The sequence below is a fragment of the Dendrobates tinctorius genome, unplaced genomic scaffold (assembly GCF_039654945.1).
Source record: "Dendrobates tinctorius isolate UK_male_01 unplaced genomic scaffold, ASM3965494v1 ptg000103l, whole genome shotgun sequence".
Lineage (NCBI taxonomy): Eukaryota > Metazoa > Chordata > Amphibia > Anura > Dendrobatidae > Dendrobates > Dendrobates tinctorius.
This window is the reverse complement of record NW_027361771.1, coordinates 40,288,416-40,360,504: the sequence shown is the minus strand read 5'-3', so window position 1 is coordinate 40,360,504 and position 72,089 is coordinate 40,288,416. Positions and strand designations below refer to the sequence as shown.

Sequence of the window (72,089 nt, the reverse complement as noted above, 5' to 3'; positions counted from 1 at the left end):
ATCCACCAGAGTGTCAAAGGTCATGGCGTCAGATGTGGACTTTTGTCTGTTAAAGAGCCAAACAGAAAATTTACAAGGAATCTAAGGCAATTTGGAGACTGAACAGAATCTCCTCTCTATATGGTGCCTTCACCAAAAGATTGTTCACATAGGGGATATTTGGCACCCATCTGGCACAGGGGAGCGCCATCAGGATAGAAAGCATTTGGTGAAAACTCTGGGGGCTGTAAGCAATCCGAATGAGTGTGTGACAAACTGGAAGTGTAGAGAACCAACAGCAAAGTGAAGAAAGTGCTTAGCAATGAGTAGGTGAAGATACATAATAAGCAGGTCTATTGAAGTGAGGAATGATCCAGAGATGTGATCACAGATTACATGGATTCCATGCAAAGCCTTTTTACCCATACAAATCTGTGCAGTCTTTTCAACCCAGGATGGGCCTGACCAAGCCATCCTTTTGTGAACAGGTTGAAGTAGTATTCCTGGAAATGTCACATGTATGGAACAGGAACAATAACTCACTGTAGCTAAAGATCATAGATGGCTCAGAAGAATGCAAGTATGCAATGGTGAACCATCAGAGGGTATGAAGAAAGTGACCTGTTTTAGGGGCAGAGAGGCAAATTCGTCCTTGTAGCCCAAAGACACCAGTTCTCTGACCCAGGCACTGTGCATGTGAGCCTCCAGATCTGGAATTTCTGGAAGTGGAGAGCTTTGCAAATTTTGAACAGGCATGCAAGAAAGGTTTAGGTTTGAAAGAGGGCTGCCTGGAGTTGAGAATATCAAAAGGACTTTTTGTTACCTTTGCGGGACGAGTTGTCAAAATAGTAAAACCTCTCGGAGCACCTAGATGGCAGAGTGAGTCTACAGTTCTAGGGAAGCAGAATACTCTTGCTATGTCACGAAAAAACAGAAAGGGAGCCTCAAGAGACGGAGTGCCGGCGTGGGAGGAGTATAGGCTTTATTTTATGGAGGCCGAGCGAGGGGTATGAGGAGTTGTCCAAGTAGTGGACAACTTCTTTAGCTTGAGGGTGTCACTCATACCTGAATAAGGTCCTGAATGGTCAAAGACCATTTAGGCTATGTGCACACGTTGCGGATTGTAAGCGTTTTTGCAGCATTTTTTAGCTGCAAAAACGCTTACACAATGCAACCCATTGAATTCAATGGCATTCCGCAATGCTGTGCTAATGCTGCATATTTTTCCGTGGCAGAATCACATCGCGGAAAAATACGCAGCATGCTCATTCTTTGTGCGGAATCGCGGCGATTCCACACACATAGGAATGCATTGATCCCCTTACTTTCCGCACGTGGTTATGCCAACCATGCGCAAAGTAAGCGGATCATGTGCGGATGGTACCCAGGGTCTGGAGGAGAGGAGACTCTCCTCCAGGCTCTGGGTACCATATCCCTGTTAAAATAGGGACTTTTGTGTACTCACCGTAAAATCCTTTTCTCCGAGCCAATCATTGGGGAACACAGGACCATAGGTGTTATGCTGCTGCCACTAGGAGGACACTAAGTGAAAACACAGAAAAGTTAACTCCTCCTCTGCAGTATACACCCGCCCACCATCTGAGGTTGAACCAGTTCGGTAACAAAGCAGTAGGAGTTTCAAACAAATAACAGTAACAATAACAATAAATTATGTCAAAACTAAGAACAAAACAATAAGCCAATAGGCTATCAGGGTGGGTGCTGTTTCTCCCAATGATTGGCTTGGAGAAAAGGATTTTACGGTGAGTACAAAAAAAAAAAAAATCCCTATTTCTCCTACGCCTCATTGGGGGACACAGGACCATGGGACGTCCTAAAGCAGCAACACAACTGCTAAAAACGCCATGTACCACTGGCTTACAGATGTGGTACTGCCGGTTGCAGAATGCGCTTGCCAAGAGCTGCATCTGCTGAGGCCTGAAAATGTATGTGATAGAGTTTTGTAAAAGTATGCAAGCAGGACCCAGTCGCAGCTTTGCAGGCCTATTCTGCTGATGCCATTGTCGAATGGCCCAAGGCCGTCCACTGATCAAGTAGAATACGCTTTAATCCCTACTGGGACAGGTGTGCCCTTGACACAGTAGGGGTCCTGAATAGCAGAGCGAATCCACTAGGCTAGTGTGGCGTTTGAAGCAGCTAGGGCCATCCTATGCCCCTCTGGAAGCCCGAACAGGACATCTGACTTAAGCAAGGAAGATGTCCACGTGATGTACCGTCTAAGAGCTCTAACCACATCCAGAGTGTGTAGAGCTCTCTCGATACGATGGACTGGTGCTGGACAGAATGAAGGCAAAACGATGTCCTCATGAAGATGAAAAGAAACAACTTTTGGCAGAAAAGATGGCGACGTCCTCAAAATTGCCTGGTCTTGACTAAAGAAAACAGGAACGGAGGTCGGCAGGATAGAGCCGCCAACTCAGACTCGTCTGATTGACGTAATTGCCACTAGCAGAAAACCACCTTCCAAGGAAGAAAGGTTAGTGGCACGTCCTGCAGTGGTTCAAAAGGGGGCTCCTGTAGAAGTCCGAGGACCAAGTTAAGATCCCATGATTCCAACAGTATGTTATGGGGAGGTGCCACGCGGGAAACTACGTGAATGAACGTCTTCACCTATAACCTGGTGGAAATCTTGCGTTGGAATAGAACTGACAAGGTTGAAAATTGTCCTTTGAGCGAACTAAGTGTGAGACCCGACTAATTCAGATTGCGGGAATTCCAAGATTGACGGAATGGAGAACACCAGAGGAGATCATCTATGGACCATGCTCCATGGGGGAAGGTTCTCCAGGTGCGATGAGAAATGCGCACGGACGCGGGTTGCCTAGCACTAATCATGGTGGAGATTACTGAATGAGAGAATCCAGCTTGGGTTAAAACCCAGGATTCAACGGCGCCGCCATCAAAGACAGGGCCCCGGAGTTCTGGTGGTAACCATGCAAAAGTAGATCCATGCAATCTAGTAGACGCCAGGGGACATCGGTGACAAGCTGAACTAGTTCCGCGTACGATGCCCGGCGCCGTAATTCCAACGCGACTAGGAACACTGGTACCCCCCTTTGTTCCAATGTTCTTCATGGCCTTTAGGAGTTAAGGAAGAGGGGGAAATATGTACGGGAGCCGAAACCTATGCCACGGCAGAACCAGAGCATCTGTTCCAATGGCGCATGGATCTTGTGATCGGGCAATGCACTGAGGAACCTTGTTTAGCCTTGAAGCTATGATATTCCCAACCGAAGTCCCCCCACAATGACAAATCTGCTGAAGAACTTAAAGATGAAGAGAGCCTACACCCGAGGTGAGGCTCTGGCGACTGAGAAAAAATCTGCCGCCCAATTAACTACGCCCATGATGTGAATCGCCAAGATGGCCGAATGGTTGCTCTCGGCCCAGTGGAGGATGTGACTCACTTCGTGCCTGGCCGACTAGCTGCAGGTACCCCCCTGACGGTTGATATACGCCACTGCAATGGCGTTATCGGATTAGATCCTGATGGGGGGACCTGCGAGGAGATGATGAAAACTCAGTAAGGCCAGCCTGGTCGCCCGTATCTGCAAACTGTTGATGGAGAGACGCGACACTCGAATGGACTAACACCCCTGTGCCGTGTGGTGGGGAAAAAACTGCGCCCCAGCCAAGAAGGCTGGCGTCGGTGGTCCACTAATCAACGCTCTGGGAGAAAGGACTTTCCTTGGTGCAAAGAAGACTCCAGCGTCCACCACCTGAGGGTCTACCTGACCCGCAAAGACAGACGGAACCGACTGTCGAGAACGGGTTCCTGTCCTAAGCCAACAGCAGCGCATGATGCAAAGGGCGGAGATGACACTGTACGAACGGAACCGCTTCCATCGCTGCTACCATTTTCCCACGAATCCCCATGAAGGACTCTATGGAGTGAGGAATTGGACGAGAAGGAATCCGTGCTCCCTGTTGTAAGGTCAAGGCCTTTTCTGGAGGGAGAATGACCAATTCGCGGGAAGTGTCCCAGACCATTTCCAAGAAGGAAATCTGCTGAGGCGGTACTGGAGAAGACTGCTCAAGTTTATTTTTCCCAGCCCAGGCGAGGTGTATCCCACCGTGATACTTACGGACTCCTCGCAGGCTAGGACGGGCCTTTGGTCAATGGGTCGTCCAGATGCGAAAGTACCCCGAGCGTGAAGAATGGCTATGACAGCAGCCATGACCCTGGTGAAGACTATGGTGGCGGTGGTGAGGCCGAAGGACAAAGCAACCTGGAAATGATTCCCTGTGAACTGCGATATGTAGGAAACTATTGATGGGGAGGAAAGATTGGGATGTGAAGATAAGCATCCTTGATGCTGATGGATGCCAGAAATCTCTTTTTCCATGGAGGCGGCGGAGATTCGATTCTGAAGCGCCGTACCTAGACAAAACGTGTTTAACAGCATTAGGTCCAGTATGGACCGCTGTCAGGGAAGAGGAAGAAGGCTCTAGTTTGTATCTGGAGCACCCCAGGTGTCTGACCCACTCGTCGTGGACGACCGAGAGTCAGGCATGACGGACGAAAGTAAACGTCAGCCTAATTTGTTGGTGCCCACCGGATGCCGCAACGAGTTATTGTGTAGAGGATTTAAGAGATCTGGCTCCCTTAGTTCCAGATGCCCTTGGCCTGGACTTCCAGGTGCGGTTAGGGCTGTATGAGACCTGGGAACCTCTGTTTCCACGCGGGGACCGTCCTGATCCAGAAGAGAAGGTTGTAGAGGACTGGCTGGAATTGTTGATTCCGAAACAGCTATGCGGCCCTTGTTGAGGAAGGGACTTACTGTTCCCTCTGGTAGTGTGAGATATGAGCTGGTCCAGTTTCTCTACAAATAAGCGACCAGTCTAGTAAGGCAGAGAGGTTAATGATAGGGCCCTTCTGACGGAGACTACATCTGCAGCTGCCTGTGCAGCTCAATTGGCCACCTCTGAAGAAGCGTTACTACAAAGTCTCCAGTATGAGCCATCTGACTGGCGAGGTTGACTGCCTCCGGGGGAATATTGCTATCCTGAATGGTTGTGATTAACACTTCTGCCCAAACGGCCATAGCCTTAGCCACCCAAGTCGCGGCGAAAGATGGAAAGAGCGCCGCTCCAGAGGCCTCAAGGCTGAGCGAGCAAGGTAGTCAATTTGACGGTCAGTGGGGTTTCTGACTGAGGCACTGTCAGATAAGAATAGCAGTGTTTTGGATGCAAGGCGCGATACAGGGGATCACCGAAGGGGACTGTAACCAATCCTACATTAGATCTGAGCGAAAGGCTATTTAGACTAAATAGGCTGTTGTGCGAATCCGGCCAGTCCCTATGTCTCCAGACAATGTCCTTAAACTCAGGATGATTGGCAAATACTTTGTAAAAAACGTTTAGTCTTCTAAAGGACAATACTTGTTCCGGAGCGAAAATATTTTCCTCGTACACCCTCAGTGTCTTGTTGACCGACCCCAAAAGAGAATCAAGCGTCTCTTGACAATTCAGGGGGATCATGTGCTATTGATGTGTCAGACTCATATTCAGAGTCATACTCGCTGCTAACGTCAGGAGGGAGCTTGCAGATGCCGAAGCGCGAGCCTGATCGGGGGACGCGCCACGATTCCTTTTTCTAGCAAACCTGCCGACGGACGGTTTCCAACTGTCGCCAGAGCCCTCCGCAGTCGGCAAAAAAGATGTCCTGACTTAAAGAGAAGCCCCGGAGAGAGTGTATTGCTTTGGCCATGGAATCCATAGACCGTGACAGGGACGCAGCCCACTCAAGAGGACTGGACTCAGCGGAATCGATGGCGTCGGCGGGTGGCCTTTGGGCAGATTCTGTATCACAATCCATGTATAATCAAGTATTGTGAACCCAGGCCAAGGCTGTAGTAAAACCAGTGTCTTTTTAGTCTTGAGACATAGTGTACCCTTAGAGGCTATAGGCAGGATATGTGCCGCAGATTGCAGACAGCACGTATAGCACTTGCAGAGAAGGGGTTAATGTCACCTGCAGAGGCACAGTACAACTTACCCAGGGCCTGTTCTTGTGTCCCCCAGGGAAGATAGAACGCTCTTCGCGATCCTTGCCCAAACTTGCATGCTCCTTCCAGCGCTATCGTCAGCGCTGCCAATTAATGCCCCCCTCAGCCGTCAGGAAACAGCCTGAGTGAAAAAAAATGCCCTCGAGACAAGACAAGCGCTTCTCGTTCAGGACGAGAAGCGCCAGGAACGTGGGCGGGCACACTCACGGTGGGCGGAGCTACATAACTACGGCCTATCCCGGCTAGAAACTGGGAGCTAAATTTCTGATGGCCGCCGGCAATGCGCGTCAACTGAGGGGAGCTGCGGCCGGACACCGGAATAAGCGCCGCTGGGCACCGCATCATCGCTCCCTCTCCTCCCCAGGGACCAGGACCCACTGCCTCTTGTGCGCGGACATGTCTTAATGCCTCCCTCGTCATACTCATGGAGGTGATGTAGCAGAGACGAAGCTGCGCTGCCATTAAAGATACAGTCCTCAATCAATCCTCCCTTTAGATAGGGGGATGGAGAGGTTGCCGCCTGTATCCTCTGATCCGTGAGGTAGTGGGGCTGCAGGACGCCATTACATGGGAGCCTTGTTCAGCTATATACCTGGCTCAGGGGGAGGCAACACAAAGGTGAGCCACCGTTTGCCTCTTGCTAATGTGGGGAAATCGGGAACGTGCAGGAACCGTTGCCCCTAAGTGAGCCTAGGCATGACCCCTTCGTCGCAGGAGAGGGTACGGGGAGGTAAACACCGCATTCTCGCCTGTTGATGGTTCGGGGGAGATCGGACCCAAGAAAGGATCTGTCGCCCCCTTCACTCCGTTAATTAAAAAATAAAAATTTACAGAAAAAAATTAAAAAGGAAAATAAAAAAACATTGGGGTCTGAAGCCAGACCCAAGTGCCTCCTACAGACACTAAGCAAGAACTGGTTCAACCTCAGCCGGTGGGCGAGTGTATGTAGAGGATGAGTTAACTTTTCTGTGTTTTCACTTAGTGTCCTCCTAGTGGAAGCATCATAACATCCATGGTCCTGCAGCCCCTGCAGCCTTCCCGCCGCTCAGCCACGCTGCCAGCATCTTCCGGTCCCAGGAATGCATTGTGCGAATCACCCCAGATGACGTAGCGGTCTCGCGTGATGCTACGTCATCTGGGGTTATTGTCGCAAGGCATCGCTGGGAACGGGAGTTGCCGGGAGCATTGCGAGGATCGGGAAGGCTGCGGGAGCCGCCGGAAGGTGAGAATATCATGATTATTTTTTTAATTATTTTTAACATATATCTTTTACTGCTGATGCTGCATAGGCAGCATCAATAGTAAAAAGTTGGTCACACTTGTCAAACACTATGTTTGACAAGTGTGACCAACCTGAAAATCAGATTTCCAAGCGATGCCACAGATCACTTGCAAAACGTTAGCATTCTGCAAGCTAATTACGCTTGCAAAACACGCTAGTGTTTAGCGGGAATACGCATGCCAATTCTGCATGCATATATCCTGTGGCAGGGAGTTGCGGAATTGCCGCGGAAATTTCCGTGGCAATTCCGAACGTGTACAAATAGCCTTCAAATTCTGCTCTGACTGAGTGGGGTTTCCTGGGGATTCGTATTGGGCAGGGGGAGAAGCGGTGTCATCTGCTGTGGCTGTGCCAGGAATGATCAGGAGGAGCCAAAAGATCTGTGAGAAGACGTTTGGTGTTTCTTGGGACAGTATCTGTAGAAAGCATTGGGAGTGACCGCAAGCTGTATCAGCAGCAAGGATGCATTTGGGCAAGCAAACTGACAGGCAAGCTGGGCAAACAATGAATCGACCATAGCTTAGGAGAGAATGGCCAGGTATCTATGGCATGGGTAATGGATTGGGCCCATTCAGGGGAGTGCTGTTCCTAAAAAGGATTCAAAAGGTCTTAAGCAGGCAGGGAGGAGGGGTGTTAAGGTATTGGGGGCAGAGAGAGGCCAGCCAACTGCATAGCAAACATTTGTCGCAGTATAAAAGTTCACATAAAAATAGGTCCAGAAGGGGTCTACTGATACCAAGAGGTGCAGGCGCTGTAACGCCACATATCTGTGTCTGCCAAATGGTGCTGTCGACGATTGCAGTTGGGCCTGAATTCTTCCAGAGGCTTGTGCAAAGGCAAGAAAAGAGAGGCAGAAATGAGGTGTCAGCAGAAGTGTGTGCACCGTCTGGAGAACAGAAAAAAAAAAAAAAGTCTTGAAAATCACTCAACCATCCGTCATTTTCCAATGCTCATACGGTCATCCTTTTGGTGGTCTCGCACAGATCATAGGGACATCACTCCACTACGTCTGCAGTGATGGAGGATGGGTGACCACTGTTGAGTGCACAGTGTGTCCTCCCAGGGATAGGGAACATAAGGTGGAGGACATGCGCAACACCTGTGAAAATCAGAAAAGTAAAAAAAAAATTAAAGAAAACCATGCTGAAGACCTGATACAGGTCATATCTGGGCACCTAAAGACACTAGGCTAAAACGGAGTTGCCTGATGTCCAAGGAGAGGGTATAGCCCGGAGCAAACACTTTTCTTCTTCACAGTTAAAGTCTTTGAATGGCAGGGTGATCCTGTGTGATAGCCTCTCGGTATTGGGAAAACGTGTAGGAAATGAATAATTTTACCTGATAATTTTCAGATTAAAAGATTAGTCCAGTAGGGAGAAAAAAAACAAATTCACCTTAACCCTTTGATGCCGCAGCCAATTTCACTTTATGCGTTTGTGTTATTCCTCCCATTCTTCCCAGAGCCATAACGCTTATTGTTCTGTCCACATAGAAATATGAGGGCTTGTTTTTGCAGGACGAGTTGTACTTTCAAATGATGTCATTCATTTTACCGCATCATATCCTCGAAACAGGAAATAAATTCCAAGTGCGGTGAAATTGTAAAAAAAAAAAAAAAAAAAAAAAAAAAAAAAAAGCGTCTACTACAAAGTCAGCTACGTGAACTATCTGCCTGGCGACAGTGGTTGCCTCCGGAGGAAGATTGGTGCCTTGGAAGCAATCAGAACTTCTGCCCAAGCGGCCATAGCCTTAGTGACCCAAATTGCCGCGAAAGATGGAAAAAACGATGCTCCTGAAGCTTCAAAAACTGAACGGGCAGGGTAGTCAATTTGACAATCGGAGGGGTTTCTGACTGAGGAGCCCTCAGAAACGGATAGGAGCGTTTTAGAAGCAAGACGCGATACAGGAGGGTCCACCGGAGGGGACTGTAACCAATTGTACATTAGGTCTGGATGAAAAGGGTATTTAGCCTGAGTAGACTTTTGCCCTGTGAACCGCTCATGTGGCCAATCCCTATGTTTCTGGACAGCAGGTAAATAACGTGCGCACCCGCTAGGTTTTCTTAAATGAGCTAGGGTGTGCTGGAGCGGGAATATTTTCCTCATCCAACCTCAGAATCCTGATGACTGATTCTATAAGAGAATCAAGCGACTCTTGATGAGTTGGGGAATTCTGAGGGGCTGACGTGTCAGATTCGAATTCAGATCCGTGCTCTCTGTGAACCTCAGGAGAGGGCGAGCGAGAGATAGGAGTCGCCGATGCTGAGGCGCTGACTGTCCCTTGGACGAGTATGGCCCCTGCTGGAGGCCGGCCGACGTCAGAGCCCTCCTTGGGAGGTAAGGACGCTTTCTGCCTGGGTCAGAGACTCCACCGACCGTGACAGGTACGCAGCCCACTAAGGGGTACTAAACGCAGGAGGCCAGTCAGAAGCAGCGGCGAGGGACATTGGAGCGCAGGGCGGGTCGCAGTCCGTGTATAACGGATTACTCTGTGCACTGGGTAAGGCAGACTTGCAAGTGGTACACATGGTAAAAAACGCAGTGTGCTTCTTAGCAGCCCGTTTAGCCTCCTTAGATTGAGACATAGCGCTCCTGAAAGGGTTAATGGCAGAGTCTGTCTGAAGCTGCAGGGAATGTGCCGGGAAGGGGTTAAGCTTTAATCTGAGGGCAGATGTAGCTTATCCACGGTCCTGTGCTGCGTCCCCTGGGAGGAATAACAGTGGCCCTGTGGTGTCACCCGGTATCATGGCCCCCGAGATTAGGATTGCACGTCTCGTAAGGAATGAGAGGCGCCAAGAGGAGGGGGCGGCGATGTTAGCGGTTAGCGTAGGCGGCGCTATTCAAATTGCAGGCCGGAAAAGCCGTGGACTAAATTTTTGGCCTTCCGTCTTTTCTGGGGCCAAGGGCACACCAAACTTACCCATTACCCACTCCAACGTTCTCAAAATGCTCAAACAGCGGGAAGACTCACCTGGGCCTACGCATAAAAAATCACCCACGGTAAGCGTCGAGAGCGGGGGGGTGTGGCCGCGATGGGGCGCCGGTGCACCACCGCTGACGCTAAGTCAGCGCTTCTCCCAGGACCCGACCCCATACCTCCACTCCAGTGCTCAGGCAGGCCGCGCTGTCCGGGGCCATCCATGCAGGTCCTCTCATCCTCCTGGGCTTATGTAGCAGAGCTGGAGGAGTTCTTAAAGGGTTATGCTCAATCGATCCTCCCTATGGCAGGGGGATGGAGAGCTATAGGGCTGATTCAGGGCATTCAGAAGCGCTGTTCCAGTCTTCTCCATTGCACTCCATGTGCTTGCCCTCATATCCGTGGATTACCGGAACCGTAAAGATCATCGCCAGAGGAATCAGCCCCAATCGTCGCAGGAAAGTGTACGGGGAGGTATACTCCGCGTGTTTGCCTGTGGTTGGTTCGGGGGAGAGCGGGCCGTAGAAAGAAACCGTCGCCCCCTTCGCTACGTTAATTAAAAAATAAAAATGTACAGAAAATTCAAAAATAAAATAAAACCGGTGGTGTCTGAAGCCAGACCCAAGTGCCTCCTATAGACACTAAGCAAGAACTGGAGAAATCTCATTCAGCGAGAGGGTGTATACTGCAGGGGAGGAGCTAACTTTTTTTCTGGTTTACTTAATGTTCTCCTAGTGGCAAGCAGCATAACACCCACTGTCTCTGTGTCCGCCAATGAGGGGTAGGAGAAAGGAGGATGAATTGAACTTTTAGGGTGTTTTTTTTTTTCATGTAAAACTTTTTTTTTTCTATTTTTCACTGATCTTGTTAGCCCCCTTAGAGGACTTGAAGCGATCGTCCGATCACTTGTGCTATATGCAGCAATGCCACATATTCATATATATCAAAAACCACGGTCTCCTTTACAACCCAGCCACAGACAGGGTTTCAAAGGAGCCAAGTATTGACAAGCATAGGGGGTCATCAGCTGACCACCGGCTGTCATGACAACAGATCAGTGACTCACGATCACATCACGTGCTCGCCGATAGGGGAGTTAATGATGTGCGCGCAGCACAGCTCCACCTGTGATTGATAGCGGCAGGTCATGGATGTAATACATGGCCAATAACTTGAATGCTCCATACACCCGCCTCCGATGTGCGAATATATATATATACACACACATATACACACACACACACACACACACACACTCACACACACACACTAACATGGCAGTTATCCTTTAAGGCAAACACACAACTAAACCATGCATTCTAACATATAACAAAACAGGCCGACAGATTTTCCCCAACAATGATCTTTTATTACGAGTCGGTGATCATACAGTTGGCTGTGCTGCTCTGGGCGCCGGTGGGTTCCCGGAGCTGTCACCAGCATGGGTAGCGCACATACTTGGCTGAATGATTGATCTGCACTGCTAACGTAAACAGAAGAGGAATTAACAAGCAGTGATATGGTGTATGTAGATGAAAAAAAGGTGAAGACCGCGCCTCCATGACAGGCCAGGCCCGGGAAACGTGAACTATGTCCTATTCATACGGAGGCGTTAAATGGGAGGCATCTATGGTGCATTCATTCTCACAGCTCAACCCAGTCCTCATCTGTACTGCACAATACAGATCCAGGGTTACACACTAACCCCTCCCTGAATAAAAAAATAAATAACTTGCATTTCCACATGCAACATGTCTGCCACCAGCTAACTAATTGTTCCGTTTCCTGAGAGGAATAGAAAAAGATTTTACATTAGCCCATTTTCAACCAAAATGCTGCCACCAAAGAGTGCAGTACGCTGATGAACCGCTGAGCGCCACAGGGGGCATATATATCCAATGTCATGGTCAAGTAGGCCACAGACACCTCGTCTTGTTCATGCCGTGTCTACACCAAATACACAGGGGGGAAAAAATTAAGGAGTTAAAAAAAATAAAATAAAATAAAATAGGGAGATCCTGCCCCTTTACAGAGGAAAGCATTGGTAATGCTGACGTGCACATTAGCTGTTACCAGTCAGGACCTTACTAACTGCCATGACAAAGAGCAGTTTCAATGTGGATGGCCTCAGTGTATGCACCTCACCTAATGCTCCCCCATCCCCCCCAAGAAAAAAAAAAAAAAAAAAAGAGGGGCTCTACAATCACTCCTAGACAAAAATGTCACAGTTTTCCTGACTTTGCAAGAGTGGATGCACCAACACCTCAACAGCACAGACAAGAACACAATTAAAAAGTGGGTAGAAGCAATGCCTCCCTTTGGTTTACTGGCAAATAGAGGCAGAAACATTTTTAAGTGTGAATAAAAGTCAAAGTTTTTTTAAAAAAAAATCTACTTTAAATTATTACAATACGGAAAAGATCTGTAAAATTCTAGAAGACAAAAAAAAAAAAAAACACGGACATGAGCAGCACCAGCAAAGAAACAGAGAAAAAAAAACAAATACAAAGTAAAAATTTCAAGACATTCAGGACCAAAATGACCTTTTCTGAAAAAGTCGGAGCGCTAAGCCCCCCCTACCCCCTTCCTCACGCTATGGAAATAAAAATACAATACATTTTATGGCAGCTTTTCAAACCCTCCAGCACTTAAGTGTTCAAATTACAGCACAAAAAAAAAAAATAAAAAAATAAAAATGAAACTACGCTTTTTTTTGTTAACCATTGTAGGCCTGGCAGGGAGTGCATTGTATTTTGTGGCTCCTCTCCAGGTCAACTTCGTAGACCTTGCCCACCCCCTCCTCCCAAGACCGCAGTGCAACCGAGGGTTGTCTGGTAGCTAAAAGGGGTTAATAATATTTACTCTACAATAATAGACGTTGCATCCTGTTGCCATCATTGTGTGCTACCCTAGAGGTCCCTCTACACCTCCTCCTTTCCCTGCCATCGTTCCCGTAGGTTTCCCCGCTGAATCATCGACAGCAGCCCAGGGCCCCTGCTGAGGTTTCAAGGCTGCTGTCCGTGTCCGAGGGCAGCGTTGGGTCTGTGGACATGGAGGAAGCATCAGCCGATGAGGAGGAGGTTTGAGGCTGGGAGCCTTCAGTCACTGCTGCACCTGTGCTATGAGAAAACAGACAAGGGAGTTAGCTGCAGTAAATGTCCTCTAACTACACGATATTCCGAAAACATCTACACTGTCAACCACAAGGTACAAAGGAAGCACTACACAAACGAGCGAAAGCAAGCAAGATGTTCCCTGCCATACAAAGGAGGACTTGGAATTTCCCTAAAGCACCGTTACCCAATTTGAATTGAATTTTACTTTGAATTTGAAAGAAGGACTTTGAATTGAGGACTAAAGCAGCGCTACCCAATTTATTCAATTTCTGGTATAGCAGCTCATCCCTATTCAAGCTGATCGGTCATAGCTGCAATACCAGACAAAGACTATGGGCACGCATGGCACCGTTTCTGCAGCAAAAGAATAGGCAGGCCCTTTAAAGCCAAATAGCCTGAACTTGAAGCGACATAGATAATCATGTAGTCTTCATCACCATAGCCAAGGCATGGTAGAACTTGAGCACAATTAAAGGTCATCAGCCAATGGAACTAATGGACTGGAGTAGCCAGAAGACTAGTCAACATTGATATGCATAGTTATTAAGTCGCTTTCTGCCAAAGGCCAAAACAGAGCTCTTCTAAAGAGTGGGCAAATTCTGGTCGAGAGGAAAGGTTTCAGCACCACAGATGAGGGATCTACTGTAAGAGCAGGAACCCACTGAAGATGGAAAGATGCCTTTATGCCTTTCTTACATGCAATATTATAATTTTGAGCACTAATAGGTTGTTAATCCAGAGATTCAGTCTGTTTGCTATCTTTGCAGCCAGGAAGAAATTATTCTTCTAAAATAAAAAAAAATGGCCAGTTTTTACCCTACAGTAAAACATTATATCAGATTACATCTTTTTTCAACCCAACCACATTACAAGACCAACCTTATTTACGGCAAGACATACAAAGCAACCTAACTTTTCGTAATTCAATACGTATATGATGAAAGCATGTTATTCACCATATAAATGCTGTAAATTCCCATCTCTAAATTTCAATAAATTGCCAATTTTGTGCAAATGAAACCAACCTAAAGGGGCTGGTTGCCCCCGGATGACACCATTCCTTGCTCGGTCCTCCCAATCCAGAACTTCCTTGTATATTAACTCTGTAGAGCAAGTTATACGATACGGTGATTAGATGAGTGAAGAAGCATCAATGTATCAGGAGTGTCCAGCTAGGAAGGCTTCTCAATGAAAATTATCTCAGAGCAAAGAACTAGCCTGAGGTCATCAATATCATCTATACGGTGCTGAAAAGGCTGAGGGATTGTAGACTAGTGTTAAAATTCCTAAGGCTATGTGCACATGTAGTTTTAGGTGCTGTGGATTTGGAAAAATCCGCAGGTAAATCCACAGGTCAAAAGACCAGCGGTTTACCTGCCGATTAGCCTGCGGTTTCACACCTCTGCAATGGAGCAGGTGTGAAACCGCTGCGGATTCCGCACAAAGAATTGACATGCTGCGGATTGTAAACCGCGCTGAAAAATCCGCAGCATGTGCACAGCGTTTCAGTTTACCACTGAAAACAATGGTACTGTACAATGCAGCTAAATCTGCTGCGGACCCACAGAGCCTGAAACGCTGCGGATCCGCAGCAGAATCAGCACCGTGTGCACATAGCCTAAGGGTTGAATAGAAGCATACATGTGGCAAGTCACAAGAAAACAGGAAATATGTCATAAATTTGGTATCCGAATACATCACGTCTTACAGGTCTATGCGATTAAATTACAGAAGCAAAGATAGATCCTACAAAAATTGAAATTTGAAGCAACTTTTTGTGAAAAGCAAAGTTACATTTAATGGAGTACATTTAGTTTTTAAAGGGAATCGGTAACAAGATTTTTGCCATCTAACATGAGCATAGCATAAGGTAGAGACAGAGACCCTGATTCCAGCGATGTGCCACTTTAATGGGCTTCTTGATGCAGTTGAAAAGTCACTGTTTTATTGGTCGGAGATAATTAAAGGAGTAGTAAGCCTACTGCCCATTAGTCCTCTTCCATATTCATGAGCTCTGTATAATCCAACTCCCTCCACTAATTGACAGCTTTGCATACACTTTACATGGGCAGAAAGCTGGCAATCATGGATGTGGGTGTGATTACACAGAGCTCAGCATTCAGAGAACTGATAAATCTGCAGCAGATAAAAAAGGGGATTTTTGGTACTCACCATAACATTTTTCTCTCATAGTCCTCATTGGGGGGACACAGGAAACTCATGGGTGCTGGTGACCCCCAATGAAGCATCCAAGAAAACAATTTCTTCAAAACTCCAGGAAGTTTCTTGAACCGACTCAGCCCTGCTCATGTAGCGCTATTCTATAGGTGATGCACGTTATAGAATATCATGTTTTTCCTGAATTTTTCATAGAACTATAATAAAGATTTTGTTTTTTAAATTAAATACATGCTGGATTTGAAACCTGACCATTAGAACCATGTGCAGAAAGCAGCCCAGTAAGTGATTCGTAGATGGAATAAGGGTTTCTGTTCCTACATTATGCCAATTTCAGATGGCATAAAAAAATCCTAGTGACGGACTCCCTTTATTTTTGCAATATTCAGTCAAGTCAGCTTTTGGAAAAATACTGATGACAATTGATTTTGGTTTTTAAAGCCTTCATAGTATAGATGACACATTACAGCTTAGTAGAAATCTAGATGCTGATTGCCCCCACTAAATCACAGCAAGGGTTGACCATTTCAATCAACACCATAAAACTGGAAAAAGGGGGCATGGTGTATGCTTGACCACTGCTGGAATGGGGAAATGAGGTCTACAGTTGTAGAGATTAATGGAGGGGGGGTGTCTTTGAATGTTCTGCGTTCATAAAAGAAAGGGAGACCTAGAATTTGTTTGCCACAACTGAGCCGTTACCTTTCCATTCCTCTATTGTGTGTTCTCGCTCATCCAGCTGCTTATCTGGTATCTTTGGTGGAGGCTATTTAAGAAAATAAAAAATATCCATCAAAAACAGAGACAGGCACTCATCTCACACATAAGGGCACTAAATCCACACCAGTGGGAACTCAGCAATAAAAAACATATTAAAGACATTTGAGTGTTATATACAGGTGACACTACCATGGAGATGCATAAAAGATATGGGGAAAAAAAAAAATTTATTCTACAAGAAAATGGGTTGCAATGCTGGATGTAGCGATTGCTCCTGTATAGACATTAGTTGTATATTGGTAAAATATGCCACCAATATCCAAAAAGGCAGAGGAGTCAAACCTTAGTGACTCCACCAAAGGCTAGACTGAAATGGCAGTGGTCCTGGCAGCCATAATGTGATTGTTTTTCAGGGCCTGCGTGGCTGACAAATACTTCGACAAAGCAATCCCAACAAAACACATCAATCATTACACACCATCTTCTGGCCCTCAACATATCAGCACTATATATGCTTGCCTTAGCGTCTGTTAGAGGCTGGATGTGACCAGGCGAAAGCGTGCAGGAGAGGTTCTCTGACCAAACGCTACATCCTCGCTGTATACAGCAGGCCTCAAAGTAGTCTGATTCCTAATCAATCAGCAATAGCTACATTTTGAGATCACACAAAATAATGAAAACACTTACAGCTTCTGCCTCTAGAGAGTCGTACCAAACATTGATGTAAGGGTGGAGCAGCGCCTCATCCACAGAGATTCTCTTGGAAGCATCAATTACTAGCATTTTGGACAGCAGGTCTCTGGCTTGGCTGGCTGTAAGGGGACACAAAGGGTACACTATAAAGGTTTGTCAAGGTGAATATAGCCGGCTCACCACGGACAGAAACTCGAGGGTTCAGGACCTTGCCACTGTTGCTTGTAAATCTAAAGACAGAAAGAATGTATATTAAAATTTCTTTCAAAATGTTTAAAACCAGGTAACAACAATCCATGCTACAAACGCCTTTCTGGTATCCGATGCCCTTACCACGAGTTATAGCAACTGATGCCAGAAACGCATTGATGGTATGGACTTTTCATGGATTTGCTGTACCCGTTTTAAGCATTTTTTCGAATACAGCATTGTAGAAATTTTAATTTATATACGTTGCCTGGGAACATGCCTTCTTTGCAATTACTCAACCCCTAGCTTGGAGCTAGGGTTCGTGTGCGTCATTTTTAACATCAGAGTCTTGGTACAGTTTTCTACTAGGAGTACGTCTTTAGGTTTGGTTTTTTTGAGCTATTACTATCCTGATCATGGTACTGTATTAAGGAGGGCATCATATGGGATTGTGGGGACAATCAGCCTCCACGGCTGCGGAGCACCATGTGGTCATGGCAGTGACTTCTTTTCATGCACAAATGTCCCGGCTACCAATCCGGCCATAAATACTATACAATATGAGCGGCTGTTGCTGGCAAAATTTACCTGCTGCCTCCAAATATTTATTTTTTACTTCCAGAAAGAAATAGGCCAGCCAGTGTGAAAGGGAACTTGTCACCAAATCCTCACTACACGACTTGCGGTCCAGCGAAAAATATATCCGGCTGTGATCGTACAGCATGACAGTATCCGGTTTCCTTTAAAAAGCTATAAATGACCCCCGCAGTTCTAGGCCACTTTATTATGGGGTAGTGAAGCTAAAGGAATAGTTTCAGATTACCAAAAATGCACTTCTGTTAGTGTCAGAAACCACCACTCTGGTCTATGGCTGGGTCTCGTATTGAAGTAAATGGGGCTGAGCTGCAATATTAGACACGGCTTTATAAAAAGCATGTCACTATTTAACCCATATCATGCTTATACCTTTTGGCTAATTGGTGCCAAGCTGGAACAACCCTGGACATGAAATGAAGAAGACACTAAAATTTTTTGGTTTTCAATGTTCCCATTCGATTGATATGCAGGTTTTATAGAAAACGGACACTCACCTTTTAACTTGTTGTGCTCAGAGTCTGCTGGAAACAGGACATCAGGGAAAAGCTTCTCGAAGCTGTAACCTGCGTACTTGGGTCGGTTTTCCACATAGGTCCTAACTGTAGGCTGCAGCTTTTTCATGAATTCTGGGCAGGGGGTTCCAAGCTGCTCGATTACTTTGTTCCACTGATCAATATCTGGGATTGGAGCTCAAGAAAACTTGGAAATAATTGGAAAAGGCCTGAGCAGAACATTTCCATGCAGGGCAGCTAAAACACAACAGCAGCACAGAATCTGTGCAAGCAACAATTGGGCTTTACAACCAGGCCTACATCCTGTGTATAAACTACAATGCAAACATAGGAGGACAACAAGGCAGAGACCACTAAATGTCCACACTGAGGTTGTGTGGCATTCCATAGCACAGGCCTTGAGCAGTGGAAATACAATGAGCAATGACGAGAGGGCCGGCATTTCCCCACTGCAGCATAACCATAGAGTAGTGGTAATGAGCTACAGAACTCTAGAACTAAACCTATGCGAGTAGCAAAGGAAGGAGGTTACAGGCATATTGATGGACACTGTAGTTTCCAGTCTTCACTTGCAGTCACGATTACACAATGACATTTTCACATCTCAAGAACTGAAGAGATTATGGTTGTTGTGCAGCGTCTCTCTTATCTGCCTGATGGAGAGACGCTGCAGTGCCCCAGATGGGACAGTTGACAATATAACCATCTAAAGCCAAGCAGGCATCATGCACATGCCTATTTACAACAGGAGACATGCAAAATTCCTGCTGGGTGACAGTCACTTTGGCAACTGCCCACATGTGCTACAGCATCTCTACATGTCCAATGTGCTATACAGCGATGTGCTGCCAACCCTCATAGGGCTAGGTGTTAAAGGACAGAAGTGTTAGTGAGATTAGAAAGAATGATATAAAGTGCATAATAATCTTTTCACCTTAAAGTGAATCAGCTTTCATAGAATGGTAGAGTTGGAAGGGACCTCCAATGTAATAGTGTCCAACCCCCTGCTCAAAGCAGGATTCACTAAACCATCTCAGGCAGACAGATGTCTGTCCAGCCTGTTTGAAGACTTCCACTGAAAGAGAACTCACCACCTCTCGTGGCAGCCTGTCCCACTCATTGATCACATTAACTGTCAAAACATTTTTTTTTCTAATATATAATTTATCTTCTCCCTTTCAGTTTCATTCCATTACTTCTCCTGTTTCCATGTGGAAATGAGAATAATGATGATCCCACTATACTGTGAGATCCCTTCAGATATTTGTAGACAGCCAGTCTTCTCTTAGCCTTCTTTTTTGCAAGCTAAACATTCCAAGTTCCTTTAATCGTTCCTCATAGGGCATAGTTTGCAGACAACTCACCAACCTCTTCTCTGAACTTGCTCCAGTTTTTCAATGTCTTTTTAAAATGTGGTGCCCAGAACTGTATACAGTTTTCCAAATGAGTCCTGACCAAGGAGGAGTAGATAGAGGGGGATGATTACTTCACGTGACCTAGACTCTATGCCTCTCAATTCATCCTAGAACTGTTTGCCTTTTTTGCTGCTGCATCATGTGCAGTCTGTGATCTATTAGTATACCCAAATCTTTTTCACACGTGCTGTTGCTTAAGCTGGAGTCACACATAGCGACTTACCAGCGATCCCGACAACGATATCAACGTGTCAGGATCGCTGGTAAGTCGCTATGTGATCGCTGGTGAGCTGTCACACAGACAGCTTCACCAGCGATTAGCACAGCGATGCCGAGCGGCATCGCTGTGTTCGTTAGCGCTGATACCATATTCATGTCAAAAATATAATTAAAATAAAAAATATTGTTATTCTCACCTTCCGACGTCCCACGCAGCATTCCCGCCTCTCTCCACGCTCCGGTCCCAGTAATCCTTTGCGAGAATAACCGCGATGACGTCCGTTCTCGCAGGATCGTGAAGTCTCGCGGTCATTCTTGCAAAGGATTACTGGGACCGGGAGCGTGGAGAGAAGCGGGAAGACTGCGCGGGACGTCGGAAGGTGAGAATAAAACATTTTTTTTTTATTTTTTTTTTTATTATTTTACAGCTGATCGCTGGTCTCCCGCCTGTCACACGCAGTGATGCGTGCTGGCCAGCGGGAGATCAGCGACGAAAAAATGTCCAGAGGTTTCTTGCAGCAATCAGCGATACCGGCAGGGGGGCCGGTCGCTGACCGCTGTCACACACAGCGATCTCGCTGGTGAGATCGCTGATGTGTCACAAAACTTGTGACTCAGCAGCGATCTCGCTAGCGAGATTGCCATGTGAGACGGGGCCTTTAGTTCTATTCCTCCCATTCTGTAGATGTTTTTTGTTTTTCTTGACCAGATGTACAATCTTGCATTTCACCCTCGTAAATACCATTCTATTAGTCGCTGCCCATTGTTCAAGCTTATCTAGATCCTTCTTAAAAGGAAAAAAACAGCAACCATCAAAAAAAATTTTAAACAATATTGGCAATTTTTTTTTTTACATATTAATCTGTATTAAAGGGGTATTCTAAAGTTGGGAGTTAAGCAGGTCACAGCTATAGAGTCTCCTCACTTCCTGGTTTCTGGCAGGGTTGGGCTCTCATTACGTGACAACTCTCGTGAGCAACAGTGCTGTAGCATTTGTAGAACTATAAAGCTCAGAGCCAGTTCTGCTGTAACACACACACCATCAGTGGTTAGGTCCCGAGTCTACACTATCACTAGATTTTCACAGAGATAACAAGGCATTTGGAAAAGCACACAACTTGTGAGTGTGAGAAGCAGCAGGGATAAAGAGCTGACCACTCTCCTAGAATGAGCACTCTCGGCCATTGTCTGGGCAGGTACTGGTTGCCAAGCTTCATGGAAACCAGTTGTGCACCATGAGAGATAAAAGCACTGATCATAAGAGAATTAAAGCAGATCGAAAAAGCAAGTAAATTGTAAACTTGCTTGTCTTGTTGTATAACCATTTAAAGCCATTTAACTTAAGAATACCCCTTTAAAAATAAATGAAAACTAGATCTCTTGCAATTTTCACTTTGGCTACAGAAACTTTTTGTAGACTACCTTACTGTTTCAAGAAACATCACATGTACATTTGGTCAGAGTCTGACCTTAGTGGCTATCTTTGCATTCAGGCATCTAAAGAAAGGTCTCTGTGAAGGGAGCGGGGGGCAAGTTCAGCTGTGACATCACCTATTGTGATTGGGGGATTATGTGTTATTTCTTTACAGAGGCGTTACCTGTCATTAGAATTAGAGTTGAGCGAATTTTTAAAAATTCAGTCCCGATATTGTTTTTCCAATATTTGCTGAATATCAATGGGAGTACAAATGAACGAATATGTTTGTAACTGATCAAACAAATTTGGCGTGAGGGGGCGTGGCCTGGCGCGGATGTGAGAGGACGTGAGGCTGAGGAGCTCCACTGTCATTCTGAAGAATAATCCTTAATAGGCCGACATAACAGAGACCCGTGCACACTTACTGCTGTGGTGGGTGCCCGAGGGCCGAGTGGAGACACCGGGAGTGAAGAAGAGTGCGGAGATGGGGAGGAGGAGGCAGAAAGACGTCGGGGAGGACGGCAGTGTGGCTGCACAAGATGGCGCCGGGAGAGTGGAGGAGGCACAGAGACTGACTGAGAACTATGGCAGAAGGTCACAAATTATCCAGAAGCTGCAGCGCTTTGCAAGGGAAGATGAGGGGGGCACCGGAGAAGGTACTGTGCTGGAGGGAGAGAGAATGAGCAACGAAGCTGCAGGAGAGGCTGAAAGCAGGGAGGAGGGGGGAGGGGGAGTCACTGTCTCTGAGTGTGCATCTGAAGAGGAGGATACTGAAGCTGACGAGGAGGGCCCTGAAGGGGAACCAACTTTAAAAGATGTCTTTCTGGTGGTATTGTTCTGTAAAAAAACACTGACTAAGTTGAGCAGCCGGGTTGATAATATTAAGGAAGAAATTATTGGAATTAAAGAGGCACTAAACAAGGCGGATGCTAGGATGGGTGCTGTGGAAGAGAGAGTGAGCACCACTGAGGACACTGTAAATAAAATGCAATAAACTCAGAACCAGCACACGCAAAAGATTTCAGAAGTGCACTTAAAACAAGATGATCTAGAAAATAGATCTAGGAGAAACAATCTTAGATTTGTGGGATTCCCGGAAAAAGTAGAGGGTAACGACCCCACTGACTTTACTGAGCAATGGATCCTATCTAAAATTGGCAGAGACACACTCCCCAGGGTGTTTGCGGTAGAGAGCACACCGCGTTCCCCTGCGACCCCTCCCTCCGGGTAGTGTCCCCCGTACAATGTTGGCCAGGATACTTAACTGCAGAGATAGAGAGACTATCCTCCGGGAGGCTAGGAAGAAGGAGGACCTCATTTAATGGACGCCGTATTGAAATATATCCGGACTATTCAGCAGAGGTTCAGAAAATGCGGATGAAATTTGGCGAGGTCAAGAAAGGACTGAGTGCTGGGAGTGAAGTACTCTATGTTATATCCCGCCAAACTGAGAGTAGCAGCTTTGGGGTCTGTTCAGTTTTTTCCAACCCCAGAGGAGGCCGTCAAGTGGATGGAAATCAACCACTCCAAACTAAGGGCTGAGAAAGAAGGAAAAGGCTGAAGAAGAAGAATTTTTCGGACATTTTTTCTCTATTTTTGAATCTGTGCCCCGCGACGCCTGGGTACTCAGATCTATTTTTGGGTCGTAGATCCTGGTTTTTTTTTTTTTGTTTATTGAATTATCCATGTTAGAAAAAGTTATGTGGCCTATTGGGCATGTTTGTATGTGACGGTGGGAGCGATGTACGCCCAAGTGAAGGAGGTTCAGTGGCTATTCGAGGGCTCACAGTAGCTAGGTGCCAGTTGCACCCTCTCTCGTTGGAGAGAGAGAATCTGTTATACGGGGAAGGAGGGGAGAGGGGGGGCTATGTTGTGGGAGAGTTTTCATACTGCAATGTGATAAAGGGACTACAAGAGACCGACTACAACTGATGTTCATAGGACATAATGAGTGGTGATACAAGAATTCTAAGTTGGAATGTGAGGGGGGTTTCAGATCCAAGTAAAAGAGCGGCAGTCATGGCAGAAATTAGAAAGCACAATCCAGCTATTACGTGTTTACTAGAAACTCACTTGATTAAAGGAAAAGAAAAATGGCTAGAGAAAAAATGGATTACCCGGGCCTATCACTCTATGTATTCGGCCTACGCGAGGGGAGTCTCTGTACTGATATATTCTCATGCTCACTACGAGGAAATTGAATCTTACGTAGATAGGGATGGGCAGTTTGTTTCCCTGAGATGCCGAATTTCTGGTGTATGTGTGATCATAGTGGCACTTTATATTCCACCCCCATATTCGAAAAAGAAACTACAAGAGATTTTTGAGTGGACGGGGAGGGGAGGGGAATGTCCGGTGTTAATATTAGGGGACGTTAACAATGTCATGAACGAGTATTGGGATCGTGTGGGAATCGGGGGAATTAACCCCAGGAAGGATAGGATGACTCCATTCGGGACATATGTTAGTGAGATGGGTATGATAGACTTATGGAGAGTGCGGAATGAGGGGAACAAATGCTTTTCGTGTTATTCGTCCTCGTATCATGCCTTATCGCGCATAGACTTAGCATTAGGTAACAGGGGCATGGACGGAATAGTTGGGACGGTGGAATATTTACAGAGAGTTATCTCCGACCATAAGGCAATTGAAGTTAGTTTGAGACTGGGAAAAAGGAGGAGAGTAGGGGCGACAATACATCCGGAATGGCTCAAATGTCTTAATATGGAAATTATTAACAAAGATCTTATTGAATTCTTCCAATTAAATGAAGGTTCTGCTGACTCACTTATAGTGTGGGATACCATGAAAGCATATTTAAGGGGACTATTCATACGAGATATTTCGAGACGTAAGACACAAACGAGACAGGTAAACCAAGAGACTACAGACAGATTGAGCAGGGCAGAGGAGGAAATGATACGTAGGCCCAGTATCGCCACTAAAAAGGCATTAAAAGAAGCACAAGAAGAAGTAAATAAGTTATATTTACAAGGGATAGACAAGAAAAGGGCATTCCAGAGAGCACTGTTCTATGACGAAGGGGAAAAGGTGGGACACTTACTGTCAGTGATATCTGCGGCGCAGAAAGGGTCCACACAGATATATAAAATTGTCAAGGAGGATGGGGTAACTCATAAAGCCACCTCTGGGATATTGGAATGTTTCCGGGAATACTATGTAAAATTATATACCTCAGAATTGGGGGTTAGAGAACAAGAAATGGATAGATACTTACAAGAGATAGAGATACCTAAGTTAGATGATACTGATAAACAGAATCTGGAAGAATTATTTACTGTAGAGGAAGTGGAGAAGGCTATTCTGTCATTGGCAAATAATAGGTCACCTGGCTCTGACGGTATCCCGGGAGAAGCATATAAGGAACTAATAGAGGTCGTAGCACCTAAACTTAAGGAGGTATTTGAAGATGCAGCGGAGAGAGGGGCTTTGCCGAGGTCTATGAGGGAGGCCGTAATTGTGGTTATTCCTAAGGAGGGGAAAGATGCCTCATCCGTTGAATCCTATAGACCCATCTCGTTATTGACGTCAGACGTTAAAATATTAGCTAAAATGTTGGCGATAAGAATGTCTGGGGTTGTTCAAAAATTGATACATCCAGACCAATCGGGTTTTTTACAAAATAGATCTACCGCCATTAACCTACGTAGACTCTTTCTTAATATACAACTCCCGGCAGATAATGAAGGGGAAAGGGTGGTGGCCTCGCTGGATGCACGAAAGGCATTTGACCTCGGAGTCGTTTGGGTTGTTCAGAGGAACTCGTCAGGGATGCCCCTTATCGCCGTTGCTATTTGCGGTGGCGATGGAGCCATTAGCGATTAAAATTCGTAACTCCACAGAAATACAGGGCTTCAGATATGGGAATCTGGAGGAAAAGATTGCCCTATATGCAGATGACATACTCCTTTTTCTGCAAGATGGGGGAGATTCGTTGACTAAGGTTATGGCCCTTATAGAAAGATTTGGATCCTTTTCCGGATTGAGAATTAATTGGGACAAATCATGTATCATGGGGATTGACCGGGAATTGGGATGTCCACATATAGGTGGGGTGGATGGACAGCTGAAAGTAGTTAATGAATTTAAATACCTCGGAATATGGGTATCAATGCCTATATCTAGATTTCTCGAATTAAACCTGGATCCTTTATTAGTTAAACTTAAAGCCAAGATGACAGCATGGTGTAAACTAGTATTGTCAATAGTAGGGAGGACGAACCTACTTAAAATGATAATGATGCCTCAGTTGGTGTATATTCTCCATAATACCCCGGTGTGGATCCCAAAGAGAAGATTTTATAAAATTAATACTATTTTTAGGGAACTAATTTGGGGGAAAAAACAAGCAAAACTTAAACTGGAAGTGCTCCAAAGGGGGAAGGAGGAAGGAGGGCTGGCGGCACCAAACCCATGGATATACTTTATAGCAACGCAAGGGCAGCACTTCAGAGGTTGGCAAGAGGAGGGAAATTTAAATGTTATGGGAAAAATTTTGGCCCAACTGACCAATAAAAAAATATTAATACAGAGTCTGGAGGCGGGATGCTTTGTGAGTCATGGAAAAGGACTACCTACTTTTAGGTTAATGCATAAAATATGGCAAAATATTAAGTCTCAGAGGAATTGGGGAATTGACGACATACACGCCTATTTGGGATAATGCAAGCCTATCAGAACTGTGTAAATTGAAGGATTTTGGTGATTGGGAGAGGAAAGGATTGCAATATATGTGGCAGTTACTGGAGGGGACGGAAATCAAGCCATTTTCTGTGTTAAAAGAGGAGTTTGGGCTCTCGAGCAGCGGGGAGTTTCGATACCTCGGTCTCAGGCATGCATTCCAGGCACAGAAACATATGACACATATGACGGTACAAAAAGATGTTGTGTTGGATTATGTGTGCGCGTCTGGGGGTACGAGGGGAGTTATTTCCACCATTTACCGGGACCTATTGTACTCCCACATGATTAGGTTTCCCCTAAAGGCAAAAGCTAAATGGGAGAGGGAAGTGGGACAGATAGAAGATGAAATATGGGACACTATATTAGAATATATACCCAAACTTTCATTGAGTGAACCGGGTAGGATATCGCAGCTGTACATCATACATAGAACGTATAAAACCCCGGAACTTATGGAAAAAATGGGCCTGAGGGACAATGCGGAATGTCCAAGATGTAGAGTTGAGCCCGCAGGAATGTTACACATGCTCTGGTCCTGCCCAAGACTCTCTTCATATTGGGGGGAGGTTATTGAACAAATTGAGAAGATATACCAATGTGGAGTGGGAAGGGACCCCATAACGTGTGTGTTGGGGTATGTGGAGGAAGTGTCTGTGGGAAATGCATATAAGCCAATTATAGCAAAACTTTTATATGTTGCCCGTAAACTGATCGCACAAAAATGGATCGATGCCGAGCCCCCGACGGTTGGGGAATTTATTGTACGAGTGAACAATGTAGTTCGGTTAGAAGAAAGAGTTTATAGACGACGACACAAAGAGGTGCATTTTGAAAAACTTTGGTCTAAGTGGTTGCAGTAGAGTCAACCTTATTGAGAATGTCTTATGGCAATTAGGCTGGGGGGGCGAGGGAGGAGGGAGGAGGGGGGGCTTTCTTATGAGGGGGGTAACTCGAATGTCGTATATTTTTTTTTTTTTGTATATGTTCTGGATTTTGCATAGGCTTTTGCCTGCATGTAATGTAAACGGCATTTGAATATAATAAAAAAATCTTTGGTTCAAAAAAAAACAAACAAATTTGGTGCAAATAGTGTACCAATATGGCACGAATATGGCAAATTCAGATTCGGCGACCAATTCCAAACATATTTGCTCAAATCTAATTATAATTCAACAACAGATTATATGGAGCCTTGCTGAAAACTCTTCCTGAAAAGACAGGAAGTAGAAGTTAAAACAAACCCCAAGTCCCAAGTAGCCACTGTGAAAATTGTAAGATTACTAATTTACGGTTGTTTTTTTTTGTTTTTCTTTTTTTATTTATAAATATTGTAAAATTATATAAAAAATGCCAGAAATAAAATACAGGATTTAACCCAAAAACCCAATTTAAACAATAGGACATCTTCCGATGATTGATGGCAATAAAAATGGTTTAAAGGGAAGCATTCTGTGTAGATTTCTTCCTATCTTGCTAGCAGTCCGAGCTCAGTTCCTCTGATCCAGAGCTCTGCATTTCCTACAAAAAACATCATATAATACAATTCTGGCTGCCAACAGTCACAGCTAAATGGGACAGAGAATACTGAAAAATTTCTCATAGGAATAAGCTCGTCATTGCCTCTAGGTGTGACTGCAGACTGCAAGAATGTTATCACTTTGTCTACACAGGGGAGGGCCAGGTAGCACCAACACATTCACATTACCCCAGCTCCAGGAGAAATCTAAAATAAAAGGTTCTTACTCCAATAGGAATGGTCGAAAGAGCCCATATATTACAGAGGAGTTGGCAATGGTCTTGGACATCCATATGCCTAATAGAATATAAGGACAGGAGTTGCCCAATTTGAACACCCTGTAAAGCACTGCCAAACAGCATCAACTTTCTGATGTAGGCAATATGACAAAAACTATGCTGTCCCTTCGCTAAAATAATCAGTGCCGAACCTGGAAGATGCAAGAGGCATAGAGCTCTCACATTCACCGTCTAGATCCTGCTCTTCCAGTAAGAGGAGCAGCTCAGAAGCGGGAAAAGGTAATTATTAATGGGGTATGTGGGTGTTGGCATTAACAAGGAGAACCAAGACTAGCAGTTATGAGTGAGTACTTTTGAGGTCACTGATTTAAAAAGCACTATAGTTGAATAGATTTAGCAAAAGAAGAGCACTCTGCGCACAACTAGTACATTGCAGGGCCCAAATACATGGGTTGTCTCATTAATGTTCTGAACAAATCATCGCTTTGTGACAGGAGCTGTGCAATTATCAGTAACTGATAGGCGATTCTGACATACCCTTCCTCCTGTAGAAAAGTTGTGTGGTACACTCCTCACACATCATACAGGAGATTCTGGAGACTTGGTTGGTGACCCCCCCTTGAAAGAACATAAAGGCATGAAGTTCTCAAGAGTGTCACTGCGAGATCACAAACTAAGAAGAGGCAATAGCCTCAAATTATTGCATGTACAATGCCTTACGAAAGTATACGGCCCCCTGAACGTTTCAAACTTTTCCCACATATCATGCTTCAAACATAAAGATACCAAATGTACATTTTTGGTGAAGAATCAAGTGGGACACAATTGTGAACTTGAACTAAATTTATTGGTTATTTTAAATTTTTGTGGAAATGCAAAAACTGAAAAGTGGGGCGTGCAATATTACTCGGCCTCTTTACTTTCAGTGCAGCAAACTCACTCCAGAAGTTCATTGTGGATCTCTGAATGATCCAATGTTGTCCTAAATGACTAATGATGATAAATATAATCCACCTGTGTGTAATCAAGTCTCTGTATAAATGCACCTGCTCTGTGATAGTGTCAGGGTTCTGTTGATGCACAGAGAGCATCATGAAGACCAAGGAACACAACAGGCAGGTCCGTGATACTGTTGTGGAGAAGTTTAAAGCCGGATTTGGATACAAAATGATTTCCAAAACTTTAAACATCCCAAGGAGCACTGTGCAAGCGATCATATTGAAATGGAAGGTGTATCATATCACTGCAAATCTACCAAGACCCGGCCGTCCGTCTAAACTTTCATCTCAAACAAGGAGAAGACTGATCAGAGATGCAGCCAAGAGGCCCATGATCACTCTGGATGAACTGCAAAGATCTACAGCTGAGGTGGGACAGTCTAGCCATAGGACAACACAATGAGTCGTACACTGCACAAATCTGGCCTTTGAGAAATGGCTTCTTCTTGCCACTTTTCCATAAAGATCCATAAAAAGTGTTGTTTACAGTTTGCAACAAGCCACCTGGGAGACACACCAAATATGTGGAAGAAGGTGCTCTGGTCAGATGAAACCAAAATCGAACTTTTTGGCAACAATGCCAAACGATATGTTTGGCGTAAAGGCAACACAGCTCGTCACCCTGAACACACCATCCCCACTGTCAAACATGGTGGTGGCAGCATCATGGTTTGAGGCCGCTTTTCTTCAGCAGGGACAGGGAAGATGGTTAAAATTGATGGTAAGATGTACGGAGCCAAATACAGGACCATTCTTGAACAAAACCTGTTGGAGTCTGCAAAAGACCTGAGACTGGGACGGAGATCGGTCTTCCAACAAGACAATGATCCCAAACATAAAGCAAAATCTACAATGGAATGGTTCACAAATAAACGTATCCAGGTGTTAGAATGGCCAGGTCAAAGTCCAGACCTGAATCCAATCGAGAATCTGTGGAAAGAGCTGAAAACTGCTGTTCACAAACGATCTACATCCAACCTCACTGAGCTCGATCTGTTTGCCAAAGAAGAATGGGCAAGAATTTCAGTCTCTCGATGTAAAAAACTGATAGAGACATACCCCAAGCGACTTGCAGCTGTAATCGCAGAAAAAGGTGGCGCAACAAAGTATTAAGTTAAAAGGGGCCGAATAATATTGCCCGCCCCACTTTTCGAATTTCCACAAAAATTTAAAATAACCAATAAATTTCATTCAACTTCACAATTGTGTCCCACTTGTTGATTCTTCACTAAAAATTTACATTTGGTATTTTTATGCTTGAAGCATGATATGTGGGAAAAGGTTGAAAAGTTCCAGGGGGCCGAATACTTTCGCAAGGCACTGTATAAAAAGTAGAGGTTCTTGAAATGTGAACCCTTCAGAATTTGCAATGATTCTGCATAAATTTGACCTAAAAAAGGGTACAAAAGCAAATTAAGGGGGAAAAAAAAAAGTAAAAATTAAGACTCATTTTTAAATGAGGAACATGATCAAATATCATCACAAGTCTGAGTGGCAGCAGTACAAAATTTGATTGAAAATACCAGATTTATTTCTCTATCAATGCAAAGACCATCAGGTGCGAGTGGGCAACCTACTGTATTTAAAGAACATCGATCTATCAAAGTCTGTCCTTTACAACACGTTTGTGAAAGGGCATCATAGCATGAACAAAGGAGATCTGAGGACCTCAGAAGAAAAGTTTTTGATAAGCATGAAACTGAAAAACTTTAGAAATTCATCTTTAAAGAGTTTGAACCCCACTAATTCAGTCACACAGTGTACAAATCGAAGAAATTCATGCCCATTATTACCCTCCGCATGCATGAGTGGTTGACCAGCAAAGATCACTCCAAGAGCACGGCATATAAGAGTTACTTAGAGGTTACCTCGCAGAGTAAAGTCCTCTCTCACACTGGCCAATGTGAGTCTCCCAGACCAAAAAAAAAAAAAAAAAAAACCCACCACTGCCCATCTGCAGGTTACCAAAAGTCACATAAGTAAGCCAGAAAGCTATTAGAATAATGTTTTGTGGCTGGATAACACCAAAATGGAACTTTTAGGTTTAAATGAGAAGTCTTATGAATGGAGAAGGAAAAAACACTACATTACAGCATAAAACCTCATACCACCTGTGAAACATGGGGGTGGTACCATCAGGTTTGCAACATCTGTGACAGGGATAGAGCAATGAATTCTGAATTATCTATTCTATTATTTCTAAACACTGTTTTTCGGTGATTACTTTGTATCTCCGTTCATACTGCACCCACACACACAAATGACACCATTTGAAAGGTAAACTAACCACACATACACAATTTGATCACAAAATACAGTTTAAACATTCATTTTCATAAACCTGCAGTAAGGAAAAATGACCTGCAGATGGCACCACAATACCCCAAAGCACACTACCACGAAGCTGCTTACAGACATAAACAAATCCTAACATTTGCCTTGGGGGGCTTTTCAGCTTGTGGAACTGCTTGCCCAGCCTATTTTAGCCAAATTGGAGGATTGCACACTTTACTGCAGGTGAGTCACATATGCAAACACATTTGTATACATGCACTGCTTTATAGGCGATTACTTCGCCCCACACAAACACATATGATACACCATTTCAAAGGTAAACTTGCTCCTTTCAGCAAGAAAAGAGCCAAACAAACCACACATTCACGATTTTATCACTAAAAACAGTTTAAACATTAATTTCATAAACCTACAGAAAGACACAATGACCTGCAGGTGGCACCTCAACCGGAAGATATTTTTTGGCCTCTACTTATCAAACCAATTTATTGTATTACCAATCTACATATATAAATAACTGCCTGTGTTCATCATCTCATGAAATACACTTACATTTGACCAGCTTGCTTTTTCTCAAGTCGCCTGCACCCCTGACGACCAATGTGCAAAAATTTTGCAGAGGTCAAGCTAGTATCAGCAAATTTTAAAAAGGAAAATGTCAGTACATCTGTCCATGAGCTGAATCTCAAGAGATTGTGGATCATGCAGAAATACAACGACCCAAAGCATCAAGTTGTTCCACAAAAGAATGGTTAAAAAAAAAAAAAAAAAGAAAAAAAAGATTTAGAATGGCCAAGTCAAAGTCCTGACCTTAATCAGATAAAAATGTTGTGGAAGGACCCAAAGCAAGCATTCCATGGGAGAAAACCCAACAAGAAAAGAAAAAGAAAAAAATAAAAAAAAAAATAAAAAAATAAAAAAGTTGAAACTGCTTTATAGGAAGGTATTGGCTAAAATTCCTCAAAGCTGATGTGCAGGACTGATCAGTAATTACTAGGAACAATTAGGCCACATGCACACATTCAGTATTTGGTGATTTTTTTACCCCAGTATTTGTAAGCCAAAACCAGGAGTGGGTGATAAATGCAGAAATGGTGCAAATGTTTCTATTATACTTTTCCTCTGACTGTTCCACTCTGGGTTTTGGCTTACAAATACTGGGGTAAAAAAATTCAAATACTGAATGTGTGCAAGAGGCATTAGATGCAGTTATTGATTCACAAAGGCATCACACCCAATGCTGAAAGCAAAGGTTCACATAATTTTACCATTCACAGACATGATATTGGATCATTTTCCTCCATAAAAAGGTAAATTATGAATGACACGTATTGGGGAACTAGTGAGAAGAGAAATATTAAAAAAAAAAAAAAAAAAAACCAACAACCCTAAAATGTTACCTTAATGTTTTCAGTACTCATTTGCCTTTCTAAAGCGAATAGTGGCTGCAAGGCCATTATAGCTGTTTGCTCACAAAATAGAGGGCAGGAGTTTGAGTAATCAAATTTTTCACATTATCCATCACCACCCTCCCTGTCCTACACACAGGGCTGTGGACTCGGAGCCCATTTTGGTGGAGGTGGAGTCGGAGGTTTGGCTTACCGACTCCACAGCCCTGGTATGAGGGAGTCGGAGTCATGGAAATTGAGGAATCAGAGTCGGAGGTTTGGCTTACCAACTCCAAAACCCTGCCTACACATATGGCAATTATGTTACTGTGGTACTGGGAATAATGGTTGATCTCCTGACAAGTGCCTGGTTTAGAGAAGGTCTCACCTTTAACATGCCTAAACCGGTGGCAATATTATTTTAGCTGGGAAGGTTTATGCAAACACACAACACGCCCCATTCTAGATTAGTTCAGAATAAGGAGTTAATAACAGGCTACTTATCCAGCACGTCTCGGATAAGGTCCACATAAGATGAAGTGTGTTATTAAATTGAAAACAAAAGAACAGAAATAGTAGTGAAGCCAAGAACTAAAACATCACATCAGTTTACTATCTATTAAAAGCACCCCAACGTTACAAGAAGATCATGAGTCTCCACCTATACAGTAACTTGCTGAAATGCCCCGCACTGGAACATGGAAACGTTCTATAGGTTTGGGAAGTGAATGATGGGTTGTCAGAGCCAATGGGAAGGATACGGTCTGAGCCGGGGAACAACACACCACCTTTGATCATCTCTCCCAAGATGCAACCCACTGACCAAATGTCAACTGAAAACAGAATGCAAGGCAATTAACAGAGAATGGCCTTCAATGTAGGGCTAGTATAGAAAGACAAGGGAGTGTGACCAAAGAAAATGCAAAGTTCACATTGAAAACCCAGGTTATTTGACTGCAGATATCAACCGGGTGAAGTTCGGATTAACTTGCAACTTTTTGGATTTTCTATAAAACAAAAAAAAAGAAAAAAGAAAAAAAAAGGGTACAAAACAGGCATTTTACATGGCTTCTTAATATCCTTAAGGAAAAGGCTGATGACTGCATTTTATCCTACAAGCAAGGTTACCCTGAAGACCATAGGAGGATAACGATATAGAATGTCTATTGTCTATGTGCCGTGGACAATGGCCAATGTGTACATTTAGCAATTCCAATCCTCACAACTGCTCCATGATAACAAGCCACATACAAGTCATTGTTTATCAGGCACAGTGCCATCAAAGGGAATGGCCACTAACAAGACTATGCTGCTGTGACTGGTAATCAATGAAGGAGATGTGATGGTGGTGATCCATGGGAACCTGGTCATACACAACAATTAAGGGCCCGTTACACATAGCGATATCGTTAGCAATATCGCTGTAACGTCACTGGTTTTGTGACGTAGCAGCGATATCGCTACATGTGATCCTTACCTCAGACCGGCTCCCTCGCTGGCTATCGCTGATCGCGCGAGAAGGTCCTGGATCATTTCTCGTCGGGCGCTTCCTGTGGCGCCGACGAGCGACGCGTGGACGCGGGCGGGAGGACGTCAGGATCGCCGCCTCTGACAGGTAAGTAGCCACCCCCGACCCCTGCTATGTCGCTGGTGAGATCTGCCTGTGTAGCAGCTCACTAGCGACCTCTTAGCGATCCATATCATTGTCGGGATCGCTGGTGCATCGCTAAGTGTAACGGTACCCTTACTCTTTTGGCCCACTGGCAGATCCAGCTACATGTGGTGTAAAGTCATGGCAATCTGAGGTCTCTGATGGTCAATGTTGCAAAATTACACTGAATCTGCCAAAGGACTCCAGATTAACATCTCATGTATATGGAGAAACACTTAATAGCGGTCAGCTCAGTATGGCCAAGCATGCAATGTTCTGAAAAGGGAAAGCGGAGTAAGCCCCCCCACACACCTTGGGTGACTGCTCATCTCCCTAGAGAACAAAATTCATTATTTTTATATAAAATTCAAAGAACCCAAGCCTCCCCCTCTGCCGCTGAACATGAGCCAAACACCCAATACAAGTGAAATTAGGGCCCATCATCATAACTGGTAGGTTCAGCCAAATCTAAGCCAATTATGTCTGACCACTTTTAAGCTAAGCTATACTTAAAGTTATGGAGCTTCCGCGATATGATCTCCACAATTCATAGGCTTAGCATTAAACAACCCTCCAGGAATAAAAATCACGTAGTCATCATTACACCACAATGATGCGGGCTATAACCCAATGTTTTATGCACACGTTTAAAACAAGTATTAATAGTGGAAGTCATTTGTGACAGGACTGCATCACCCATGGGCAAAGAATGCAAAAGAAGACTATCGATAGCAAAACATCTTCCACCTGCATGCACACACACAAAAAATATACATATTCTTAATATAAAAAAAAAATTGCGCCCAAAAAGTTAAGGATTTCAGATTTAAGAAAACCCATGTTCCTCAGCTGCATCTTGTTTTAACCCCTTCATGACCGGAGCTTTTTTCAGTTATGCGTTTTCGTTTTTCGGTCCCCTTCTTTCCACAGCCATAACTTTTTTTATTTTTCCACCAATATGGCCGTGTGAGGGCTTTTTTTTTTTCAGGATGAGTTATACTTTTGAACGACACCATTGATTTTACCATGTCGTGTATCAGAAAACAGGGAAAAAAAATTCCAAGTGCGGTGAAATTGCAAAAAAAAGTGCAATTCCACAGTTATTTTTTGTTTGGCTTTTTTGCTAGGTTCACTAATTGCTAAATCTGACCTTCCATTAGGATTCTCCAGGTCATTACGAGTTCATAGACACAAAACATGTCTAGGTTCTCTTTTATCTAAGTGGTGAAAAAAAAATTCCAAAGTTTGCTAAAGAAAAAAAAAAAAAATCGCGCCATTTTCCGATACTCTTTGCATCTACATTTTTCGTGATCTCAGGTTGGTTGAGGGCTTATTTTTTGTGCACTGAGCTGATGTTTTTTGTGCAGATAGGATCTTTGATCTCCCATTATTGAATTTTAATGCAATGTCGCAGCGAACAAAAAAACCGTAAGGGTATGTGCACATGCTGCGGATCCGCAGCGGTTTTGGCCCTGTGGATCCGCAGCAGAATTAGCTGCGTTGTACAGTACCATTATATCCTATGGAAAATGGAAACCGCAGTGCAGACGGTGCGGAATTTTCCGCTCGGTTTTTGTTGCGCTTCCAATCCGCAGAAAGAATTGATATGTCATTCTTTTCTGCGGATTCCGCTGCGGTTTGCCATCTCCTCCATTGTAGAGATGAAAAACCGCAGGACAAAACCGCAGGTCTTTTGCAAAATCCGCAGCGTGTGCACATAGCCTTATTCTGGTCTTTTGATTTTTTTTTCTCGCTACGCCGTTTAGCTATCAGGGTAATCATTTTTATTTATTTATAGATCGGGTGATTCTGAACGCGGTGATACCAAATATGTGTGATTTTATTTTTATTGTTTATTTTGATTGGGGTGAAAGGGGGGTGATTTGAACTTTTGTTTTGTTTTTTTTTTTTTATTTATTGTTGCTCTCACCACAAGCCAGCACTAACAACCATAGAGGTCTCAACCTCTGGTTGTCATGCAGACACACCGGTGATGGCTGGAAGCGCTTGTTAAATGCCGCTGTCAAGAGTTTGACAGCGACACTTAACTAGTTAATAGCCCCCTGGTGGATTGCGATTCCACCAACGGCTACTGCAGGCACGTCAGCTTTGCGGTTGGCCCACCGCCTGAGCCCACATCAAAGTGGGGGATACTGACATTGGCGTAATAGTACGTCCGATGTCAGTAAGGGGATAAAAAACACAAACTGCTTTAGTCACCATTCGCGGGTCTCCACAGAGTCGAGTAAAGCGGAGTTTTTTTTTTTTTTTTTTTTTTTTTTTTATAAAACAGTCTTCACCCTTACAGAATGTATTTGGGAAGAAACGGCCCCCATTTACCTGTATCTATTCATATAGCCATGTTTAAGACAACTTGAGGAAGGCAATTCTGTGGAGGTGATAATAACATCCTTTGCTCCTGTCATCCAAGTGTATGTGACATTGTTAGACTACGACCTGCCCCGTGTATTCCTGCACTGTATTTAGGAATGGCAAATATGTCGTATTATGTAGCCATTGGTCTACTACCACAGCTGAGATATGCAGTCATATAACCAGGGAAGCTCCATGCAGTCTCAGGGCAGTGCCACATCTTATAAAGAGGAAATAACGAAAACATTACAGTTGTGTATTTCCCAAAAAAGGATCATTCTGAAAATGGAGAAAAAAAAAGCTTATATCTCAGACACGCGCACCCTGATCACTGCTCTTACTCTCTTGCCGATATGACTGGGCGATCAAAAAAAAAAAAAAGGGATGAAAAATTGACAATTACAGGTTTCTAACTTTTTTCACCACAGGTAAACTGCTTCAGGAAGCACAGGGATCATCAAAGTCAATGGAGCTCAGCTAGTCAGTGGCAACCCCCTCCCCACTATCTCCAATAAAACAGTGATGGCCCAAAACTGGACCAATATTGGAATGCAGTGCATGGACTGGCGGGTTGCTTTCATCACCCGAGCATGACAGCTTCATGTATTCAGGTGTCACACACTCCGAATGGAAGAGCCGCTGGCCAGCCCATGCCATGCTTCCAATCTCAGTGTGATTTATAGGGCCGCCTGAAGAACTCTTCTGTAATAGACCATGCCATAACTTTTCCACTGGACGTGTAATACATTTTCAATTAGTGGGGACCAACTAAAGATACCATCACAGAACAGAATGGGAACACCCAGGAGTCATGAAAACAGCTCAGGTTTTCAGTTCATTCATGTTTATCAAGCAATGTTTTGTTCTTGCTGCCATGGTCAATTCCATATACCATGTGTATATGTAAAGACACCTTCTCCGCTAATCTACAGCCATTAGTATAAAGGGGATGTATCAAAACTAGAGTAAAGTGAAAGTAGAAAAGATACAAAATTAAAAAAAACTATCGTTTCAGTTCTTCTACAAAAACGAGTGCTGGTATCTGGCTACCATATGCAATAGTTCCTCTGTTTAGAGGCAGGCAGTAAAAATACAGATCTAAAAAAGATATCATTGGAAACAGATCTGTGGACAGTCATGGCAACAAATTTTACCCAAAGTATACATTGCTAGAAGATTCCTATACAGTCACAATGGCATAGCTCCAAGAGCAGTTTACATGTGGTGAATGAAGTCCATGGCTACTATATGATAAAAGAAGCAGAAAGTGTGCGAACCATCACATATAAGGGTCGGGATACACAAAGTCCAAGAATTTAGGAGAAAATAAAGCGTGTTCGCAAAACAGACCCCAGCATAGCAATGGATATACATATAGAAAAGCTTGTATTGTGGGTAAGAAGGGATCACACTGCTACTACTACAGAGGTAAAGGGGCACAAACTGCACCGGTCACATTTTACAGCTTAAAAGAAAAAACACATTTCCTCTCCTGGGATTAACGTGAAAAAGAAAGGAAATCACGACGTATACAGACACACACACCAACGTGTGAGCATGTATAGAAGGAGCACACAGGCATGCATTACTAGGGTACAAACTGTGTACAATCCAATCTCATCCGGAAAGAAGAAGGCACTGTTCACACAGCACAGATATGTCTTGGGCAATCGGGAATAAAGAACATGCTGTGGATTTTAAAACCATGAAGAAAAAAATAAATAAATAAATCCACGTAGATTTGAGGCCATGCCTAAAACACATGCCAATTTCATAGTTATCTTCAAGCCACTCCATAGTAGATGAACAAGTCCTTACGATAGACTTACATATCTCCTGACTCCACCATAAACATAAGTGCTCGACCTATGGCAGCAGATCATCTTCTGTGGGAATAAAGGTTTGGGTATGCTGGAATCCAACACCGATCATTATACCTGTCGTGTTGAGGAGTAAAGAAGTGAGAAACCCCATCTAAGATATTAGCCATGACCCTCGGAATAGGAGGATTTAAGAAGAAACCCGTCATGTCTGATAATGTTATTAAACTGCCAATACAGGGTTATCAGCAGGTTACTAGTGTTATGCACCAGGGAGAAATATTTATTCCTCCTGAAAGCCGACATCTTTCAGTTATGCAGACGTGCCAGCACAGCTACAGTCACCACTCAGCACAAAGTGAGTGGCGGCTGTAACCATGTACAGGCGATGACTGACAGCCGACTGCAATGATGAACTGCAGAGCTGGCTGTCAGTCTGTGTTGGAGTATATTACAGCTACCGCTTACTATGTATTGATTTATCACTATTTGGCTACCAATAATAAAAAATGGCTCCAAAAAATGGAACTCTCAATTTAAAATAATATTTTATTGACTAACAATTAGAACACATTTACAGAGAGGTGTATATCCAAAAAATGAGAGGGACTAAAAAAAAAGAAGCGGCAGTGAAACGCACATCGAGGGCAGAGGGACGCCCGGGGGATTCCATGTGTCCACATTAGGTATGATTGCCCATTTACTTTACTAGCGGTGATTATTTGGTGTGGAGCCTTGGCATTAACAGCGGTTCACAGTAGGGGTTATTAGACACTGGAAAGCCCTGCACTTTGATTGTTTGACATGCTTTTATAGCGGTACTTTATATGTGAACAGGTCCGGTGTGTCTGTTTTGCACATACCCTATCATTGATATCTCTCTGCTGCTATTTGCCTAGGTTGCATCAAAGTACAATGTATATTTATATGTTTGGCACTGCATAATGAATTTACATCATTAATAGGGCTGCATATCATATTGATGGACCTTTTTGGAGGATACCCCGGGGCTTTTTTAGCCTCTCATTTTTTGGATATAAACCTGTTTGTATATGTCTTTTAATTGTTAATCAATAAAATGTTATTTTAAGTTGAGAGTACCATTTTTTGGAGCCATTTTTTATTATTGGTAGCCAAATAGTGATAAATCATTCAGTATTTATGGTACACACCCTGGTGATTTATGGGTTTATTTGATTTAAGGCAAAGCTGTGATTAAATTACTATGTATTGAGCAGTTACTGAAGAGACGCCGGCATAAATAAAAGCTGTTGGCGCCTGGGAGGAATAAAGCTCCTTTTTTTCCCTGATGCCGCACTTTCAGGACTTGATCCGGGCACCTTCAGAACGCTATTAACCTGCAAATAAACTCCATATCTGACGGTCAATAGCATTATCTGACCTGGCAGGTTCTCTTCATCTGAGACATACTAGTTCTTAGGGTCAGCCTATGTGTATGAGGGCATGCTCAATCCTTCACTCCACAGTGAGATAATCTGCTACCATGAAGGAGATTGGGCTATTACATTACATTCTTATGTTTATGGGGGAAACCAATGGCTTTATTCTGCAGATGTTAAAGCAGCTCTGGTCAGCAGGATCTTCTTCTACAATGAGAACATATTAGACAATTGCAGTAAATAATTCCCCTAATACTCAGTGAAAAGAGTAGTCAGGATGTGGATGTACACGAGTCCCAGGAGAGAAAACTGCATGAAAACATTAGTACACACCAGTGGATAAAGTAAATGTGTTCGGTGTCAACCATTTTTAAGTGTGCAAGGATACAGTCCCTTCCAGGGAAGAGAATCTTGTGGCATATCATTTCTCCCATTATGCACCCCACGGACCACAAGTCCACTATCATTGGTGACAGCGCAAGAGGGGAAAAACAGATGGTGGAAGGAAAAAAAAAAAAAAAAAAAGCAGAAGCAAGAGAGAAAGAGGTGTCAGTGAAAACAAGTGAACAGCCAAGTGCAGGCAGAACCTGATAAAGGGGAGAGGTCAGCATGAGAAAGACAGGAGCACAGTGCAATGCAGAGTGGGTTAGCACGTCATTAACCTTTCAGATGCCGGTCAATGTGTGTGAACATCACCGGGGTTAATGGAGAGATCAGTGCTGTGTTTCAGGTGTGCCATCTTGCTGGAGGACTCTTTATGACAGCATCAAAAGCATAGAAGCCATTGTTGCCATTCAAGGCTTACGGTTAATAATTCACCTGCTGCAACTTCATGGAAAGTCAAGACAGAACTAAGAGGAAGGTACCCATGGTCTGGGCTCCTGCTGGTAAAGCAGATGGCTGGAAGAACTGGACTATAGGACTAGTGACTGCTAATTGTCAGAGATGCCTCCACTGATGAAACAGCCTGCTCACAAGTGTGAACTCTGTCATAACGGAATATATGTGAACGAGGGGAGGGAGCGGACTAACCATTTTCTTTGTATCCCATTCCCAGGATCACTTCTGGAGCTCTGTAGTAACGGGTCACAACATAAGGGGTCATCATGAAGCTTGTGCCTGCTGTCCTGGCGAGACCAAAGTCAAGGATCTTTAGGGTGCAGTCAGATTTCACTACAATGTTACTTGGTTTTAAATCCTGGAGTGAAAAAAAAAAAAAAAAAAAAAAAAAAAAAAATCTGTAAATTATGATTAAGGATATGTTCACATGCAGCGCTCCATTTAAAATGCCCGTTTTCTGCAGCGTGTTTTTGTGTGGATTACATGTGTGCTTTGCCAACACTACATGTTTGATTTTTATTTACCAAAAATGCTGTGAAAAGGCCAGAAAAACTTTTTTTGCAGTGTTTTTTTTTTTTTCACCTTTCTCATTGCCTTCTATGAGCAAAAGATTATGCAAAAATGCAGAAAGAATTGACATTGTGCATATTTAAAAAAAAAAATGCTGCGGTTCTCAAATTCTCAGTTCATCTGATTCAGTTCTCTGGAATAAAAAGTATAAAAGCTGGACAACTTTTATCCCTTTTTTTTTTTTTAAAGGGACTGTAATACTTTTAGACTGGAAACCCACCCTATTAATCACATGCAGCCACACAAATACATACAATGGTTCCCACTACTGGGAATTGTGAGCTAGGGAAGAATAGACCTCATTCAGGCCCAACTCACCCGGTGGATGATGCCTGCAGAATGTAAGTGCTTAATACCACATAGCATCTGGTATAGAAGATAGGACATGCGCTCATGATCCAACTCCATCTGTATAACTTGGCATAAATTGGCATCCATAAGTTCCATCACAATGTATCTGGAAGGAAGAATATTCCATGAATGTTGAGAAAACCTCGTAATATAGCTAAAGCAAGACATCGCCAGACACCAAACATCACAAAGCTTTAGCTTTAAAGAGGACATGAACCCATAACCAACTACCCGGACCGTGACATAAAAGTCAGACAACTTACAAGTCTTGAAATTCCTCCAAAGACTTTTGTGGTGTGAAGACATTTAATAGTCCAATTATCTGGTGGAAAAAAAATACAAGAAATTAAATTAAATCTGGGACTCAAATGATCAAATAAGACATCCAAACAACCGAAAATAGCGAAAGGATTTCTAATAAATTTGTATTGTGGTCCAAGGTAGTAGTGAGAATACTACCAGCAGCACTGGTGATCTATGTAGTGATTGGTGAATATTTCATTCCTAGTCAGCCTAGGGGGATGCCTCCATGTTGGTTGATTTAGGGCAGAAAAGAATATTTCATTTCCTGGCAATCTAGAGTAGTGCTTCTTAACGCAATCCCCCAGGTGTCATGAATTTAGGAAATCTTACATGACTGACAATTACTTAGGTGGTTACTAAACCAAGTACCCTTTACTTTAAAGGGATTGTCCATTTTTGAGATTCAAGTCTGCAGTCACTGTATGTGACTGCAAATGAGTAAATCCACGCATCAAGATCGCTGCATGCTCAGCATTTTTAGGTGCCGATGGGACAATTACCACAAGTCATGTGCCAACTAAACGTGCGTGGCCTCACTCAATAGAAGTCATTTGAACAAGGGCGTACAAAAAAAATTCATGGCGACTCATAGCAAAAATGTAATTCCCCCCACTCACTCTGATGGTAACCACTCAGTAGGATGGTCCACATAGTCTAATTTCCCATATAGTAAGATGTTCCCACACAGACTCATTGCCCCCATACAGAATGATGGCCCCTCAGTATGACGTTTCCACAGCTCCTCACTATGATGCTTCAACACCCCCCCTTTCAGTATGGTGGATGCCAAAGTCAACTCCCCACCCCCCCACAGTATGGTGGCCCTCAAAGTCAACTCACACACACGCAAACACACAGTATGGTGGCCCCAATGCCAACTCTCCTCCACTAAGTGTGATGGCCCACAATGCTAGCCTACCAGAGCTACTGGCATTTAGAAAAATAAAATAAACACTACTTACCTCGCCCTGTTCCCCCAGCACGCTGCTCCAGTCTATGTATACTTGAAATGAGACAGAAGTATGCAAATAACATACCTGTGTGAACCCTTAACCGCCCACTTCTGGGGCCAGAGAATCCTGACAGTGCTATGCATGCTGTGAGGATTCTCATGTCTGTAGTGACTGGAGACGTGAACCACAAGCCTGCACAACCCCTTTAAGTTACTCAGATTATCTGATGAGGCTTTATGCTGACATTAACCCCTAATCTAGACTTACATTCTTGTGATTGACGCATTTCATGAGTACAAGTTCTCGGTAGGCCCTCTTAGCATGCGTTTGGTTCTGGAAGGGCCGGCTCAGCTTTTTGATGGCAACATGACGCTCAAGAACAGTATCATAAGCAGCACTAAGGAAAAACATAAAACAAGCCAATTACTCATAACAATAGAGATGGCTGAGGACTTTATAAGGTGAAGGAAATAAGTCTTGCACTGATCCTATGAAAACTAACGCCTCCTGTGAAACACAGGGAAGATTACCTTGAAACACTGGCACATTAGCCCCAGTTACAATGGTAATGTGCACCACTCTCCCCCCCCCCCCCCCCACTACACAGCGATCAATTTTATTTTTCATAATTTTTTGTTGTTGTTGTTGTTGCTGCTTTGCCACAGGTGGCTGAAATTTGGATTTGCTCGTGTGCAAGGTTTCACAGCATGACACTTGCACATAGCAAAAAACAGCAGACATAGGAGATCACCATGCATCGGCTGTGATATTTGCCCGTCTCCTGTCATGCACCGTTCACAGCAGCAAGTAGAAGCTGGCGCCATTTTATTTTAGCTCAGTGCTATGCTTATCCACAGGATACGACATAAATGTACTAGAGGGGGGAGTACTCTTGTAAATCGTTAGCTATATCCTCCTCTCATTAATGATCTAGCATAGAACAGAAGAGTTCTAGAGTTATAGGGAGGGTTAAGCGTTAACAGCTTTGATAGGCTTTATAGTACAGATAGCACTGGCTTCTATAGGAGAGTTTTCAAGGTAGGCTGTGAGACTTGTCAAGAAATCACTGATCAGGGAGAGAGAAAAGGTGAATTGTGAAATCACCTATTGTAAATGGTGGACACTATTATCTATACATAAGTGTTGGATTTCATTGTAATCCTGCTGTGATTATAAAGGACTGCCAGCATAAAGAAAATAAAACAAAAAACTTCTTCCACTACTTGGGCAACTTCCTGTCATACCCCTTGCTTGGCCCCCATAAAATATTTAAGCTTATACTCTCCTCCCGTTCCCGCAGTGTCTGCACTCCGTCTGTTGTGTTGTTGTTGGGACACGCAACGTCGGCACCTAAGTCAGCACTGGCGTCACTGTGCCCACCTCTGGTCGAATTCAGCAGGAATGGGAGAGCAGCTACAGCACTGATTTCTTCTTGATGTTCGATTTGTCCGAAGGCGGGGACAGTGACGCCAGTGCTGATTGGGTGCCGGAGTCACAACAACCGCGCAGGATTCCTGGGACTGTGAGTACTGATACCATGGGAACGGCGCCGACACAGGAGTGGAGTATAGACTATTATTTTATCAGTGCAGAACATTTTCATCAAGAAGGGGTTGTCCTAGTAATGGAATACCCCTTTATGCTAGGTCGACCACTTCTACATGTAGGTGGAGGATTTAACACACGTTGTAGCGATTTAGTTGTCAGGGGAAAAAAAAAATTAGTATGCAAATGATGGCTTTGGTACACTGTTGGCATAGCTAAGGGCTCGGTGCACTGTTTACACCCCCTTCAGTTTGCATACTGAGTACCTTGTCATACCTTGATAGCAAGCGCTCACTTGAACTCAACCAATGGCTCTCAACCTCCATATGGACACTGCAGGAATCCAGCCATGCTCACTGTCACGGCTGTAGACAACCAAACCGTTTATGGGGACGCAGAGGCCGACACACCGTATAAATGTCACAGAAAGAGACAAATTCATAAGAGACCCACAGATTCAAACGGGAGCTCAAGTAAGGAACAGAATTTGTCGGCCAACATCTCTTTCCACATGTTGACACCGATTGAACTCAATGTGTTACAAAAGGGTTTAGCTTTGTGTCCCACTCCACGTTTAAACTTGTTTCAGCTTGGAAAAGAGCTACACAGATTTTATAGCCCCATGAGACTTAAAACTCATTTTGGCCTATCTACTGCCCCATTCGACACACATTGCATCAAGGGTCACTACGATAAAACCTGATCTCATTATAGAAACTCAGGCAACCTAGTGGTTTGATGCCCCCGAAAACTTATCGTACAACAGACATGGCCAAATACCTTATGAACAGGGATGTTAAGATATTGGATCAACACTGCCATGGTTAATTTCCAAGACAACTGCAATCAAATCAGCCGTTACCGGGGGTGTAATTGTGGTAATGGAATTGAAAGACCATATGAAAGATTAACCATCAATTACCTGACACTACTACATGTTCAAATTACAATGCACCCACGCCATTTATTATTACACAGAAAATAAGTGTTTTGTAAAAATATCTTGATTCAATCATATTTAACAAGACATCAGAGTTCCTTCATTCAGTAACACAGATGTTTCATGTGCTTCAGAAAATGTATAAATCCCTACATAAACCACCTTCAAATGTCAACATCCATTACACATCAAAAGTACACAATAAAGGTATTGAAGCAACAGGTAGAATTTTATCCAGACCCACATTATCACCTGTTGCTGTACTATTCTGTCTTGATATACTACATTTTCTCTTAAATAAAAAATAACCTTCATGTAGGGAATAGGGATGAATTGTTTGGCCAGATTTGTGGTACCGCCATGGGCTCTAAAAAGCCACCACCATATACAAATGGGTACATGGCATGTTTTAAGAAAGACCACCAACCTATTATATTCACAACATTCAATAGGTTGGTACAGAGTTAAATAAATTTATAGATGACATTTTATGTATTTGGAATGGCCCACTTGAAAGCCTACTGGATTTCTTTTCTTATCTAAATGGGTTATGACCAGAACTTAAATTCACACTTAACCATGATCAGAAGCAAAATTACATTTTTAGACAAAAGATGACATGGGCCAACTAACTACAGAAGTATACATCACATCGTACCATTCGATTACAAAGTATAACAAGTCATCAGAAACACATTAGCCTCTTATGAATAGGACTAACCCCAAAATGGAGTCTTTCCAGAATCCAATATGAATGGGTTTGAAAAGTTCACAGAACCTAAGGCTGTGTTCCCACATGAGTTTTTTGACACTGCATATTTTCACTACTCCAAAAATGCTGTGTCCTATAGTTCCAGCAAAGAGGATGGGATTTATAGAGATCTTATGCAGCGGTCGTGTTTTGTTTTTTTTTTTCCTCAGCGTAAACTAACCTGCGGTGCATGTTTCAAACCCACAAAATGTCCATTTCTCTTGCTAGTAGACTGAGTTTTATGTGTGGATTTTCCCCATAGGTTTGCATTAGATGCGGAAAATCCACAGATAAAAAACATAAATGTGGTTTTTAGTACATTTCTCCTGTGGAATCTCACTAAAAACACATGTAATCCACGCATGACTAACAAAAGTTTAGTCAAACCAAACTCCAGGAAGTATAAAAACACAGCATCTTTATTTACAGCATGACATACCAAAAAGATACAAAGCGCAGCGTCAAAAATGTGACACAAAGGGTAACGCGTCTCCTTGTAGAAAGTGATATGCCAAGCCTGGGTATGTCAATGTTAGTTTTTAACCCCTTCATGACATACGATGTATATATACACACACACACATCATATGTCATGTCTCCCCCTTTAATGTGAGCCTGTATCGTTCCCAGGCATGACAGCTGATTTCATCAGCTGACATATGCCCCTATTAGCCACGGGTGGTGGAATCGAGATCCACCCGCTTCTGTTAACATGTTAAATGCTGCTGTCAATCTCTGACAGTGACATTTAACATGATCGCGAAGGAAGTGCATCACTAACGCCGCCCATCACATGATCGCAGGGCACTGATGGGTTAGCATGACAACCCGGGGTCTGCAGGAGACACCCGTGGTTGTTATTGCCAATCTGACAATTAGGGGCGTCGTGGTTGGCATTCATAGCAGATGATCAATTCTGTTACACATAGCAGGGCTGAAGCTCTACTTTTTGTGGCAATAGCAATCAGAAGATTGCAGGTTCAAGTCTCCTAAGGAGACTATTGAAGCAAGTAAAAAAAAAATATATATATATATATATATATATATATATATATATATATATATATATATATATATATTACACACACACACACATATACATACACAGTACAGACCAAAAGTTTGGACACACCTTCTCATTCAAAGAGTTTTCTTTATTTTTACAACTATGAAAATTGTAGATTCACTCTGAAGGCATCAAAACTATGAATTAACACGTGGAATTATATAATTAACAAAAAAGTGTGAAACAACTCAAAATATGTCTTATATTCTAGGTTCTTCAAAGTAGCCACCTTTTGCTTTGATTACTGCTTTGCACACTCTTGGCATCCTCTTAATGAGCTTCAAGAGGTAGTCACCGGAAATGGTCTTCCAACAGTCTTGAAGGAGTTCCCAGAGATGCTTAGCACTTGTTGGCCCTTTTGCCTTCACTTTGCGGTCCAGCTCACCCCAAACCATCTCGATTGGGTTCAGGTCTGGTGACTGTGGAGGCCAGGTCATCTGGCGTAGCACCCCAACACTCTCCTTCTTGGTCAAATAGCCCTTACACAGCCTGGAGGTGTGCTTGGGGTCATTGTCCTGTTGAAAAATAAATGATGGTCCAACTAAACGCAAACCGGATGGAATAGCATGCCGATTCAAGATGCTGTGGTAACTATGCTGGTTCAGTATGCCTTCAATTTTGAATAAATCCCCAACAGTGTCACCAGCAAAGCACCCCCACACCATCACACCTCCTCCATGCTTCACGGTGGGAACCAGGCATGTAGAGTCCATCCGTTCACCTTTTCTGCGTCGCACAAAGACACGGTGGTTGGAACCAAATATCTCAAATTTGGACTCATCAGACCAAAGCACAGATTCCACTGGTCTATGTCCATTCCTTGTGTACTTTAGCCCAAACAAGTCTCTTCTGCTTGTTGCCTGTCCTTAGCAGTGGTTTCCTAGCAGCTATTTTACCATGAAGGCCTGCTGCACAAAGTCTCCTCTTAACAGTTGTTGTAGAGATGTGTCTGCTGCTAGAACTCTGTGTGGCATTGACCTGGTCTCTAATCTGAGCTGCTGTTAACCTGCGATTTCTGAGGCTGGTGACTCGGATGAACTTATCCTCCGCAGCAGAGGTGACTCTTGGTCTTCCTTTCCTGGGGCGGTCCTCACGTGAGCCAGTTTCTTTGTAGCGCTTGATGGTTTTTGCCACTGCACTTGGGGACACTTTCAAAGTTTTCTCAATTTTTCGGCCTGACCTTCATTTCTTAAAGTAATGATGGCCACTCGTTTTTCTTTACTTAGAATTTGTATCATGGCAAGAAAAAAAGCAGCTAACAGTCTATTCAGTAGGACTATCAGCTGTGGATCCACCAGACTTCTGCACAACACAACTGATGGTCCCAACACCATTTATAAGGCAAGAAATCCCACTTACTAAACCTGACAGGGCACACCTGTGAAGTGAAAACCATTTCCAGTGACTACCTCTTGAAGCTCATCAAGAGAATGCCAAGAGCGTGCAAAGCAGTAATCAAAGCAAAAGGTGGCTACTTTGGACAACCTAGAATATAAGACACAGTATTTTCAGTTGTTTCACACTTGTTATTTATATAATTCCACATGTGTTAACTCATAGTTTTGATGCCTTCAGAGTGAATCTACAATTTTCAGAGTCATGAAAGTAAAGAAAACTCTTTGAATGAGAAGGTGTCTCCAAACTTTTGGTCTGTACCAATATATATATAATTTTTTTTTTTTTTATCTTATACACTTTTTACAATAAACGCAAGAATTTTTGGTTGCAGCCAAATTGCAGTTAAATGCAACTACAGCTGATCAAAACACTGTATCTAACCCAAAATGGTATCAATAAAAATGTCATTGTGACACGCAAGGAGCACCAGATCACGAAAAATGGAGACGCTGTGGGTCTCGGAAAATGGGAAGTTTTTTTTTTTGTTTTTTTTTTAAACAAAACTATGGATATTTTTTCATGAGCTAAATAAAAATGAACCTATACATGCTTGGTATCTGAACTCATAATGACCTGGGGAATTATAATGGCAGGTCAGTTTTACTATTTATTGAACATGGCAAAAAAAAAAAAAAAATTGTGGAATTGCACTTTTTTTTGCAATCTCACCACACTTTGAATTTTTTTTAACCAATTTTCCAATACACACTACAGTAAAATCAATGTTGTCAATCAAAAGTGTACAACACGTTCGCAAAACTAGAAGCCCTCACATGGCCATGCTGACGAAAAAAATAAAAAAAGGTTATGGCTCTGGGATGGAGTGAAAAATAAAAATGACTGGGGTTGAAGGGGTGAAGTAATGCTCCTCTTGGAAATTAAATATGCAAATTGCGTCTTCAGAGAGGAAGAGGACTAAAACTCTAGTGCAACCTACTGAAAGTAGAATTCCTAAAAGTCAATATTGACCATTGCCACATGACTTTGGTGTATTGCCCCTCCATCAGTGGATAGTGTGAGATCTGGTTTGGCTAGGTTAGAGACTTCTGACTGAGATCCAAGGGGTAACACTTCTCCTCAAGGAGAGTGGCATTCCATTGTGAGGAGGCTTTTAAAAGCCCCTGTCACATACAGCGATCTCGCTAGCGAGATCGCTGCTGAGTCCCAAGTTTTGTGACGCAACAGCGATCTCACCAGTGAGAACGCTGTGTGATACACCTATCAGCAACCGGCTCCCCTGTCGGGTATCGCTGATCGTCCTGGAATGGCCAGGACTAGAGTTGAGCGAAACAGGTCGGTCAGATTCAAAAGTCGCCGACTTTCGCCAAAGTCAGGTTTCATGAAACGAAACCTGACCACAGTGTGAAGTCGGCCATGCGGTCGGCGACCCAAGCGTCAAAGTCGGGTTTCGCCAAATGCTTGCACGTGACTTTTTTCAGCCAATGAGAGAAGCGGAGCGTAGCGGAGTGGGAGAGGGAGAGAGAGAAGAGAGATTTCACCGCCTCTAGGGTTAAAATTCATGCCAGGTGTGTTTACAGTCCTCCACTCACAGCCGACTTCTCTCCATTGACTTGCATTGGGTTTCATGTTTCACGACTTTTCCCTATAGTCGGCCGATTTCGTTCGACTCGACTTTTGAGTAAGTCGGGTTTCATGAAGGCCAGGACATTTTTTTGGTCGCTGGTCTCCCACTGGCCAGCACGCATCGCTGCGTGGGGCAGGCGGGAGAGCAGTGATCAGGAGCTTGTAACCAAGGTAAACAGCGGGTTTCTAAGCGCCCCGCGGCGCTTAGAAACCCTCTGTGTACCTTAGTTACCAGCGCGCTGATGCAGGGAGCTGGTAACCAAGGTAAACATCAGATTTCTAAGCGCCACGCAGCACTTAGAAACCCGCTGCTTACCTTGGTTACCAGCTCCCTGCATCAGCGCGCTGGTAACTAAGGTACACAGCTCCGCCACCGCTCGTCGTCGCTGGTGCTGATCGCTGGTGAAGCTGCCTGTTTGGCAGCTCACCAGCGATCATGTAGCGACACACCAACGATCCTGACAAGTTCATATCGTTGTCGGGATCGCTGGTAAGTTGCTATGTGTGACGGGGCCCTAAGCCTTGCACTGGTTTGGCTTTTATCTCAAGTCATTCAAAAGCACAAGAAAAAGAAAAAAAAAAAAAAGGTACACTAGCAACAGTTTTCTAGGACTAAACAACATAGTACTTTCCCCTGTCTTAATTGGCACTCCTGTTATTAAATGCCCTCACGGATGGTGCTACAGAGTAGACCACTCAGATTGTGAACTTATGGCTAGACTTCCTGACCTTCACTATCAGATGTGCCAAAACATGGTTTCCAATTCAGCACCTGCGGTGCAGCATTAGGGCTATCAGTCATGGCCGGGGGCACGGGCTATCAGTCATGGTTACAGCTGCCACTCTCTATACACAGTGCGGTGACTGACCAGCGCCGCCCCTGTGACAAACCAGAGCGCTGCTCGGGGGAATAAAGTTGATTACCACCCAGCAGCAGGCGCAAGGCAGGTTCAGACTGCTATTAAACTGTAGATTAACCTCATAACTGCAGGTTAGTAGCGTATTTTCACATGACAGGTTCACAATAAGTTTCATGTAATTGAACAGATACCAATACCATGAAGGGGCAATAAATACATTAAAAAGGGTGAATTCTATTGAATTTCTACCTTGCACACATCCCAAGGGATTTAACAGTGATTTGAATATTAGGACTGGCATGTTGCGGCTCTGTATGGATGGGGATTGATGTTTAGTATAAATGATGGTGTCTGTACGGTAAGTGGTTATAACTCATCAAAATCTATTTTCTTTTTGTCCGGTCAGTAGCAATAAAGTAGTATTGTCCCAGACCCGGGCATGTATTTGGTGTCCTACACCATTTTTTCTCCTGTTCCCCCTATACAATTATGGACTGGAGTTAAACTTGATTCTTTTCTACGTCTGTTCTTGTCACTTGTATAGTAGCCAGCTTTTTATATCTTCCAGCCATTTACCAATGGCTGGCTAACACGGACACATAGATCTGTGTTCCATTATGCTCTGCTATGATGAGGTCCTGCGAGTCCGCCCATGCACATTACTTGCACTCCCGCTCCATGTGACTACAGCTTTGCCTTTGGTGACACGGACCACCATCTCATCCCTAGTCCCGCTCATCGTGATGAGTTTTCCGCCTCCTTTTTAAATTTTCTCATCCTCAGTGATTTCATCCCTTCTTCTGCCCACAGTGATGGGAACTTCCTCAACCCCTCTCTACATTATCACAACCTGTCCCACCCTCTCTTCTTCCAGAAGAAGCTGGGGGCAAAACGCACGTCGGGGTGAGAGGACGCTGAGCTGACCACTTCCAACAGGAACTGCACTGACACCTTATTAAGGTAAAATGGCACTGAGCACCTTATTACTTATCTGTATAACAATTTGCTATTTATTTGTATGGCCTACGGGTAATGAATTGAGATACATACAAACTGAGGGGAAGTGCACTGGTTCAAATACACTCTACTTACCTGCACATTGCAGCACTACATATTGTCCAACTGAATCTTTGCACAACGGTAACATCTAACCTTTATTGCCATATCATCTCATTTTAACCTTCTCTCTAAGGATTAATTTGAGGCTTCCCCTGATCACCAATAGGGCCAACACATTATTTACTTATTATATACCAGCTTGTGTCTTATACCCACAACCTGTTGTACCACAAGGATATAGGAATATATGATATCACAGTACTATTTACATTTTTTGCAGTTCTCTCTATCCTATCCTTGCTTATTTTTTGCCACCCATCAGCCTCTCCCATTTGGCAACTCTGCTTATCTTTATTTTTTATTATTGATTTAAATAAAAAAAATTATGGATCCCTTCTCCATTGGATCCTTTACACGCATGGTACGAATTTGTAGTGTTTCTCAAAGTTTAAATGCCAACAAAATTATCAGCAGATATCACTGTAATTATCCTTGGATCTCAGTCTGATATCTGACCACATTGCACAAACTGGCCATGGCTCTTCAGACCCAAGCACAACAGCTTCATGCTCATGCTATGAGACACTCATGCTCGGGTCAGGAAAGGCGCAGTCCATCCATGCATTGTGGTCCATGCTTGGCCTGATTTGCACAAATATCTGCATGAGCCCTTACCAGGATTCCTGAATATGAGCGCACTGTTTTCCTAAAGTATTCAAGTGGGTTATTCTAACTGGCACCTCTGCAACTTTAACCCTGAATGCTGACCATTTATTCAGTGTTAGAGCACATTCAGTGATTTTCTTGTATGAGAAAACAAATTGGTCCAACTTTCATTTTAATTCTCAAATCTTTCTTTATCTAGCAGTCAGTGAATAGGAGACAGCACCCAGATGGAATCTGAGTGCTGTTCAATTTTATTTTTTTCACAGACCCGTAAACGTGCGTTGACAATTTTGATCTGACACTCTGATCAACATCGGACAAGTTTCCATGATTTAGTACAGAGCACAAAGATAGCACTTAGCCGCAAACACTGATGTGTGAATGAGCCCCTCAGAATGCGCTCTCATCTCTGGTCCACGCCTGTAGTCCAATACGAGTTCGAGCAGAAGCTGAAGACACAAGCCAGTTATGAGAGTCCGGAATGGCACACTGAGCGCAGCTGGGTTCTTGCAGTGTTAAGACAAGGAGTTCAAGTGAGTGCTGGCAACCAAGACATGACAGTGCTTAGTATGCAAACTGATGTGGCTTAAGGGTGCACTGAAGCCCATGGCCAGGCCAAAGGTGCGCTGAAGCCCCCTCATTTGCATAAGAAAAATGTTTTTTTATGGAAGCTAAACTATTAAAATCTATACAGTACATATTTAAGGGGCTAAATCCTCTATGTACTTATATAAGAGGTTTAACTAAAGTTTGAGGGTGATAGACTCCATTTAACATTTTCAATGCTATGAATGGGAAAATACAAAGGTAGAGTAGGAAAATCATCATTAAATACCATGGCTGAAGAAGTGTCAACAACAATATATCAGTTTTCAACTTGCTCAAAGTTGTGGCTGCACCACAAGTCTGTTCAAAACTTTTTACCATAAAACAATAGGTCATTTTCTGATTAAAAAGTACAGAATAAGAGTGATTAGGTTCCTTACCACACTATTCCTTGTGCTCCAGACCCAATAGGCTTCAGATTTTGGTAGCGCTTCAGAACTGTGAATGTGGAGTCTCCTATTTCAAAGACTGAGAAGTTGCTGTCACGCTTGCCTCGGCTCATGGTTGCACAAGCTTCTACCCCTGTGGCTTCATCCACACAGTGTTATTAATGGTTAAAATCTATTAAGGAAAAACAAATTAAATAAAAAAAATGAAGTGATAAGAATTACAAGGCATTACATACGAGTTGCATACAATTCTGCCACTGGGCACTGATCAGCTTACCCACCTAATGTAAGGTTTTTATCCACATGCTATATATACACACACATCATCCATGATACTTGTAAGAAAAATGCTTGCTGGACTGCTGCCATTTACTAATTCTCTCCCTGCGTACATGTATAGGGTGAGACTTGCCAGTGGGCAGGGACTGAGCCGCACGGGACACTAGTCTGGCAGGTGGGTCCCTGGCAACTTCTCCCTACCTGCTGCTTGCTTTACATATATGTACAGCCATGTGTGATACATATTGCATGTGGATCTGGCAGCATTTATCGGCTGTCAGGTTCCCTTCAAGAACCTTAAGAGACAGGTCAGCAATTAGCAGAATGAGACTTGTCAAGAGATGGCTTTTTTTTACTAATGGACTTAAAGAAGCTCTCCCCTCAAAGTTTCTATCCTCTTACTATATTGCAGTCAGCATATTATATGGCACTGTGTACTTACAATTGATCATTTTGCCTTTCTACACAGCTAATTTTTCCATTTACCATTAGGTCTTTGACATCAAGGAGAGAGGGAGAATATTTTTCCATTCCAAGTTCAGGAAACCTTTATTTTCAATGGAGTTCGGGTTCCGGTTGAAGTTTGGGTACTGGTCTGGTACCTGAAGCGAGCTTTGAAATAAATGATTGCAGTATAACAAGAGGATAAAAACTTTGATGGGAGTGCATCTTTAAGACAGCATGTTTAACAGAAGAAAGCAAGGTTAAATAACTTAGGTGGACAGTGATGGACGGTCAATGGGCCTGAATTAGGAGTGAGGGAATAGCAGGTTGTAGGGTAGGAAGCTGTGAATGTCTTCTGTTGGGGGGGGACTAAGGACTATTTCCTGGTTATATAAATTTGTTCTTTGGCACTGAAGATCTGGCCACTGCAATCTATGACAGGGGCGCTTTACAGACAAGGAAGAACGGAAGAGTGTCAGAAATGTTTTGGATTGATGGATAGTGAAAAAATGAGGGTGAAGAAGTAAGCTTTAGTGATGAGCGCAAGTGCTTGTTACTCCAGTTTGCCTAGGGTGCTCGGGTATGCACTGAGTATCGTGGGTGATAGAGTGAGTCCCTGCGGCAAGAAAGCCACAAAAACAAGTGGGGTTTGCCTGACTAATACTGCCAACCCCAGAAAGTTTTGTGGCTGATCAACTGCTGCAAAACATGTGGCTGCGGGGACTCGAACATCTCACTCCAGCACCCGCGGCAAACTCGAGTAACAAGCATTTGCGCTCATCACTAGTAGGCTTGTTTGACAAAGTGATGGACAGCTATAGGCAGACTTTAGATAGCCATAAACCAAGGTACATGTACAGACCTTGATGTAAGGAACGGCGGCGTTTCTCCCAACTAATTCGACAGCCTCATATATGCCTATGATGAATGCATTGTCAGTGGTGAAAGCAAAGAAGAACTATGCTGACAAGAGGCCAACGGAGCAAGCCTGTACTGCATGTGATCCACCAAGAGTACTAGAACTACAGCAGGATGGCTTCACCGGCAACTAGAGGGTAAATAAAACCTGGAGGGGCATCCCATAAGGAGTGATATGTGTAAAACGGTGGATTTAAAAGTGAGCTATATTGTAACAAAGTAATAGGGATGTGCATATTATCATAACACCACATTGTGATTGTGGGAAGAACCCTGTATTCTGCTCCTCCAAGTGCGGCAGTGCCCTACATGTGGTCATACACCATTTTGAGCACCCGGCAGGGCTGGAAAGGGAAGAAGGTTCGTGAGCACAATTTGCAGACATCTCAGATGCCAGAACAGCAGAAATCCTAAAAGGTGAACCTATTTGGCAAATTACACTACTCAGCAAACTCATCATTGGGTGCAATTACTATTTTGACCCCACAGGTGTTTTCCAAAAATAATCCCACAGTTGTGATCCTGCAGAGAGAAAATTGCAAATAAGCCATTTTAATTCCCAGTCACTTGTCTCCCATCTTGCCCTTTGGGGACACTCACCCCATAAAATGGTAAAGTGGCTGCTCAGAACTTATCATTGCTTAATATCCATTGCAGAGTATCGTCTACACTACAAAGCTCAGTGATTGTACAGTAATGTCAGCACTGCAGACAAACAATGTGGCAGAAGCAGACAGCCAATGAAAGACTGAGGCAGGGCAAGTAATTATCAATTTGGCTATTTTTTCTTTATAACTACTGCAGATTAGAGCAAAACAAACTTCTGAAATCTGACAACCCCTGGACTGGATGTCACCCCTTAGTAGAAGCCACAAGTTAGAATCAAATAAAAAGTGAAACTGTATAGTGGATTTATAACAACAGCGAGTGGAATAAGAGCAATATGGGCACCGCTGACCTCACGACAGGTCCACTTTATATACCGACACTTTTATAGCCCATGTCATTATGGAAGCAGATACTAATTACCGTATGTGTGCATTTTGCTTACAGAGGTTTTTACATAGTGTTTTTAGTATCAAAACACTTTTCCATCAATTTCTTTAGTTTTTATAAATCTTACTGGCTGAAAAAGCACGGTGGGCACAAGATCTCTATAAATCCCATCTACTTTGCTGTAAGTGTAAGACGCTGCCTTTTTGAAGCAGAAAAAAATATGCAGCATCAAAAACGCACCAGAAGCTCATTGTGGGAATGTGGCCTAACTTTTTTTTTTTTTTTTTTTTAAACACATCCAGTTGTGGAACTTATTTTTCTCCAAGATCTATTAACTACAATGTACTTTATTCATGGAACAACCCTTTTAAGCTTTAGGCTATGTGCACACGGTGCGGATTGTGCTGTGGATTTTGTTAATTCTGCAGTTAAAATGACCTGCGTTTTAGTGCAGTTTTTGTGTGGATTTCCCCTGCATTTTTCACCTGCAGATTTCTATAATGGAGCAGATGGAAAACTGCAGCAGAACTGCACAAAAGAAGTGACATGCTGCAGTTTTAAATCTGCACCAAATCTGCGAGGAAAAATCTGCAGCATGTGCACAGCGTTTTTTGTTTTACATAGCCTTAAATGGTACTGTACATCACTTGCAGTTCTGCAGGGCCAAATCTGCTGCAGAACTGCACAGAATCTGCACCGTGTGCACATAGCCTAAATCCGCAGATTCTGTAAATTCCATGCGTAAAAATCCGCAACGTGTGCACATACCCTAAAGGTCTGCAATATTAATATTAGAAATGTGATATTTACACTGACTTGAGGCCTGCTACAACCCCTGGCAAAAATTATGGAATCACCGGCCTTGGAGGATGTTCATTCAGTTTAATTTTGTAGAAAAAAAAGCAGATCACAGACATGGCACAAAACTAAAGTCATTTCAAATGGCAACTTTCTGGCTTTAAGAAACACTAAAAGAAATCAAGAACAAAAAATGTGGTATTCACTAATGGTTACTTTTTTAAACCGAGCCTAGGGGAAAAATTATGAAAGACTCTGCATCAACTCTAAAGTTACTGTCTCCATTTGACGCTATTGTTAGGGCCCCGTCACACATAGCGATCTCGCTAGCGAGATCACTGCTGAGTCACAAGTTTTGTGACACAACAGCGATCTCACCAGTGAGATCGCTGTGTGCGACAGCGACCGGCCCCCCTGCCAGTATCGCTGATCGCTCTTGGAAAGCCCTGGACATTTCTTTGGTCGCTGGTCTCCCGCTGGCCAGCACGCATCGCTGCGTGTGACAGGCGGGAGACCAGCGATCAGCTAGTAACTAACGTACACATCGGGTATCCAAGGGACGTTCATCCCTTAGATACCCGATGTGTACATTAGTTACCAGCTCCCTGCATCAGCGCGCTGGTAACTAACGAACACAGCGACGCCGCGTGCTCAGTGCTGATCGCTGGTGAAGCTGTCTGTTTGACAGCTCACCAGCGATCACATAGCGACTCACCAGCAATCTTGACACATTGATATCGTTGTCGGGATCGCTGGTGAGTCGTTATGTGTGACGGAGCCTTTACTTGTATTTCAACTAGCTTTGCACTTTATTTAACCCCTGCTAGTGGGGCTTATTGCAGACCAGGCTGCTGAATTCAGTATTGCATCATTACATATACATCAGGACTCCGATTCCCCTTTTTTGGATTGTAACTTATTTTTAACACGAAGTATTTATGATCTATTTGTCACTTGCAAGCATATCATTAAGTTTTTATAGATCAGGCTTTTATAAGGTCTTTCCCATATTGTGAGCTTTAGAGCGCAAAAACTATCATTTCATCTGATTGATTTTGACAACTTTTGGGACAATTGTCTTGTATTTTGCTGCTAAAAACTCTTGTGCACTTTAGAAGCGCCACTGTACATATATATATATATATATATATATATATACATACACTCACTGGCCACTTTATTAGGTACACCATGCTAGTAACGGGTTGGACCCCCTTTTGCCTTCAGAACTGCCTCAATTCTTCGTGGCAGAGATTCAACAAGGTGCTGGAAGCATTCCTCAGAGATTTTGGACCATATTGACATGATGGCATCACACAGTTGGCGCAGATTTGCCGGCTGCACATCCCTGATGCGAATCTCCCGTTCCACCACATCCCAAAGATGCTCTATTGGATTGAGATCTGGTGACTGAGGAGGCCATTTGAGTACAGTGAACTCATTGTCATGGTCAAGAAACCAATCTGAGATGATTCGAGCTTTATGACATGGCGCATTATCCTGCTGAAAGTAGCCATCAGATGTTGGGTACATTGTGGTCATAAAGGGATGGCCATGGTCAGCAACAATACTCAGGTAGGCTGTGGCGTTGCAACGATGCTCAATTGGTACCAAGGGGCCCAAAGAGTGCCAAGAAAAAATTCCCCACACCATGACACCACCACCACCAGCCTGAACCGTTGATACAAGGCTGGATGGATCCATGCTTTCATGTTGTTTACGCCAAATTCTGACCCTACCATCCGAATGTCGCAGCAGAAATCGAGACTCATCAGACCAGGCAACGTTTTTCCAATCTTCTACTGTCCAATTTCGATGAGCTTGTGCAAATTGTAGCCTCAGTTTCCTGTTCTTAGCTGAGAGGAGTGGTACCCAGTGTGGTCTTCTGCTGCTGTAGCCCATCTGCCTCAAAGTTCGACGCACTGTGCGTTCAGAGATGCTCTTCTGCCTACCTTGGTTGTAACGGGTGGCAATTTGAGTCACTGTTGCCTTTCTATCAGCTCGAACCAGTATGCCCATTCTTCTCTGACCTCTGGCATCAACAAGGCATTTCCGCCCACAGAACTGCCGCTCACTGGATTTTTTTTCTTTTTCGGACCATTCTCTGTAAACCCTAGAGATGGTTGTGCGTGAAAATCCCAGTAGATCAGCAGTTTCTGAAATACTCAGACCAGCCCTTCTGGCACCAACAATCATGCCACGTTCAAAGGCACTCAAATCACCTTTCTTCCCCATACTGATGCTCGGTTTGAACTGCAGGAGATTGCCTTGACCATGTCTACATGCCTAAATGCACTGAGTTGCCGCCATGTGATTGGCTGATTAGAAATTAAGTCTTAACACACAGTTGGACAGGTGTACCTAATAAAGTGGCCAGTGAGTGTATATATATATATATATATATATATATATATATATATATATATATATATATATATATATATATATATATATATATATAAAAACCCTTGCTGTAAGGAAGTGTGATGGGGGTTCTTTTAGCCAGACAACGCATTTGAATACCATACCGGCGTCTTCTCAAGTCATAAACATACCGACAGTTCTGCAGCCAGAGTGTGTGGTTTTTCCCATCCGCGCAGCCTATACTCAAAGTCTTAAGTAAAATTAATTTTGCGCTGGTTACAGATTAAAATCTATTGTCCGCACTCCTATATAGTGATATCCTCTTTACATATACAAGAATGGTATTAACTTATAGAACCATGACAGAAAAATAATAATACCAGATACAAGGGACTTTTTACCTTATAATCTCAATACAAGGTGCCGATGGTTAAGGTGATTTAGTGTGTGATGTAGATGTTCTGGATGCCAATTTCCATGAATCACAGACGTGACCTCTATTGAGCTGTTATGAAAGTTAGTGAAACGCTGTCCCAGCCAGTGACAGGCGCTGGATTCTGGCGTCCGAGGGTGCTGCTGTAGGCGCTTGTCTGTGAGTATATACCTACAGGACCTTCGTGACGTCTTCAGTCACGTGACTCTTTGCGGTCATGTGGTACGTACTCAGCGGTAACGATAGGCAGATCGGACCAATTCCTACGTGTTTCGGAAAAATGGCGTTTTCCTTCCTAATTTTACTTGAGTGTTTATACATTCTGTTCTGGTTGGTTGAGACCCTATTTTGCAGCAGTGTACAGGGAGTATAAAAGCGCTGCGAACCATGGCAAGATTTCTATATTCAAGGTCCTTATATTCTCTATACGATGACATTTACCTGGGGGCTTGCCACGAGGAAGCGACAGGTGGAACTTCTAAGAGGGGCATCACACAATCCTCTAGGGGAGCAATACTTATATACTCTTTTTCCCCCTTCTGCCAAAACAGTCACCCTATTCTGTGCACTTTTTCCAGCTGTTTTTTTTTTCCCAATAAAAATCAGTTCATGTTTTTTTTTATTAATACACCAATGTATTTTGAGTTGTCTCGTCCTATTCACTTCAATGTCGAATCTCTTCTTTGCTGTTAATATTAGTTTTGCTTTCCCATTTTGACAAACACCTGGTCAAAACCTCTCCTCACCTCTCAAAACTAAGAACTGTCCAATGCGTGCTATAATATATATATATATATATATATATATATATATATATATATATATATATATATATGTTCTAAACTGCTTCAAGACAAGTCAAACTACTCCAAGACAATCCTGAAGCGGGTTTCCATTTGCAAAAAATCATCACTACTAGGCAGGATCACGGCGACTATTCAGGGCTGTTGAGAAGTGAGTGCACCCCCTATAGGACCGGCCAGCCGCCAATTGCCTCTTCTAGGAGTACTTTGAGGCAGAAGCCCGTATTAATATTCAGAAACGGCTGCATATCTTATAGTCCATATATAAGATCTGGCTGTGCAGTGACACACGCGGGGTACAGGCTCGGCCACCTATGACACCTGGCCAGGTCCTGCCCCCTGATGGATGAGCAGGATGTAAACAATGGTGGCTGCCAGGTGGGCTCTGTTCACACTGAGCTGTGCTGCCAGGGGACGGATGGCTAGTGGGGACACTGAGGACTGGCACAGCGACAACAAGGTCGTGACATAAAGGAGGCCATGATGGGACCAATCAGGCTTTCATAGGTGGGCGTCTGATCTGTCATCCTCCTGCACCTTCCCTGAGCCCCCCCTGCAGCACACCTCCCCCACAATGGGCTCCACTCTGACATCTGTCACGTCCCGTCCATCCAGCACTGCAGCCCATTGTGCCGTCTCCTCAGTGACATGTCCTCCCTCCTCTCACCTGCCTGTGGCGCCCCTCAGGGCGGCTCCTCCACGGTCGGGCTGTCCTCACGGCGGCCTCGCTGTCGTCTCCGTGCTCCGGTCCCTGTCACTGTTGCTGGCCCTTCATCTCCGCTCGGTCTCTCCGGTTCATAGCGCTCCCGGTGTCTGTCTCGGTCTTGGAGGAGAATTCGTGACGTAACCGGAAGTCTGCGCACACGCCCAGTGCGCCTGCTGCGTCCTCGTTGCGTCACTGGTCACGCGCAGCGCTTTGTGTCGCCCCGGTAACCGAGGCCTACATGTTCGTTCTGAAGCCTTTGGTTTATTTTCCTGTGTGTGTCAGAGGGGTCTCAGCCTCGGCCTGAGCTGCTGATGCTGCTCTCTAGTAGGGCAGCCTGGAAAGCACAGGAAATGCACTGTGGCCAGTCAGATTAAAGGGGATGTCTACAATTGAACATGCACTTATCACTGGTCTCAGGTGCTGGGTAAAGGGCGCCCGAACCTATAGGCGAACTAGGCGGCCGCCTAGGGCGCCGGCCCAAAGGGAGCGCCAGAGAAAAAATAGAACAAATTATAAAAAATCTTTTCAAAAGGCAAAAAGTTTTAGGGATGGAAAGAAAAGTGTACATATTTAAGGGCAAATATGGCGCAAGAGAGGTTGGTTGGGTTGGCAACAATTTCAATAGAATCTGAAGTTGCTAAACAAATTAATCTCGGTGACTTAGTGTCATCCTTATCAAAAAAAAAGGCAAGGAAACAAAATTTTAATTACCTATGGTCGTTTTTGTTTTGTGTTATTGATTACTTTGTATATATTTGTCCTATACAACTTCTCAGAAGATTAAAGAGTCAGGAGAGAGTTAATTACGGTAATCATTGTTGTTGTGCTTTATTTTGCTCCTAAATTTATATCCCAAGTTTTCATCTACTGCCAAGAATAGTATCCCTCGACCAAAACTGTGCCGCTAACTATAGACCTGTCTCTAATCTTCCCTTCATCTCTAAACTCCTGGAACGCCTGGTCCACTCCCGTCTTATCCGCTATCTCTCAGAAAACTCTCTTCTCGACCCTCTCCAATCCGGTTTCCGCTCTTTACACTCCACTGAAACTGCCCTCACTAAAGTCTCTAATGATCTGCTAACAGCTAAATCAAATGGTCACTACTCCATGCTAATTCTCTTGGATCTCTCTGCAGCATTCGACACTGTGGATCATCAGCTCCTCCTCACTATGCTCCGTTCCATTGGCCTCAAGGATACCGTTCTCTCCTGGTTCTCCTCCTATCTCTCCGACCGCTCCTTTACTGTATCTTTTGCCAGTTCCTCCTCCTCTCATCTTCCCCTTACTGTTGGGGTCCCCCAAGGATCGGTTCTAGGCCCCCTCCTCTTCTCCTTGTACACTGCCCCTATTGGTCAAACAATCAGTAGATTTGGTTTCCAGTACCATCTCTATGCTGATGACACCCAATTATACGCTTCTTCTCCTGACATCACGCCAGCCTTTCTAGAAAACACCGGCGATTGTCTAAACGCTGTGTCTAATATCATGTCCTCACTATATCTGAAACTGAACCTGTCAAAGACTGAACTCCTGGTGTTTCCTCCCTCTACTAATGTACCTATACCCGACATTGCCATTTCTGTTTGTGGTTCCACTATTACTCCCCAGCAACAGGCCCGCTGTCTTGGGGTCATACTTGATTCCGAGCTTTCCTTTGCCCCCCACATTCGATCACTGGCTCGCTCTTGTCATCTGCACCTCAAAAACATTTCTAGAATTCGACCTTTTCTTACCTTTGACTCTGCAAAAACTCTTACTGTTTCTCTTATTCATTCTCGTCTCGACTATTGTAACTCTCTTCTAATCGGTCTCCCTCTTACCAAACTCTCCCCTCTCCAATCTGTCTTGAATGCTGCAGCCAGGATCATATTCCTCACCAATCGTTACACCGATGCCTCTACCTTGTGCCAGTCATTACACTGGCTACCCATCCACTCCAGAATTCAGTATAAACTTATTACCCTCACTCACAAAGCCCTCCATGGCTCAGCACCACCCTACATCTCCTCCCTTGTTTCAGTATACCACCCTACCCGCGCCCTCCGTTCTGCTGATGACCTGAGGTTAGCATCCTCAATAGTCAGAACCTCCCACTCCCGTCTCCAAGACTTTACACGTGCCGCGCCAATTCTTTGGAATGCACTTCCCAGGTCAATACGATTAGTCCCCAATCCCCACAATTTTAAGCGTGTCCTGAAAACGCATTTATTCAGACTGGCCTATCGCCTCAACACATTAACCTAATCTATCCCTGTGTGGCAGAGCCAAAAGTCTTACCATAACCAGGTTCCCCGCATCATTCTCCCACATGCTTTATGCATCCATTAGCCCTCTGTGTCCGTACTGTCACACACCTAACATTATGGCTGGTCCATACAATCAGGGCAACTGTTACCACCCACCTTTCGTGTCTACCTCTTTCCTCATAGACTGTAAGCTTGCGAGCAGGGCCCTCTTTCCTCTTGGTATTTGCTATAATCTACTGTATGTGATTATTGTTATGCTGTAATGTCTATTGTCTGTACAAATCCCCTCTGAAATGTAAAGTGCTGCGGAATATGTCGGCGCTATAAAAATAAAATTTATTATTATTATTAATAGTAGGGGCGCAACAAAATAGTTTCGCCTAGGGCGCCGTAATCTCTCGGGCCGGCCCTGGCTGGGTATAGAAAAAAAAAAGGCCTATGGCTATGTTCTGAACTGGGGTAGCTGCTCTGCTCTCAGCCATGCGTCCCCCACCAGTCTCCTTATGTAAACAGTATACATGACCACTGCAGCCAATCAGCAGCAGCCTTCACGTCACATGACATTGTGTATGTGTGGAGACCGGCGGGGGACACAGGCTAGAGATCAGTGCTGGTCTGGGCGGTAAGTATAGGGTTCTGTATTGCTCAGCACCCAGGGGTCATCGGTACGGTGATGGGAAAAGGAGGTCTCCTTCCAAATGTCGCCTACAAATTGTTTTGTGGCGCCAAACACGGTTCACTTGACTTTTGAGAGGTCTTGTATATAGCGATGGAGTACCGATACGATAATCCATCTAATGGCAGAAAAATTCCCAAATCTTCCAATTGCCACAGTGGGCGCCAGGCCGAATTCTAGGCTCACACCTACTCTAGCGTATAGGAGACTTTTCAGCCATACCACCAAGCTTTACAGAAGGTTCAGTAAGCCCTGCATCGTGCACTGCGGTAAAACTGTGGCCATGCCCCAAGACACACCTATTTACTATTTACCATTTCTTTAAAAAAGGAAAAAACTACAGGTTTTTTTTTAGGTGGCGTTTCCCAGACAAGGCATCCACTTTGTTTGAACACTGCAGAATTTTTGTCCAGAGAAAAAAAACAACATTTACGCCACACGTGAACACGGCCTAAATGTACAAGCAAAGTGGGTGCAATTTCATGAAAACTGCGCCTAAAGACGCGGCTGAACTCTGCGGTTTTGGTGCATTTTTCTTGATGTTTCAATGTGGAGCCTGAAAAATATGCATGTAAAAAAAATGGTTGCATTTTTAAATGCAGAATCGGAGCTTTTCTCTAGTGTTAAATGCGGCTTCCATATCTGCACCAAATAAGGGGGAAACCACATAAAAAATGCAGCAAAACTCAGAGAAGATTCTTATTGCATCGTGTGGTGCGACACCTGCAGAAAAACGCAGCAATGATGCTATGTGTGAACACAGCCTCCTCAGCGTTACAGTTTTATGGCTTTAATGGAGAAAGAGCATGCCATTTACCGATCACCATAAATGTGATCACTGTATTGTACGGCTTGTTACGGGGACAAGAAATGTCCGTTATTTGCTGATTTGTAATGTTTATTTTTTCAAAGCACATTAAAAAAGAAATTAATGTAATTGTTTTTCATTATTTTTTTAGTGGAGGAAAAAACTTTGACTTATTTTTCCCTCTAGAATACAGGGATATAGAAATACACTGCTATGTACAGATGTGTATCAGTATAATCTGCATGTGCGTTCAGAGTCAGCAGTGCAGTTTCAAGGATACAAAATCCTCCCAGCTATAGCTGCTGTCTGCAGTGATGCACATTATGGGTTTGATTCTCAGGGAGAAAGATCGCAGTCTCTCGCATGAAAACCCGGCACAGCCGCCAGCACTGGGACCGGAGCATGCGGCTACATAGAAATACATGTAGCAGCATGCTCCCGTGCCAGCGGCAGTGCCAGGTCTTCATGCGAGAGACTCGCACGAGAATCGTGCGAGTCTCTCGCAAGTGAGTATGAGCCCTTAACGTAAGTTTACTCAGATTCCGGCCCTTAATTCCGAGGAGAAGGAACTACTGTGCCATGAGTATGACAATAGAAGACATCTCACAGAGAAGGAAGTATGAGACGTCCGGACAAATCCCTGACATGCTGGGACAACGGAACTGACCCCTTAAATCAAGACTGTCATGCTTAATCCGGGCTGGTTGGGCGCTATGTTATTATCATAAACAGGATTACAATGAAATATGATACTGCTATATACAGTAGATGACGCATATCCACCATTCCGAATACGTGATGCTACAGCTCTTCTCCTTCCTTACCTTCACAGTTACTGTTTAGATTAGAGCATGCTCAGTAAATGCTGCTATACAAATAAATAGGGTCTGAGTCAATATACTGCTGCTAATATCTGTTCTGTCCATGTGATAAACAGGAGGTAGGAGTCTAAAGGCCCCGTTACACATTACGATCTCCCAGCGATCGCACCAACGATCCGACATGGATGGGATCGCTGGGACATGTTAGGCTGATCGCTGGTGAGCTGTCACATAGACATAGTAACATAGTTATTAAGGGTGAAGAGAGACGTTATGTCCATCTAGTTCAACCCATATCCTATCCTAACCTGCCCTAACATGTTGATCTAGAGGAAGGCAAAAAAAACCCATGTGGCAAACAGTAAGCTTCACAGTGGGGAAAAAAAATCCTTCCCGACTCCACATACGGCAATCAGACTAGCTCCCTGGATCAACGCAATATTAAGGAAACTAGTGTATATACCCTGTAATATTATACTTTTCAAGAAAGGCATCCAGTCCCTTCTTAAATCTTAGTAGGGAATCACTCATTACAACATCATATGGCAGAGAGTTCCATAGTCTCACTGCTCTTACAGTAAAGAATCCGCGTCTGTGAGTATGCTTAAACCTTCTTTCCTCCAGACGTAGAGGATGCCCCCTTGTCCCCGTCACAGGTCTATGAGTAAAAAGATCATTAGAAAGGTCTTTGTATTGTCCCAGCATATATTTATACATTGTAATAAGATCACCCCTAAGCCTTCGAATCTCCAAACTAAATAACCCCAAGTGTAATAACCTGTCTTGGTATTGCAGACCCCCTAGTTCCCTAATAACCTTGGTCGCTCTTCTCTGCACCCGCTCCAGTTCAGCTATGTCTTTCTTATACACTGGAGACCAGAACTGTACACAGTATTCTAAGTGTGGTCGCACTAGTGACTTATATAGAGGTAAAATTATGTTCTCCTCATGAGCATCTATGCCTCTTTTAATGCACCCCATTACTTTAATTTGCCTTTGCAGCAGCTGCCTGACACTGGCCACTAAATGTGAGTTTGTCATCCACCCATACACCCAGGTCTTTTTCAGTAACGGTTTTGCCCAGTGTTTTACAATTAAGCACATAATTATACATCTTATTCGTCTACCCAAGTGCATGACCTTTCATTTATCCCCATTAAAGCTCATGTGCCATTTATCAGCCCAAGCTTCTAGTTTACATAAATCCTCCTGTAATATAAAATTGTCCTCCTCTGTATTGATTACCCTGCAAAGTTTAGTGTCATCTGCAAATATTGAAATTCCACTTTCTATGCCCCCTACAAGGTCATTAATAAATATGTTAAAAAGAAGCGGGCCCAAAATTGACCCCTGTGGTACCCCACTGCTAACTGTGACCCAGTCCAAGTGTGCTCCATTAATAACCACCCTTTGTTTCCTATCCCTGAGCCAGCTCTTAACCCACCTACACATATTTTCCCCTATCCCCATTGTTCTCATTTTATATATCAACCTTTTGTGTGGCACCGTATCAAAAGCTTTTGAAAAGTCCATGTACACCACGTCCATTGCATTCCCTTGGTCCAGTCCGGAACTTACCTCTTCATAAAAGCTTATCAGATTAGTCTGACAGGAACGGTCCCTTGTAAACCCATGTTGATATTGGGTCATGAGGTTATTCTTCTCCAGATACTCCAGTATAGTATCTCTTAGAAAACCCTCCAGGATTTTACCCACAGTTGAGGTTAAACTTACTGGCCTATAATTTCCGAGTTCAGTTTTTGTCCCCTTTTTGAATATTGGCACCACATTTGCTATACGCCAGTCCTGTGGTACAGACCCTGTTATTATGGAATCTTTAAAGATTAAAAATAATGGTCTATCTATGACTGTGCTTAATTCCTGCAGTGCTCGGGGGTGTATCCCATCCGGGCCCAGGGATTTGTCAGTTTTAGTGATTTTTAGACGCCGCCGTACTTCCTGCTCGGTTAAACAGGTGACATTTAATGGAGAATTTTTATCCCCGATCATGTTATCCGTCATGGGATTTTCTTGTGTAAATACTGTTGAAAAAAAGTCATTTAGCATATTGGCTTTTTCCTCATCCACCATTTCACCCAGACTATTTTTAAGGGGGTCAACACTATCATTTTTTAGTTTCTTACTATTTATGTAGTTAAAGAATATTTTGGGATTATTTTTACTTTCTCTGGCAATGAGTCTCTCTGTCTCAATCTTTGCTGTCTTGATTTGCTTTTTACAGAATTTATTTAATCTTCTATATTTAGTTAATGCCTCATCACTACCTACTTGCTTTAATTCTCTAAATGCTTTATTTGTATCTCTTATTGCGCCCCTTACAGCTCTATTTAGCCATAGTGGTTTCCTCCTATTTCTAGCATGTTTATTCCCATACGGTATATATTGTGCACAGCTCCTATTCAGGATGCTAATAAACGTCTCCCATTTTCTTTGTGTATTTTTATGTCTCAGGATATCGTCCCAGCTAATTGCACCAAGATCATCTCTCATCCGTTGGAAATTTGCTTTCCTGAAGTTTAGTGTCCTTGTAACCCCTCTACTACACATCTTATTAAAGGATACATGAAAACTTATTAATTTGTGATCACTATTACCCAAGTGACCCCCAACCCTTACATTTGATATGCGGTCTGGCCTGTTGGTTAATATTAGGTCTAGCAGTGCCCCCCCTCTTGTTGGGTCCTGAACCAGTTGTGAAAGGTAATTGTCTCTCATAGTTGTCAAAAACCTATTACCTTTGCTGGAACTGCAGGTTTCGGTTCCCCAATGTATTTCAGGGTAGTTGAAGTCCCCCATAATAATGACTTCTCCTTGAGTCGCAGCTTCATCTATTTGCTTTATGAGGATATTCTCTGTTGCGTCCATTATTTTTGGAGACTTATAACAAACCCCTATCAGTAATTTATTATTTTTCCCCCCTCCCCTTATCTCTACCCACAGGGACTCTACATTTTCATTAGATTCATATATATTATCACGAAGGATGGGTTTTAAGGATCATTTTACATATAAACACACGCCTCCCCCTCGCTTATTTGTACGGTCATTTCTGAACAGACTATAGCCCTTAAATTAACCACCCAGTCATGGTTCTCGTCCAGCCATGTCTCAGATATCCCCACCATGTCATAATTATGTTCCAACAACATTAACTCGAATTCCTCCATTTTGTTGGCGAGACTTCTGGCATTAGTATACATGCACTTTATGTATCTCTCTGTACCTCTATTCTTTCTTAAATTATTAACTGTTCTAACCCCACCCCCAATGTCATTATTTGTGCCCAGGTCTCTATCTGCACTGTCTTCTCCTCCTATAAAAGGAATACCCTCCCCCCCGTCCCTAGTTTAAGCACTCCTCCAACCTTCTAGCCATTTTCTCCCCAGCACAGCTGCACCCTCCCCATTGAGGTGCAACCCGTCTCTAGCGTAGAACCAGTAGCCAACTGAGAAGTCGGCCCAGTTCTGCAGAAACCCAAACCTCTCCTTCCTACACCAATTCCTGAGCCACTTATTAACCTCCCTAATCTCCCGTTGCCTCTCTGGCGTGGCACGTGGTACAGGAAGTATTTCCGAAAATACCACCTTGGAGGTCCTTGCTTTAAGCTTACAGCCTAATTCCCTGAAATCATCTTTAAGGACCTTCCACCTACCTCTAACTTTGTCATTTGTGCCAATATGCACCATAACCGCTGGATCCTCACCAGCCTCTCCCAGTAATCTGTCAACCCAATCAGCGATGTGTCGGACTCGAGCGCCAGGTAGGCAGCACACCGTTCGACGATCCCTGTCTTTGTGACAGATTGCCCTATCTGTTCCCCTAATAATTGAGTCTCCCACTACCAGAACCTGTCTGGCCTGCCCTGCTCTCCTATTTCCCCCCTTACTGGAGCAGACACTCCTCCGGCTTTCAGAGGACATGCCTTGCTGCAGCAGTGCTCCTCCTGCACTAACACTCCCCTCATCTGCCAACTTAGCAAACTTATTGGGGTGTGCCAGATCAGGACTAGCCTCCCTGGTGCTCTTCCCTCTACCCCGCCTTCTAACTGTCACCCAGCTAGCTGCTTCATTGTCCTGCAGCTCCAACCTAGCATCCCCCCCTCATCTATCCCATTGAGCGTCTGCCCAGTGAGCAGAAGACTCCTTTCCATATTGTCTATGGATCTCAGTGTTGCCAGCTCCACATTTAGATCCAGTATCTGGGCTTCCAAATGCACAACGTGCTCACATCTCGCACAGCAGTATGCACCCTCAACCGGCTGTTCAAGGATTTCATACATGCGGCAAGACGTGCACTGGATGGCATTGGCAATAGTGGAGCACATCCTAATGGGGATTGCACCAGACAATAAGATAAGCAAAAATAAATAAAAAGTATTCATAAAATATAACAGCAATTCAGTAATACCTCCCTTGGAAACTCCCTGAATCCAAAGTCACTGAATCTCAAGTCACACACTTACCACAGTTCGCACTTACACTCAGGTCACACTCAGCTCGTTCACACTTGCAGAAGATTTAAAAGATTTTTTTTTTTTCCCTTTTACCAGTACACCACCGTGCTGCTCAATGCACTTCCAAAAAGACAGCCCCTCCAGCGATCAGGACCAGCGAGCAAGCTGGTATCCAACGTAAACATATGGTTTCTAAGAGCCACACGGCTCTTAGTAACCCGATGTTTACGTTGGATACCAGCGTGCAGCGTCGCTGATTGCTGGCTCCTGCTGCCACACGCAGCGATGCGTGCTGGCCAGCGGGAGACCAGCGATGAAAAAACGGCCCAGGACGATCCAGCACAATCAGCGATACCCGGCGGGGGGGCCGGTCGTTGCTGGATGTCACACACAGCGATATCGTTGGAGAGATCGCTGATGTGTCACAAAATCAACTATCTCGCCAGTGATATCGCTGTGTGTAACGGGGCCTTAATACCTGTTAAAGGAGTCTAAAGGCCCCGTCACACATAGCGACTCACCAGCGATCCCGACAACAATATGAACTTGTCATGACCACTGGTGCGCTGCCAAACAGGCAGCTTCACCAGCGATCCGCACCAGCGACAACGAGCGGGCGCGTCGCTGTGTACCTTAGTTACCAGCACGCTGATGCAGGGAGCTGGTAGCCAAGGTAAACAGTGGGTTTCTAAGCATCGCGCGGCACTTAGAAACCCGCAGTTTACCTTGTTTACCAGCTCCCTGCACGAGCGCGCTGGTAACTAAGGTACACAGAGGGTTTCTAAGCGCCACGCAGCGCTTAGAAACCCGCTGTTTACCTTGGTTACCAGCTCCTTCTCACTGGTCGTTGCTCTCCCGCTTGCCACACGCGATGCGTGCTGACCAACGACCCAAAAAAGTCCAGAGCTTTCAATAACGATCAGCAATACCCGGCAGGGGGGCCGGTCGCTGATAGATGTCAAACACAGTGATCTCGCTGGTGAGATCACTGTTGTGTCACAAAACTAGTGACTCAGCAGCGATCTCGCTAGCGAGATTGCTGTGTGTGACGTGGGCTTTAGACCTGTTAAAAGTGTAAACAAAAACAAGTTAAAAATGATTAAATAAAAAAAATTCCGATGACATTCCTATTAAAGGTGTTATCCAAATCTTTTAGATTTGTGGCATATCCACAGGATATGTAATAATGTGGCACTGCCTGTAATTTAGAGGCGGACACACTTACACAGCTGGGGACCAGGCAGTAGAAAATGCCCCATTAACCCCTTCACTACCAAGGGTGGTTTGCACGTTAACTCCCGGGCCAATTTTTACAATTCTGACCACTGTCCCTTTATGAGGTAATAACTCTGAAACGCTTCCATGGATCCCGGTGATTCTGACATTGTTTTCTCATGACATATTGTACTTCATGATAGTGGTAAAATTTCATTCATATAACTTACGTTTATTTGTGAGAAAAACGGAAATTTGGCAAAAATTTTGAAAATTCCGTAATTTTCCAACTTTGAATTTTTATGCCCTTAAATCACAGAGATACGGCACACAAAAAAGTTAATAAGTAACATTTGCCACATGTTTACTTTACATCAGCACAATTTTGGAACCAAAATTTTTATTTGTTAGTAAGATATAAGGGTTAAAAGTTGACCAGCGATCTCTCATTTTTGCAACACCATTTTATTTTTACGGACCACATCACATTTGAAGCCACTTTGAGGGGTCTATATGATAGAAAATACCCAAAAGTGACACCATTCTAAAAACTGCACCCCTTAAGGTGCTTAAAACTACAT

The 72,089-nt window shown here is 43.8% G+C and overlaps 1 protein-coding gene across 4 annotated transcripts; it reads right to left on the bottom strand.

Moving 5' to 3' along the window:
• Positions 1-11,553: 11,553 nt before the first annotated feature.
• MAPK8 (mitogen-activated protein kinase 8) lies at positions 11,554-61,608 on the bottom strand. Of its 4 annotated transcripts, none has more exons than XM_073588269.1 (12): positions 61,230-61,608; positions 53,519-53,699; positions 42,931-43,060; positions 41,671-41,729; positions 41,375-41,513; positions 40,679-40,844; positions 40,035-40,106; positions 18,194-18,376; positions 16,908-17,032; positions 16,203-16,266; positions 14,348-14,425; positions 11,554-13,320 (listed from the first exon to the last, which is right to left on the bottom strand). In XM_073588269.1, the coding sequence occupies exons 2-12, from the start codon at positions 53,638-53,640 to the stop codon at positions 13,178-13,180; spliced, it is 1,281 nt and encodes a 426-aa protein (XP_073444370.1). In that variant the 5' UTR covers positions 53,641-53,699; positions 61,230-61,608; the 3' UTR covers positions 11,554-13,177. The 4 variants fall into 4 exon arrangements, with proteins under 4 accessions (XP_073444370.1, XP_073444368.1, XP_073444369.1 ...); XM_073588267.1 differs by lacking the exon at positions 40,035-40,106 and adding an exon at positions 33,164-33,235 and having other exon boundaries at positions 61,230-61,607; XM_073588268.1 differs by lacking the exons at positions 40,035-40,106; positions 61,230-61,608 and adding exons at positions 33,164-33,235; positions 54,293-54,313.
• Between the last annotated feature and the right edge of the window lie 10,481 nt (positions 61,609-72,089).

Coding starts and splice junctions, on each gene's coding strand:
- MAPK8 (XM_073588269.1), bottom strand. CDS start 53,640: ATGAGCCGAGGCAAGCGTGACAGCAACTTCTCAGTCTTTGAAATAGGA. Junction 43,061..53,518: donor GGAGCACAAGGAATAGTGTG/GTAAGGAACCTA, acceptor GTTTTTCCTTAG/TGCTGCTTATGATACTGTTC. Junction 41,514..41,670: donor TTGGAGGAATTTCAAGACTT/GTAAGTTGTCTG, acceptor TCTTCCTTCCAG/ATACATTGTGATGGAACTTA.